Genomic DNA, 72089 nt, shown 5'->3' on the forward strand with positions numbered 1-72089 from the left:
ACAACAAGATCAGCCAACCCCACCCTCACTCCATCCCTCCCCGTTTCCTATTCCATGAGAGACAGCTTGGAATAGGACAGAAAGGGCCAAGCCGGGTGGTGGAGTGCCCAATATCCATTTCCCCCACTGTACCTGTTTGTCTGTATTTGACTCTGTTGAGTATCTGTATATGGGTGCAGTTCTGTGGCGCTTAAAATAACAAAATCTCTCCCTCAGTTGGCCATCCCACCCTACTGCAGTGACAGGGAAATAGGGTGATAGCTTTCGAGGATTCAGTCTGGGAGGGAGAGAGGGCATCAGCTCACAGCACCATCCAAACTGACAGCATCATCGACACACACACACACATAAACACACACACACACAATGCTGGTAGATTGAGGGTTGCAAATATACTTGTCCTGTCAGAATGGAAATGCTCACCTCCGAGTGAACCATTTTGTCAGGAGATTAGATGAATGTATTTCTCACTCTGTGACTTGCAATGCTTAAAAGTTACGTGAGAATGTATTGAAAACTCCTGAAAAAGTGGTGGTAATGACGCCGGAACAACATTGCTTAGTATCAGACAACACTGCTCTGTGCTTCCAAAGATATTATTTGAAAAATCAAACGGCCATGCAGTTTGACAGATTCACAGCAAAGGATTTATTATCTTCTCAAATTTGAAAACTGTGCCACCGATGCTGTGGTGTGGGTAGTCCAGTATTTTATGTATCTAATCACAAAACCCAGAGGTGAGCACTGCTGCCTTACAACACCAGGCACCCGCTTTCGTGACCACCCTCAGGTGAGTGTCTGCGTGGAGTTTTACATTCTCGCCGTGCCTGCGTGTTCCCGTTGGGTGCTCTGGTTTCCACCCGCAGTCCAACGTTGTGGATGTTAGGTGAATTGGACATGCTAAATTGTCCATAGTGCCGAGTGATTTATAGGTTAGGGGCATTAGTCATGGGTAAGCGTAAGATTGCATTTGAACGGGTCTGGGTGAGTCCAAAGGATCAGTATGGACATGTTGGGTTGAAGGGCCTGTTTCCACACTGTAGCGATTCTATAAACTCTATGAACAACAGGGACAGACGGAGAGAGGGGAGGAGGAAGACTTTGATTCCAAGTTCAATCTATTTATTTCAAAAACATGTTTGCACAGAGATGCAGACAGAGGCACACACAAACTGAGATACTGACACTAACACACATAACACATGCCCACAGAGATACGCACGTAGATACGGACGTTTACACACAAATATACAAACATAACCCCATGTACAGGTACACACGATGTTTAATACAGAGATATATAAGTTTTTAATTAATAAGTTATCATTGGTTAGTCGGACAAGGCAGGAGAATGGGGTTCAGAAATATTTTAGCCATGATCAAATGTCATGGCAGAAAAGATGGGCTGAATGGACTCATTCCCCTCCAGTGTTCATTGATCATATGATCTTTCCTGGAATTGTCTTTCCACGAGGTCAGTGGAGACTGAATTTGATAAGAATTTGGTTTAAGAGAGTTAATGGGAATGTAGACAAGTTTGAGGGGCTGAGTGGTCGTTTGTTTCTAATTGTGTTGTATAATCTGTGGTGTTCTCATTCCTAGGGAGCAGTGAAGACTGGATTACATAAAACACTCAAGGTTGCGTTCCATAGAACTTTGATGAACTGGAGAATCCATGTTTATTAGGACAGACACGAAAATGATGTTTAGTTACAATCACATCAACAATGCAAATTCTGAATGGTGCAGCAGGCGCAAGGGGCTGAATGACCAGCTGCTGCTCCTAACCAATGTGTTGTTCTCTGAAGCACTCCGTAACGTTACAGAAGTAAAGAAAGATCCCATTCAGCCAGTCAGCATCGTTATAATGAGACAGAAGGAGACCATTCTGCCCTCTCAGGATTTACGCATAAATAGATTGAAGTAATACAACTGGCGAAGTATATTACACAGTATAGGATGAGGCCATCCAACCTTTCTAGCCTGCTACTCAGCAACAGGGAAAACCCGATTAACTATCAGGGAATAAATATTCGGGATATTCAGATTGTAAAGTTGTAACTATGTGGAGTTTCTCGGGGTTCAATGTGAGATGATCAACTATTTACAATCTATACCAATGACTTGGATGAGAGGATTGATTGGCGTGGAGCTCAGTTACTCATTCACCAAGGTAGTCATTCACCAAGGTAGTCATTTAACCGGACATGGGGACTCTGCAATGGTATACAGACAGGGGAAGTTAGTGAGCAAAACATTGGCAGAAAACAGTATAATGTCGGTTAAGAGAAGTCAATGTTGTGTTGAACAGGGAAAATAACAGTAACCTACTGAAATGGAGAGAAAATCACAGAACTCATTGGTACAGAATGTTTTGTGCATTCCAGTTCATAAGCCACATAAACCTAGTCAGCAGATTCAGCCAATAATTAGAAAAGGGTATCAAATCTTGCTGTTTTATGCAAAGTCTACTGGGTTAAATCATTAGAATTACTGCATTTGTACATGACAATGCTGAGACTACATCTGATGCATTGTGTCTAGTAATGAACCCCTAAACTGAAAGAAAAATATGCAGTGGTTTTAGAAGCTTTTCACTGATGTTTCACTCGACTCTTTGCTAGAATGAAAGCCTGATGGAATCACAGTGTCATACAGCACGGAAACAGACCCTTCATTCCAGCTTATCTGCACCGACCAGATATTCCAATCTGATGTCGTACTCTTTGCCAGCATTAGACCCATAATCCTCTCAGTTTTTTTTCACATACCTATCCATTGCCTCTTAAATGTTGTAATTGTACCAGCCTCCATCACCTTCGCTTCCAGTTCGTTCCATGCACACACTACCCTCTGTGTACAAAAGTTACCCCTTCAGGTATCTTTATAATCTTAACCCTCTCACCTTAAATCTATGCGCTCTGGTTTGGACCCTTCTGACCTTGGAAAGTAACCATTTGCATGCCCTCATGACGCCTACAAGGTCAGGGCACTTCAGGACTGAGAATAAGAAATGTTTACATTGAATCATAAAGGACACTGAGGAGAGTGTACTGGGCGTAGCAAAGAGATGAGAGAATAAAACTGAGGATTTAATTTAATAAAATAATATATTCATTCTAACACAGTACTTTGAAGACATGAATTTATTGTACAATAATTATGAAACCATTTTTAAAAATATTTTCAAATGATAAATTACAAATCACTCCTAAATGGAACAAATAACAGGGATGGAGTATGCAATCAGGGGAATGTTTAACCAGACCTTACATGGTTCACGTTGGTGCACGGGTAACGTTGTTGTATGTTTCAGCTCAGAGGGAGAAAATGTAACTTGTCTGAGAAGCCACAGCCATTGTTCCATCACTTTATTTGTTCGTATGGACAGCAATATATAGAACATAGAACAATATAGCGCAGAACAGGCCCTTCATCCTGCGATATTTTGCCGATCTGTGAACTATTGTCAGCTCATCCCCATACACTAACCCAAAATCATCCATGTGCCTATCTAAAGATTGTTTAAATCTCCCTAATGTGGCTGAGTTTACTACATTAGCAGGTAGGGTATTCCATACCTCTGCGTAAAGAACCTGCCTCTGACATCTGTCTTAAATCTATCACCCCTAAATTTGTAATTATGCGCCCTCGTACAAGCTGACATCATCATCCTAGGGGAAATAAAAACTTACACTGTCTACCCTACCTAATCCTCTGATCATATTGTATGTCTCTATCAACCCCCTCTCAGTTGGTCCACATAAGATCTTCCCTCCAAACCAGGCAACAGCCTGATAAATCTCCTCTGCACCTTTTGCAATGATTCCACGTCCTTCCTGTAATACAGGGACCAGAACTGTACACAATATTACAAGTGTGGTCGCACCAGCATTTTGTATAGTTGTAACATGATATTGTGGCACTGAAAATCAATCCGTCTACAAATGAAGCCTAACACACTGTATGCCTCTTTAATAGAAAGCAGAAAATTCATCAGTCATCTTTACTACTCATGGAGGGTTCCTTTTGAGGATTCATTGGAATCTCCCCACTGCCAGAAGAGAAGCGAATTTAGCCAAGTCCTACTGTTCCAGGAAGAAACCCCATTGCCAGCAGCATCTGTGAGGCAGAGCAACAATTGAGACCATCTCAATTTTCCTTTTGCAATGAAATTAACTATTATTTGGAAAAGGCTCCTCCAAACTAATATTCTGCAGAATTTTTTTCTGTTTGCTTTCAGATGTGCTTGTGTGTGTCAGATTCATAGGAAAATAAATAATGATACACATATCATCAATGTCCAAACTATGTCATTTATCTTTCCATCGTTTTCTGAGTAACTTTGTTTTTATTTTAGATTATTTATTTTTACAAATTTAAGAAACCGGCCTGATATGTTCCTAACACTGTACCTGACCCGGTCTGAGACTGATATCATTTGCCATATTACACACTTAGTTACACTGATAATTTGTCGTGACTGATGGAGGAGAGGGACCAGAAAAAGAAACAATGATTCTCCAACCTCTGTAGGAACAGTGATAAGGAGAAATTCTCTAAGGGCCGATTGAGTTGGAATTCTCATTCCCAATCGTCTGTGGTTTCCTGATGAAGGGCTTATGCCCGAAACGTCGAATTTCCTATTCCTTGGATGCTGCCTGACCTGCTGTGCTTTAACCAGCAACACATTTTCAACTGTGGTACCTGCGTGTTTGCATTTATTCAAAAGTGTGTTAGGTGGGAAATTTAGCATGGCCAATACACTGAAAGTCTTTCGACTGTGGGAGGAATCTGGCACACCTGGAGGAAACACTTGCAGCCACGGTGAGAATGTGAAAACTCAATACAAACAGTCTTGAGTGTGGAAGCAAATCGGGACCTTGTACTGTGAGATAGTCGTGGTAACCACTGAGACGCCATGCCACTCCCATTCCCACTCTGCTCGCCCGCCCCCCCCCCCCAAATAAATCACTGTGCTGCGGAATACTGGGTAAAATGTAAATCTGCAATATAAACAGAAAACAGTGGCATGACACTTCAGGTGAGCCAGTATGTGGAGATAGAAACAGAGTTAGAATATTAAGCCTGATATTACCCTATTGGGAAAAACTCAAATTCGACTCAATAAGTTAAATCTGTTTCTCTCTGCTCAGAACTTGTTAAGGTTTTTCAGCACTTTCAACTTACTTAGTCTTTTGGACTGTGGATATTTGTCTGATCTGAAAGGAAACAGTGAAGCTGCCGTTTCTGTTGGCTCTCGAGTATTTGGTTATGGATTCTGAATGAAAATTTTAAAAATATGAGAATGACTAACATTACGCATTATGAAAATGTGGAACTCAGTGGCACTGACATCACACAATCAATCATCTATGAGTAACTAACTGAATTAACGATTCCAATTCTTATCAATGTCTTGTCATGCTCCTGATGTCACTGGCGTCATACTCATCCAGCAAGGTCTTACCTTTCCGAGACGTTAGATGAAAATGTGCAAACATAAAATATCTTTTTTTTTCTTTAACAGGACATATTCATCCAGGGATTTGGAAGGCACTAGCAAGGGCAGAGTTTATTTGTCGTCTCCAGTAACTCTGGGTAAGTCGCCAGAGAGTTGCTACAATCTTTCTCTTCAATCCAAGTAGTGCAAATCCACACAGAGCTGTTGTAGGGACAATCCAAGATGTTTATGAAATACTTCTGAATGAAGATCAAATTAGTTGCTCGTCAGGATGGCATGCCACTTGGAAGATACCTTGCAGAGATTGATTTTTCTATTGCTCCCATTCCCAGTGCAGAATGTTCTCTAATTTCCATTAATTAGAGTTTTGCTCAAAGTCCTTGATTCCACCCTCAGTCAAATCCTGCTTCGATTGAAAGGGAATTCACTCTGAATTCACCTCAAATTACATGGGAAAATCACTTGAAAGAATAAAGAGCAAAAGGCAAGAACACTGTTTGTTGGAACAATGTCTTCTCAATATTCTAAGAAAATTGATACATGGCCTTCCATTCTGTCAGAAGTTGGTTGTCTTGTTTGTGATGAGGCTGTTTGGTTAAATATTGTGACAGACAGGAGGAAGCTCCAATCTGTACCAACAGTGAACAAAACTATTCTGTTAGTGCTGCATCAGACAGTGACCAACATCCTATTGTCTGAAGCTGTTTGACATTGATCAGTCCAAACTCACCATTCACTAATGACCAGTAGTCGCACAGAAATCAACAGCTTCTACTGTGACGGCAAAAAGGGAAACGGAGGGTCAGGGAAAGTGGGAGTGACAGGGGAAGTGGTGTGACATACAGTGCGAGAAGTGTGAAGGGAGATGGTCAGTGGAAGGGTATGTAGCATCAGAAGGGGCAATGTAAGGGAAGTTGGTGAGTAAGGAAAGAGTAGGAATGGGGAAGAGAAGGTGTGGCAGAAGTCCCATCAGTGGCATGGAAAAGCATGTAGTTGGAAATGTGAGATAGATGGAAAATCAAACATCACTGCAGGAAAAGTGGTCTCTTGTTTCCTGTGAAAATTAAGAAAATGTTCCTCATACTTTTTTATTCACACTTGATTCTTGTTCATGTTGTATATTCACTCTGCATTTCTGTATCTGCATCAAGTGCAGGCATTTTCTTTTTGCCACAATGTATTATTGTAACATGATGTCACTTGTTAAAAACAATATTCAGAACTGTGGTGCTTTTTCTTTTAATTTGCTTCCAATTCAACGTAGACATGAGAATGTGAATTGATCTTCTATAGTGTGTTTATAATACAGAATTTAATTTAATCTTTATCCTCATCCCTCGAGCTCTTTCAAACAAACTTAATGAATGAGCCTGCGTCCATCCTGCAGATGAAAAAAAAACTTGAGCTCTGACTATTGCAGTGAATGTTTTACAGAATAAGCTGCAGGCCCATATACAACGTTTCAGTGCACAGTGCCAAAGGCTCGTCCAACATTAATGATATACAAGCCGTCTGAATAATACATGTAGAGGGGTGGAGTGTAAAAGCAGAATTCAGCTCCATGTCCAAAATATGATTTGTGGCTCTGTCATAAAAGACCTCAACTGCATCACTCTGGCAATTCACCAAAATATGAAAAACAAGAGACTGGAATTCCCATTTCGTCATCTGCAATAGATCTGCAGAACAGGAAATAAATGAAGGTTTGTTTCTGATATTCATAAATGTTGATGATATTAATGTGGGATATGGAGTGTATTGGAGGATGATAAACAATGTTGTGGATGAGCAATGATTAGCTGGATGGGTCACGGTGAGGAGGAACGTGTTAGATTACAGGAGGGTACAAACAGATCATTCAGAGAGCCTGATAAAAATTAACACTGAAATATGTGAGATGCTGAACTTTGGAAAAAGTGACAAGACAAGAGAGAACTCAAACCATGAACATAGTCTTGCTTTTGTAACAGAAAAGGGTAAGCAGTGAACCTGACAGAGGTGTATAAGAGCATGAGAGATATGGACAGAGTGAACCAACAACAGCAGTTCCCCTTAGTCAAAGGGTCAAAAACAAGGGACACATGTTGAAAGTGAAAAATAGGATATTGAGAGAGGAGTTGTGCAATATGTTTTGAATCTGGGGGATGGTCCGTGTCTAGAATGCATTGCCTTGGAGGGTAGTTCAGGAAGTTAACTTCATAAAATTTATAAAACACTTGCATTAGCACTGGGTGGTGCAGACTCGATGGGCCTTGTCTTTTTATATGATTCCATATGGTGGCAGCCATGAAAGCTCTGATACATTCAGACGCACCAACTAAAGGTACTTGTTGGTTTGTTCTGGCAAACTGTGCTCAGTAAGTGGCAAAATTATAAACGAGACACATCCCATGGATTATCAGCAATTACTAACCTAGGACAGTCCAGCCATCTCTGAAAACATCCATGTTAATTCACATGCTCAGTGCAAGAATCCTCCAGCTACTTGACACTATTATTTTAAGGACACCAATAACATAGAAACAGACTTCCTTTCATTATTATATAGACTTGTATCTGGAAGTTTGCTATTTCTCAGAAAAATAATAAATTGAATCCTATATGTTCGCTTTGACAATGAGTCAGATTTCCTGTGTTTTCCTGCGAGCTGTTCATCACAGCATGGTGGCGTGTGTAACACTCCATCCACCAGCAGTTAAACCAGCACATGAGATGCACTGCTGGTACTCCATCCTACCAGTCACTTGGATGGACCAACATCAACTGGACTGGAACGTCTCCAGGGCAAGCAATGCTGGTCTAGCTCCATTAAAATCCCAAATCAATTGAAAAGACAATTGGATTTTCTATAATTATTGAAAAATGAGGAGCTTGCTGCTGTTTTTCTAGTTGTGTTATTTACTTCAATAAAACCACTTTGTGCATATATTAAAAGAACAAAAAACACTCAGGTCACAGATAATACATGGCAATTCAGCACTTAAGCAAAAACTGCCAGGGCATAGTAGGTCATAGGTCTTCAGGTAACTGGGAAAAAATATCTGTAGGTGGTTCCTGGCTGGCATTGATGTACCGGGCTGAAGGATCTATTTATATGCTATATGACGATCAGTTTAATTGTTGAAAACAGAGAATGTATTCCGACTATATCCATAGCTTGTGTGCAACAAATGGCGAGGAATACAATCTCCAAGGTCACACAGCACACTGACTTGAAGCTATATCATTCTCCATTCACTATCAAATGTTTCAGAACCCCGTTTCTCTCTTTGTAACATATCTGTTAGTGTCCCTTCCCACAATAATCCCTGGGGTTTATCACCATATTCTGAATAGAAATTACACATAGGCAAAAGAATGTTGGCCTTGCTAATGAAACTCAACTCACAAGAAGAACTGAAAGGAATGTGCAGAATTAAAGTTATCCATTCGACTCAACCTGATTTCGAAAGCAGTTTCAAGGCAGGGTTTTACTTTGCGTTGTACTCCTGACTTTTCTCCCAAACCATCAAACTTTCCTGAGTGCTGTTTAAAAGTCACATATGGAAAACTGTACCCAATAATCTGAGAAGAAAAGTCTTCATGCTCATGAGAATCATCTCATAATTTTTCAGCATCTAATGACAACAGAAATGCAAAAACTAGCATCAGGAGTAAGTCACCAATCGAGCTCCGCCATGCAATAAGATCTTGGATGATAGAGTCATAGAGATGTACAGCATGGAAACAGACCTTTTGGTCCAACCCGTCCATGCTGACCAGATATCCCAAACCAATCTTATCCCACCTGCCAGCATCCGGCTCATATCCCTCCAAACCTTTCCTACTCATGTACTCATCCAAATGCCTCTTAAATGTTGCAATTGTACCAGCCTCCACCACTTCCTCTGGCAGCTCATTCCATACACGCACTACCCTCTGCGCGAAAAAGTTGCCCCTTTGGTCTCTTTTATATTTTTCCCCTCTCAACATAAACCTATGCCCTCTAGTTCTGGACCCACCGACCCAGGGAAAAGACTTTGCCCATTTACCCTATCCATGCCCCTCATCATTTTGTAAGCGTCTATAAGGTCACCCCTCAGCCTTCGACGCTCCAGGGAAAATGGCCCCAGCCTGTTCAGCCTCTCCCTGTAGCTCAAATCCTCCAACCCTGGCAACATCCTTCTAAATCCTTTCGGAACCCTTTCAAGTTTCACAACATCTTTCCGATAGGAAGGAGAACAGAATTACACGCAATATTCCAACAGTGGCCTAACCAATGTTCTGCAAAGCCGCAACATGACTGCCCACCTCCTGTACTCAATACTCTGACCAATAAAGGAAAGCATACCAAATGCCTCCTTCACTATCCTATATACCTGCGACTCCATTTTCAAGGAGCTATGAACCTGGACTCCAAGGTCTCTTTGTTCAGCAACACTTCCTAGAACCTTACCATTAAGTGTATAAGTCCTGCTAAGATTTGCTTTCCCAAAATGCAGCATCTCGCATCTATCTGGATTAAACTCCAGCTGCCACTTCTCAGCTCATTCTCCATCTGGTCAAGATCCTCTTGTAATCTGAGATAATCCTCTTCGCTGTCCACGACACCTCCAATTTTGGTCTCATCTGCCAACTTATTAACTGTCCCTCTTATTCTTCCTTTGCCCTTACAATGGTAGTGCAACGTTTTTAGTCAAGAATCTGTCTGCCTCTGCCTTACGAATATTCAATGCATTATCCTCCATTGCTATCTGGGAAGAGAGTTCACAAATACACGACACATTGAGGGAATTAAAACAACCAACATTTTCTTTCTTGATATATTCTTCAGTTTTATACCCAGTCCACTCCTGGTAATCTCTCACACAGGTGAAATATTGTTTTAGAATTCAACCTGAAAAGTCTACTTGGAATTTTTTGGCCTTACCAAGATCACATGTTGTTCACCTAAACGCCAGCAGATCCAAAGACAGTCAGTTCAAGATTTCCTCCTGAAATAAACGTTCCACACAGGAGTCAGTTGAATGAATCTTCTCTGAACTGATTTGCATGTCAGTATGCCCATTGTTCTCTCGATGTTGTTTCGCCACTGCTCTGCAAAACTGGAGAAAACCTTCTCTAATTTTGCATGCATTCTGTTTCAGAAAGTTTCTACATTTATCGTACTCCGTCAAAGCTTTATGCACACATAAAGGTTTTATTATGTCATCCAAGTGCCCAATTCTTCTATGCCTCAAGCCAATCTATCCAATGAAATAATACACTGCCTTTCAATTCAACCAGCCAACATCTTTGAGTGCACAGACAATAGTTCCGACAATATTCCATACAATAATATTTTTCTGTTCACTTGACCCACCTTAATCTCTTTATAGTTTCAAATCGTCTCCAAATCTTGCTTTTCTAACAGTTTCAAATATATGCATTCCTCTCTAGTACAGACAGAATATTTGGCCAAAGAAATAGATTGTGGCCACATTCCAATGGAAGTGACAATGTAATATTTTAATCAATGTCTAAACTATGAACTATGGTAAAGTATTTTGCCGTCCCATCACTCAGTTCCCTAAACTCAAAGTAGGGACAGATGGTGTGGAATGTGTGTGGGTAGAATGGAGGAACGGTAAAGGTGAAAAAAACATAGCTGGAGTTATGTACAGGTCTACAAATCGTAGTCAGGAGCTTGGGAGAGGACACATCAGGAGGTAAAAAAGATGTGTAGAAAAAGCAAAATTATAATGATTGGGAGGATTTCAATATGCAGCTGGACTGGGAAAATCAGGTTAGTAGTGCTTTGAAAGAAACGGAATTTGTGGAATGTCTACAAGATGGCTTTTTCGAGCAGCTTATGGTGCAGGCAACGAGTAATACTGGATATAGTGTTGTGCCATGAGGCAGACTTGATAAGGGAGCTTAAGGTAAAGAAAAACTTTATCAGGCAGTGATCATAATATCATTGAACCTACTCTTCAATTTGACAGGGAGAAGATAGAAGAGCTAACGTTTATTACCACTGAAAATAGAAGCAAATACAAAGGCATGAGTGAAGAACTGGGTTGAATTGATTGGGAGAGTAAGCTAACAAGAAAGACAGTGGAACAGTAATGGCGGGAGTTTCTGGGAGTAATTCAACAGACGCAGCAGAGATTCATCCCAAGCTAAAAGAAACATTCTAAAGGGATGATGAGGCAACAATGGATGACAGGGAAAATCAGGGTTAGCGTAAAAGCAAAAGCAAAATCAGATAACATGGCAAATGGCAGTGGGAAACCGGAGGAATTGGAAGCTTACAAATACCAATACAGGGCAACAAAATAAAAAATAAGTGGAAGAAGATTAAATATGAGGGTAAACTAGCCAGTAATATAAAAGACTGTAATATTTTCTTTAGATATATATAAAGTGCAAAATAGAGGCAGAAATGGATATTGGGACGTGGAATACGACGCTGGAGATATAGTAATGGAGAACAAATAATGGCTGAGAAACTGAACAATTATTTCACGTCAGTTTTAACAGTGAAAACACCGATAGTATTCCATAAATTCAAGATTGCACTTGGGATGAAGGTTGGGACAGAGATTATTAGGACAAATTGCTCAAAAAACTAAATGGGTAAATAAACTGGACCAGATGGACGATATCGCAGAGCGCCAAGGGTGATAGCTGAAGAAATAATGGAGACATTTGTGGTGATGTTTCATGAATTTCTAGAACCAGGGAGAGGCTCAGAAGACTAGAAAGTTGAGAATGTGACACCGTCTTTAAAAAACGAATCAGGCAAAAGGCAGAAAATGACAGATCAATTAGCACAACCTCAGTCATATGTAAGATCCTGGAGTCCATTGTAATGGAGATATAGTAATGGAGATTTCTGAATACTTGCAAGTGAATTGTAAAATTGGGTAAAGTCTGTCTGGTTTCATCAAGGGGACGTCATGCCTCATATATCTGTAAGAGTTATTTGAGAATGTAACAAGCAAGTGAGACAAAGGAAAGCCAGTGGATGTTATCCACCTGGACTTCAAAGGGACTTTGACAAGGTGCCACACAGGAGGCTGCTGAGTGCAATAAGGTCCCATTTTCCCATTTTGTTGGAGGCAATGTACTAGTGTTTGCAGAAGCTTGGCTCTCTGGCAGAAAGTAGAGAATGGAGATAAAAGGGTCCTTCCCAGGATAGCAGCCGATGACCACTGTGTTCCTCAAGGCTCAGTGTTGGCAACACAACTTTTTACTTTGTACATTAACAAGCTATATTAAGGAACTGAGGGCATTCTGGGAAGGCTTTTAGATGAAACAAAGGAAGATAGAGGGACAGGTAGCATTGAGGATGCAGGGAGGCTGCAGAAGGATTTAGATAGAATAGGAGAATGGGAAATGGCACGGTGGCACAATGGTTAGCACTGCTGCCTCACAGCGCCAGGAACCTGGGTTCAATTCCCGACTCAGGCGACTGACTGTGTGGAGTTTGTACGTTCTCCCTGTGTCTGCGTGGGTTTCCTCCGGGTGCTCCGGTTTCCTCCCACAGTCCAAAGATGTGCGGGTCAGGTGAATTGGCCATGCTAAATTGCCCGTAGTGTTAGGTAAGGGGTATATGTAGGGGTATGGGTGGGTTGCGCTTCGGCGGGTCAGTGTGGACTTGTTGGGCCGAAGGGCCTGTTTCCACACTGTAAGTAATCTAATCTAAAAAAAAAAGAAGTGGTAGATGGAATACATCTTGGGAAAGCGTGAGGTGATGTATTTTGTGAACAGGAAGAGAGGCATGGAATATTTCATAAATGATAAGAATATTTAGAAGTCTGAAGTGCAAACAGAGTTGCGAGTCCTTGCACAGGAATGTCTCAAGGTAAACTTACAGGTTGAGTGAATCGTTAGGAAGGTGTTGTGTCTGCCGCACAATGTGTTTAAAGTCTTCTATTCAGCAAAAGAACTGTGAGTCAAATCGTACAAACAATAATATTTGTTTATTGTGCACAGTCAATGCTAGTACAATAAAGTTTACTATAAAGTAATGAAAAATACTGCAAACTGTCTTTTGCTTTTACTTAACTTTGGCTGATCGTGTACCACCACACTAGAACTTGGCCAGGATCCACATGGTGATGCCTTCTTATTCTTCCGATGGTCTTGGAGTTTGTCTTTTTTCTCAGTGGATATTCTCCAGTTACCGACTCTGCGGGGTTTTGAGATGATTCTTATCCTTCCAAGTCTTCAAGCCCTTGGGACGGTATGGAGGATCTGCAATGGAATCATCAGGTTTGTTTACCCTGATCAATCAGACTCAACCAGAGTTTGGCATATTGATGACCCAAGGGCGACATTCCATTGTCCCATTAAAGTCCATCTTCAGGAGGGTATTGCAGGGTCTGTACTGTAGCTGTCAGGTTTGTTTGCAAACCGTCTATAGGGAGCTGCAGCCTGTCTGGATTCTGCAGATGTAGATTAGCACAGAGACTTTAGGTAAGGCTGGGATCCATTTGCCAACATGCTTTAATCACTGTTCATTTTTGTAACTCCATGATAAGTTTATGAATGTCCTTAATACGTTTACTGTTTTGGGTGGCCTATCCGGTCAGAAAGACAAATACAATGATAGCATTTATTTTGAGAGGAATTGAATATTAAAGCAGAGATGGATTTCTGAGTCTTTACAAGGCTCTGGTCGGAACATATTTGGAGGATATTGTGGGAGCATAATTTAAGATATATCTAGACAGATACATGAATGGGCAGGTGGCTGAGGGATACAGATCCTTAGAAAATAGCCGGCAGGTATAAATAGTGGATCTGGATCGGTGCAGGCTTGGAGGGCTGAAGGGTCAGCTCCTGTGCTGGAATATTCTTTGTTCTTTGTTCTTTATTATTCATTCTAAAAATTGCAAGTTTTCAATTTGCTGTATGCTACAATTTAATACATAAAACATTTATTTATTTGACAGTGCATGTTACATTATTGTCATTTCTAAATTAGAGTCATAGAATGATAAAGATGTACAGTATGGAAACAGACACTTTGTTCCAACCCGTCCATGCTGACAAGATATCCCAACCCCAACTAGTCCCACCTGCCTGGACCCGAACCATATCCCTCCAAACCCTTCCTATCATATACCCATCCAGATGCCTTTTAAATGTTGGAATTGTACTAGCCTCCACTACTTGCTCTGGCAGCTCATTCCATACACATACCACCCCCTGCAGGAGAAAGGTGCCCCTTAGGTCTCTTTTATATCTTTCCCCTCGCACCCTAACCATATCCACTCTACTTCTGGACGCCCCCACACCAGGGAGAACACCTTGTCCATTTTCCCGATCCATGTCCTTCATGATTTTATAAACCTCTATACGGTCACCGCTCAGCCTCCGACACTCCACTGAAAACAGCCCTAGCTTATTCAGGCTCTCCCTACAGCTCAAATGCTCCAACCCTGGCAACATCTTTGTAAATCTTTTTTGAACCCTTTCAAGTTTCACAACTTCCTGCTGATAGGAAGGAGACCAGAATTGCACGCAATATTCCAAAAGTGGCCTAACTAACTTCCTATAGACCCACAACATGATCTTCCAACTCCTGTACTCAATACTCTGACCAATAAAGGAAAGCACACCAATCGTCTACTTCACTGTCTTATCTATCTGCGACTCTACTTGCAAGGAACAATGAAACTGCACTCCAAGGTCTCTTTGTTCAGCAACACGCCCTAGGATTTTCGACAATAAGAGTATAACTCCTGCTAAGACTTGCTTTCCCAAAATGCAGCACCTCGCATTTATGTAAATTAAACTCCATCTGCCACTACTAAGCCCATTCGCCCACCTGATCAAGATCCTGTTGCAATCCGAGGTAACCTTCTTCACTGTCCACAACACCTCCAATTTTGGTGTCAGCTGCAAACTTACTTTTACTGTACTTCTTATGGTCGCATCCAAATCATTTATATGAATAACGAAACTTAGTGGATTCAGCACTGATCCTTATGGCACTCCACTGGTCACAGGCCTCCAGTCTGAAAAACAACTCTCCACCACCACCGTCTGTCTTCTACCTTTGAGCCAGTTCTGTATCCAAATGGCTAGCTCTCCCTGTATTCCGTGACATATAAGCTGGCTAACCAGTCTTCCATCGGAGACCTTGTCGAACGTCTTACTGAAGTTGAAATAAATCACGTCCAAATCTCTGCCCTCATCAATCCACTTTGTTACTTCTGTAAAAATCTCAACCAAGTTTGTGAGACATGATTTTCCACTCACAAAGCAATGTTGACTGTCCTTAATCAGTCCTTGCCTTTCCAAATACATGTACGTCCTGTCCCTCAGGGTTCCCTCCAAAACCTTGCCCACCACCGCTGTCAGGCTCACTGGTCTATTGTTCCCTGGCTTGTCCTTACCGCCTTTCTTAAACAGTGGCACCACATGTGCCAACTTCCAGTCCTCTGGCACCTCACCTGTGACTATCGATGATACAAATATCTCAGGGACAGGTCCAGCAATAATTTCCCTGGCTTCCCACAAAGTTTTCGGGTACACCTGATCAGGTCCTAGGAACTTATCCACTTTTATGCGTTTCAAGACATCCAGCATATCCTCCTCTGTAATATAAACATTTTGAAGATGTCACCATTTCTTTCCCTACATTCTATATCTTCCATGTCATTTTCCATAGTAAACATTGATGCAAAATGCTCCTTTCTTATGTCCCTTAGCTTCTGCGGCTGCACACAAAAGCCCCCTTTCTGATCTTTGAGGGGACCCTATTCTTTCCCTATTTACTCTATTTTCCTCAATGTCTTTGTAAAATCCTTTTGGATTCTCCTTAATTCTATTTGCCAGGGTTATCTCATGTCCACTTTTTGCCCTCCTGATTTCCCTCTTAAGTATACTCATACTGCCTTTGTACTCTTCTAAGGATTCACTCAATCTAGTCAGACAACATGTTCTTTTGTTGTACAAAACAAAACGTGCACTCTTTACTTTTGAATCATAAGATGTTGTTAGGTGTTTCTTTTTTAGTTCCATCAATATAGAATCAACTTAATTGCTTTCAGAGATGATTCAATTATTATTCAGTTGAATAATTGTAGTTAATATTTCATCATTGCCCAATTCACAAACATGGCAAACACCTGAATATTGTTCAGATCTGTGAACCCACCACGTTGCAATCATGACCAACATTAAAAAATGGATTCCAAAAGGCTTCAATTCAGGCACAGTGCTACTGGACCTCATACCTACCTGCGGCACTCAGTGAGACACTGACCTGCTCCTGAATCTGTCCAGATAATTTCCAACCTGGGTCAGTACAATCATTCAAACATTCCTTCAAATTAAATCATTTGGATTCCACCTTGGGCAGGAGGAAACCAGCCAACAGAATACCACAGTCAAATCCAGACCCAGAGAGCAGTTGTATGGACGTGGAGTGTCAGAATCACATGGTGTTGCTTATGGTGCTGACACCTGGCATGTACCCCATACTCCATACATCTGCTCTCTTTGCCAGATACTGGGAGAAAATGTTCACAATTGACAGTATAATGCAGCATCTTGTGTCGCACAGTGAATCCTCTGAAATATTATCCAATAAACGTACCTTCACATTCACCAGTATCAAAATAAATTTGTACATGTTTGTGGATGGTTAGATGTTAATACATGGGTCACCCAGCAGAATGCATCTGATGAATCCAGGAGCAAACCGCAAGTCAAAAATCAGTTTAATAACTGAACTTTGTGGATTTTGTCTGGTCGAGGTAAACGCACATATTGTGCTGACACTCAGGTGAATGTAACCATGCACACCATAACTGGAAGTCTTGGTCTAACGTCCCTCCCCAACTTCCTGACCTCACACACCTCTCTCCCTCACACACCCCCACTCACTCACACACACCTCACACGCACGCACACACCTCACTCACATACAAACACCTCACTCCCATACACACACCTCACTCCCATACACACACCTCACTCCCATACACACGCCTCACTCCCTCACACACACCTCACTCACATACGCACACCTCACTCACATGCACATTCAACAACTGATGAGAATCCACAAGCCGAGTGAAACTTGGAACATAGAACTGTACAGCACAGTAAGAGCCCTTCGGCCCTCAATGTTTTGCCAGCCTTTTATCCTATTCTAAGATGAGACTAACCTACATAACCTTCAATGCACTAAATTCCATGTGCCTTTCCAAGAGTCTTAGTAATTATCCCTAATTTATCTGACTCGACATCCATTCCTCCCCCACCACTCTCTCTATTCCTACCTCTGACACCTACCCTAACCTTTTTCCAATCACGTTATTTTTTTTTCCATTGATGATAGCCATTTCTGCCATGGGAAAAGACTCTGGCTATCCAATATTTGTCTCTCAACAGCTTGTGCACTTTTATTAAGTCACCTCTCATTCTTCTACGCTCCAGGGAGAAAACCCCTCGCTCCCTCAAACTTTATTCCTCAGACATGTTCTCCAGTCCTGGCAGCAACCTGGTAAATCTCCTCTGCACACTCTCCGAGGCTTCCACATGTTTCCCACAATGAGGTAACCAGATCTGAACACAATATTCCGAGTGTGGTTGAACCACAACTTTATAGAGCTAAGTATTAAACTCGCTGCTCTTAAACTCAATTCCCCTGATAATGAAAGCCAGCACACCATCACCTTATTAACAACACTATCATCTGTGGTGGCAATTTTAAAGGGTCTATGGACACGGGTCAAGATCCCTCTGTTCCACCACATTGTCAAGAATTCTGCCTTTAACCCTGTATTCTGTATGCAAATGCAGCCTTCAAAAACAAATCAATTCGCATGTTTTACGTTTGATCTCTATTCGCCACTTCTCAGACCAGTTCTGCATCCCGTCAAGGTCCCATTGCAATCTACAGAAGCCCTCCAAACTATACATAACTCCACCAAACTTCGTGTCATCGGCAAACTTACCAACCCATCATTCCACCTCCTCTTCAAAGTCATTTATAAAAATCACAAACAGCACAGGTCACAGAGCCAATTTCTGTGGAACACCATTTGTCGCTGAACTCCAGGATGAATATTTTTCATCTGCTACCACACTCTGTCTTCAATGGGCCAGCCAAGTCCATATCCAGAAAACCAAATTTTCCTGCGTCCCATGCCTCCTTATCGACAGTATGTGCCTACAATGGGGAACGTTATCAAACACCTTGTTAAAATTCTTGTTTACCATATCTACCTGGCTACCTTCATCAATGTTGTTTTTCACATCTTCAGAGAATTCAATAAGGTTTGTGAGGCATGACCTGCTCACCGCAAAGCAATGCTGACTATCACTAATCAAACTATGGTTTTCTAAGTAATTGCAAATCCTGTCTCTCAGAATCATCTCCAATACTTAGCCCACCACTGATGTAAGACAGATTGTTCTGTCATTCCCAGCATTGTCCCTATTCCCCTTCCCAAACAAGGGAATAACATTTGCCACTCTCCAGTCATCTGGCACTATTTCAGTGGACAGTGAGGATGCAAAGATCATCACCAAAAGTACACCAATTTCTTCCGTAACTTCCCGGAGTAACCTAGAGTAACCCTATATCACCCGGGGATTTATCTAACCTTATGTTTGTACTTCAATCAGTCTGTATTTCCCTTCAACTTGTCTACACGCTGCCCAACCAACTGATTGTCTGCTTTCCATTTCAGTGTAGTATACAGTGCTGACTTCCTGAAGTAGTAAGGTTCCCAACAATCTGCGAATTACAGAACGAAAGTAAAAGAATGCACCAGTGCTTTCCTGATGAAGGGCTTAAGCCTGAAACATTGACTCTATGCTCCTTGGATACTGCTTGACCTGCTGTGCTTTTCCAGCACCACACTTTTCGTTTCTGATCTCCATCAACTGCAATTTTCACTTTCTCTGTTACCGAGGGCTGTCCCCTCACACACTAAGTGGGGAATTAATCATCAGAAACACATTGTACGTGTAGCTGACTGCTCTGGAAAGTTGCATTTGATGAAATCATTTAAAAAAATAAATTACATTTCAATAAATATTCATTCATGGAGAGTTAAAATTTGGTTCATGGTTTGTGCAGCCTGTTAAGAAACAGTGAATGACTGAAGCACTCCGAAGTACAGAGTATTCCAGGTGTTATATTCTAGCTTTCGTTAACTCTGGGAGTATTATCAGACACACTGATGTGATCAGGGAATGAGTTGACATGGACAGGTGTGACATTTTTGCCATTACAGAGACGTATTTGAGAGAGGTCATGGCTAACAACTCAATATTCTGTTGCACTGGAACTATCGACAGGACAGGGCAGGATGTTAAAGCAAGACTGAAGATGTTACAGATATAGGAAAGCAAGGCTGGAGATGGCACAGATAGAGGAAAGAAAGGCTGGAGATGGTATCGAGAGATAGCGTGGCCTGTGCATGATAGAACAGGTTAGAGAATTTTTAAAAATTCATTCAGAGAATATGGGGAGAGGTGTAGCAGCTTTAGGTTAGGAGAGGTAGGGGAGGGATGTAGGGGCTAGAGGAGATGACAGGGAAAAATGCAGAGATACACGTAGATGGTTTAAAAGCGGAATTTTGCGATGTCTTATTAGAGAAAATATTATAGAAATATGTGGAATAGACAAGGCACTGGAAGGAACTGAAGGAGTGAGACTTTGGACTGTCAAATCACAAGAGAAATCGAGTCAGTCTCATACAGCACAGGAGAGGCCCGTCGCTTGATAGCAACAATAATAAAAAAGCCCTGCAAACGCTGGAAACCCTTCCTTCCTAATGTCTGGTGGCTCGGGCTAGACTTGGGAGAGTGTCCTACAGACTCCCCAAGCAACAATGTGACATAACAAAGTCTCACGGTGTCAGATTAAACACTGACATATAAACCTCCTGCTGACTCCCCTCCCTCAGCCTCATGGTGTTAGATTAAACACTGACACGGAAACCTCCTGCTGACTCCCCTCCCTCAGCCTCATGGTGTTAGATTAAACACTGACACAGAGCCTTCCTGCTGACTTCCCTCCCACAGCCTCACAGTGTCATATCAAACACTGACACGGAAACCTCCTGCTGACTCCCCTCCCTCAGCCTCATGGTGTTAGATTAAACACTGACACGGAAACCTCCTGCTAACTCTCCTCCCACAATCTTATGGTTCAGTGTCCCTCGATATTGAAAAACACTTCGAGGAAGCACTGAGTGATAAAGCTGGAGAATATATACTGGGTGGGCCATTTCAAAACACCAAAAGGACATAATGGTGAGACTGGGTTTGCACCAGGTGAGGAGGCAACGACTGAGAGGGGGAAACACCTTTGCTCTCATCCTCACCACTCTACAGGCTGCAGACACATTGATCGATGACCTTATTGGGAACGGTGACAGCCACGCACAATATTTCTGGAGACTAAAATCCCACTTTAACATTGTGAATATCTTCTGTACCACCATATTAAACGGGAACACTTTACTAACTCAGCTTTGGGATATGGGAGGTGAGTCTTAAAATTCATAAAGTACCCACTCTGCGGAAACATGCCCTTCGGCCAAGCAAGTCTTAACCAACCCTCCGAAGAATATCCCACACAGGCACACCCCAACATAACCAAGAGCAGCACAATTGTATTCAGCACAATTTTCACAGTCACTGTTGCATATGCTCCACTTTACCCTAAAAATCAAGTCAGCGGATAAACCCTTGTTCAATGGAGAATCCAGGAGGGCTTGCGAAGAGCAGCACTAAGTACAACTCGCAGTGAGGTCAGCTTACCAATTTGGGCCACTTACTCATCAGATAGCGTCAGCTTCAAGTGACAGACAGATCTAACCAACAAATCAGACCTGATCTCTGCAATCCTGTCACTTGCAATCAGTGTGAATGGTGGTGGTCAATCAAACAACTCACTGCAGGAGGAGGATCCACAAAAAAAAACCTTCCTCAAAGACGGAAGGGCCCAGCACAACAGTAGAACAGCTAAGGCCGAAATATTCACAGCAATGTTCAGACAGTTGGGTCAGTGGGATGATCTAATTTAGTCGCCTCCAGATGGCAGTCTTCAGCTAATCCAAAACATTCCCTGTGGTATCTGCAGGTGGCTGGAGAGATTGGATAATGCAAACACTGTGGCCCTGATAACATTCCATTCAGGCTGTTCCTGCTGGATGCATCACTGGGACCTACCTGACAATGTGGGAAGCTATCCGGGTGTGTCCTGTACACGCACAGACAAAACTTCAGGCAATCAATGACTGCCCCATTCTTCTAATCCTTATCATTAATAAAGGGATGGATGATGTCATCTACAGTGGGATCAAGCATCAATTCCTCAGCACCAACCTGATCACTTAAGCTCAGTATGGGCTCTGCCAGGGCCACTCATTCCCTGAACTCATTGAAGCCTTGGTTTAAAGGTAGCCAACAAGCAAACAAATAGTTGAATTCTAGAGTAGAGGCCAGAGTGACTGCACTTAACAGCAGCATAACTGCATTTGACCTAATGTCACATTCAGGATTAATATCAATGCTGGATCAAATAGGAAACTTCTGCACTGGCTGAAGTCATACCTGGTACAAAGGAAGGTGACTGGGGTTTGGGGGCGAGCAGCAATCTTAGCTCCAGGACAGCTCTGCAGCACCACCCCAGTGGAGGTTTTCCTGGGTAAGCCTGGAAATCAGAAATGGAAAGGTAAGGCACCAAACTCCTATGGGATGATAGGGCTGCTCTCTCATTGGACAGCGACAACTGGTGGTAGTTTAACTGGATAGTGATCATGACTCAAGTAAGGGAGAGGTTGAGTAATAACAGCTCTCTCAGTCAATGCAGGAATCGAACCCACAGTATTCGCATTAATCGACACTGCAAACCAGTTGTGCAACTGATTGAGGTAACCAAGCCCTCACTCAGCTCTTTGTGGTAGATAGTGTAATACTATTCCATTCAGGTATGTTGTTAAACACTTCTGAAACGGGGGAACTAGAAGCAAGCTTCCTAACTCAGTGGGAGGGACAGCATTAGTGAGCTGTAAGAGTGTTCTCTGCCCTAGGCCCAATAATTTTCAGCTGCTTCATAAATGACCATCTCGACACTGTAAAGTCACAAGTGAGGATGTTTGCCAATTATTGGACAATGTTCAACACCATTTACTCAGATACTGAAGCAGTCCTTATCCAAATGCAACAGGACCTGGAAATATGCAGGTGTGTGCTTACAAATAGCAAGTTGTCATTTTCATTACACATGTGCCGGACAACGGTTACCTCTAACAATAGAAAATTGAACCATATCCTCTTACGGTGAATGCCACCACCACCACTGAACACTTACCTAGCAATATCCCAGGGAGTACCCTTAACCAGAACTGGACTGACCATAGAATTTCATTACCCATTCCTGTGAAGGGTTTCTGCTAAAACATTGACTCTCCTGTACCTCAGACGCTGCCTGATCTGTCGTGCTTTTCCAGCACCACACTTTGACGCATATTAATTCACTGCTCCAAGAATATGTCAGGGGCTAGGAATCCTGCAGAAATAAATTAACCCATGGTTTCTGAAAGCCAACAAACCATCGAAAAGACACATATTGAATGTGCGTGTGATGGAATACCAACCATTTGCCTGTCTTAGTGCAGCTTCACCCCTCACCCACTGACCCTCTGGTGCAGAAATAATGCTATCTACACGGTGTTCTGCAGAAATTTACCAAGGCTCCTTACAACGTACATCTGAAACCACGACCATCAAGAAGGGCAAGGGAAGCAGATTCAAGGGACCCCCACCATGTTCACGTTTTATTCCAAGCCATCCACTATCCTGGTTGGTAAGTATATTGCTGTTCCTTCATTGTCACTGCTTCAATGTCCCGCCCCAACGGTATTGGAAGTCTAACTACAACACATGGACTGCAGTGGTTCAGTGCAGCAGCTCACCACCACCTTCTTAAGAGAAACAAGGGACAGGCTATAAATACTGTCCCAGACACATTCCATGAATAAATTGAAATGAAAAGTACTGTCCAAACATGCCCAGTGCTGGACCCTGTGTTTTGGGTTTTATGAACTCAGGCTGATTGGGTCCAGGCAGTAACCTGTTTACTGTGAACAACTGAAGGAATATGCTGTTTGAAACAATCTGTCATTCTCTCAGAGGCATGGCCTACATACCGAGCATCACACAGACAATGGCATTCACATCCCACATTACTGAGCACTGAGACAGATAGAAGCAACTGAAAATGTACTCATACCTTACTGTAACATGTTTAAACACGGTGATGTTATTGCCATGAAAAATGATTATGAGTGGATATTACCAGGGAGAAAATGAAGACTGCAGATGCTGGAGATCAGAGTCAAAAAGTGTGTTTCTGAAAAAGCACAGCCATTCAGGCAGCGTCTGAGGAGCAGGAGAGTCGACTAGTAGTTCACAACATTAATACAAGGGAAAATAATTGTATATTTTCAAAGTCTTTTTACTTAATAATAATTTGGTCTTGGGTGTGGGAATGAGACTCAGCATTTCAATGCTCCATACTATGATTTGTGTTCTGTTTTCATCATGTTGTTATGAAAGTTAACTGAATAAAGGGGAGATTTTGTGCTTATTGGACAATCTAAAAGTTGGTATTATGGAAGGATTTCGGACCTTCAGTAAACAGACTTTGCTGTTAATGGTTAGAACAATGCTGTAAACATTTACACAGAACTTTTCAGCTCAAGTCACACACAAGGTCGTTGGTCTGGGATCATACTGGCCATCAATGATGCTGCACAATTCTGTTTGGATACTAACATTGTGGGGCTAACATACACTGGATATGGTTTATGAGGGATTCAATGTAAGATGCCATGAGCTGCAGGAGCCAATCACCTTTATAACACCTTCATTCAGGATCGGGTCCAAGGTGCAGAATTACAGAGTTTCGGTGGCATACCACAAGAGATATCCTTACAGTACATGGTTATTTGCAGGTCATTGTTATAAATGTTGAACTGCGTCTGGACCAGCGCCATGTGCTCGTCCATTGGCCAGTCTGCCCCACACCCATCTCCCTGTTCTTCAGGTATGTCTCTAAACAGTCTATTGTGAGGGATTGTGTGAATAACTGCCCAGCTCCAGTTTGGAAGCTCTCTGGACAGATTTTGGAGATGGCCGGTGTTTTGGAGGTCATGGTGAGGTCCAATAACACTGTGTCTGAACTCAGGCTCATTCTCAAAGTCATTTCCAACAGCTTTGCTGACTGCAAGATAGTGTGTTCACTGATCTGAACATAAATCGGCTGTTTACTACAGTCACTGTATTGTGTAATAGTTAGGTGTGCACTCTGGTAATTCAATTATTGTTCACTTCAATTGTTTTCAACTGAAAAAAAATGATGTTCGGTTTATTTTAAAATATGTAAGAAACAAAGTGATATTAACTCTTCATTATACAAAATGTAAATTGACCTGTTGTATATTTCCCACGGGCTAATCAAAAAAACAGTCCAATATTGCCTGTAAAGCAGGATTCTGTGAACAGGAATATGTCACTGGCAACTTCACCACCTTGTCTGGTGTTCTGTCCCACTGATAGGACATAGTCAGGCAGAGGGGGCTGCTCCTTTGTATATAGCCAATATCCTGCTCAGTCTTGATGCTGGATCCTGTGGCTGTTACACTGCTCTGTGGCAGGTTCTGGGGGAATCAATAAAAGGGAAAATATAATTGACAACTTCATCACCATCTGCCTACTGCAGATACATCTCTCCATTTCATATATCAGTAAGAATGATCACTACACAATGGGGAGCAAGGGCTATCTTCACATTTTGCAGACCCTCCTCACCATGATATGGGTTCCTAATAGGACAGACGTTAAACAGATTGAGCAACAAATGATGATGCATCTATGAGGTGCAATGGGCCATGAGCAGCAGCAGAACCATACTCTGTACAACTCAGTCTGCAACCTCACAGCCCGACATACCTCCCACTGTACAGTAACCATCACGGCCCAACATACCTCCAACTATACAGTAACCATCACGGCCCGACATATCTCCCTCTGTACAGTAACCATCACGACCCGACATACATCCCACTATACAGTAACCGTCACGGTCCGACATAGTTTCACTGTACAATAACCGTCACGGCACGACATACCTCCCACTGTACAGTAACCATCATGGCGAGACATACCTCCTACTGTACAATAACCGTCACAGCCCGACATACCACCCACTCTACAGTAACCATCACAGCCCGACATAACTCCCACTGTACAGTGACCATTACGGTCCAACATACCTCCCACTCTACGGGTGCCATCAAGAGCGGCATGGTGGCATAGTGTTTCGCACTGCTACCTCACAGTGCCACAGTCCTGGGTTCGATTCCGGCCTTGGGTGACTAACTGTGTGGAATTTACACGTCCACCGCGTGTCTGCATGGGTTTCCTCCCGCAAGCCAGGTGAATTGGCCATACTAAATTGTTGTGTAAAAAGTGAGGTCTGCAGATGCTGGATATCAGAGCTGAAAATGTGTTGCTGGTTAAAGCAAGGGAGGGCTTTAAAGCAAGGCATCAGGAAGGGCTGATGAAGGGCTTTAGCCCGAAACGTCGAATTTCCTGTTCCTTGGATGCTGCCTGACCTGCTGCACTTTAACCAGCAACACATTTTCAGCTCATGCTGAATTGTTGAGTGTTTTAGTCAGAGGGAAATGGGTGTGGGTGGGTTACTCTTCAGAGGGTTGATGTGGACTGGTTAGGCTGAAGGCCTGTTTCCACACTGTAAGGAATCTAATCTACTTTTCAATGTTCATGTCAGGAATATGATGGAATAATCACTTGTCGGAATGAGTGCAGCTCCAACAGCACTCTAGTATGGACTTACTCGCAACAGGCAACACAGTTGTGTGGGGAAGATCATGTCTCACAAACTTGATTGATTGTTTTGAGGAAGTCACAAAATTGATTGTTGAGGGCATGGGACTGGATGTTGGCCGTTTGGACCTTAGCAAGGCCTTTGATATGGTTCCTTATGGCAGGCTCATACAGAAGGTGAATTGAAATGGGATCAGCGGTCAGTTAGTAAGATGGATAGAGAACTGCTTGGTCATAGAAGACTGAGTAGTGGTGGAACAGTGTTTTTGTGACTGGAGATCTGTAAATAGATTGGCGGAGTTGCAGATCGTGAGAATGATTGCCAGAGAATGCAGCATGATATTGGTCAGCTGCAGACTTGGACAAAGAAAGCACAGATGTAACTTTATCTGGACAGTTGTGACGTGATGCATTTTGGAAGGTCTATTGCAGGAGAGAAGTATAAAGTAGATGAAACAACTACTGGCCGCATCAACATCCGAAGGGATCTTGGGGTACAGCTCCACAGTTCCCTGAAAGTGGATAGGGTGCTCAAGAAGCCGAACGGCAAACTTGCAGACATGCATCAGAGCATGCAGTATGAAAACTAACAGGTCATATTACAGCTGTAAAGAAACTTAGTTCGAGGTACATTTAGAATATTGTGTACAGTAATGCTTGCCACACGATGTGGAAGTGTTGGAGAGGTTATGGAAAAGTTTTACCATCATGTTATCTGGTTTGGAGGGTATTAGCCAGAAGGAGAAATTGAACACACATGGTTTGTATGCACCTGGGCATCATTGGCTCTGGGGCTACCTGATAGATATTTACAAAATTATCAGAGGCATAGATAGAAGGACAGTTAGAGGCTGTTTTTTTACCCCAGATTAGAAATATCAATTATCAGTACCGTAGGTTTTAAGTAAAAGGGAGAAAGTTCAGGAGATGTGATAGGTAAGGATTTTTTTTGCTGCTCCAGATAGAATGTGAAAGTGCCTGCAATGCACTGATAGAGGGGAAGAAGCCAATATAGCAAGGTTTACGAGGGATCTTGGCACAAGTATGAGTAAGTAGGGAACAGAATGACATAGAAGGTATCGGAGCAAAAACTTTTGTTTTAACTTTAAGAGGGCATCATGTGTCAGTGCGGGCTTGCTTGGCTGAAGGGCCTATTTCTGTGCTGGACTGTTCTTTAAGACAAGGTTTGATGGCGGGCGTGGCGAGATGCTGACTGAATGATGACTGAGGATCAACAGCCACATTATTGTGGATCCCTTCCCTCATCAGCTTGCAGCTTCATATCCTTCCCCTCTGTAGGGAAACTCAATATTTAGAATTTGATATAAATGTCAGAGCTGGTAACTGGTGACTCCCTCTTGACCCTCGCTCCTGCGGCCTTCTATCTTGGACACCAGCGTCTCGGGGGACACGGCACCGGCAGAAGCTGCAAGTAGTCAACACCCACCAATGCTGGCATCTGACACATGCCAGCCTCACCATGCTATCCCAGCACATCTCTGACCCACTGACCATACGCTTCTGTACTTCAATCCTGCAGTTCAGGGTGCACTGACAATTCTCATTGGAATGCTGCTGCAAGGACACTGTGCTCAGGGACACCCACCCAGCTCATGGACTGTCCCTCTCGGCTGCTCACTCCGTGTTTGTTCACAGTCAATGCTGCTACAAGGACACTGTGCTCAGGGACACCCTCCCAGCTCATGGACTGTCCCTCTGGGCTGCTCATTCCGTTTGTGTACACACTCACTTTGAGCTGACTTGAATGCTCACAGAATTATTGCCTTGTCTTACCCTGCCCTCAACAATGTTTCTCCTCAGCTAGAGCTACAATGTTCACCCGCCTGCTGTATTGCCTTGGTGTTTAGCACAGACACAAACCCAGAAAGCTGAGTATCATCATTGTCCACAGTCAGTCACGGTGCCCACACTGAGTCAAGGGGAGTCTCAGATTCCAATCCGGGAGTTTGGACACAGTCTGTCAGCCTCTCATCGTTGTTAGGGTCAGAGCCCTGCCTCTGTGAGGGGTTGAGGAGCTGAATGTTGGGCTGTCTCATACCCCTCTTGTATCTTTCTGCTCTATTTTGGGATAATTCCTCCTGGAATGAGCAAATTATGAAGTGGCATTAGGGAGATGGAAGTGGTTGGTACAGCTGTAAGTAATGGGACAGCTGAGGGAAAGATGTGGAGATATCCTGAGTGAGTTAGTGGGCAGCACAGACACTAGGCAGAGCTGGCGAGTGGGACAGAGAAGAGGTTAGAGAGAAACCGAGAGAAGGTGCTGCATTCAGTGAGAGTAGGAGAACATGAGTCATGGTGGGAGGTGGGTGCAGTAACAGAGAGAGAGAGGGCAAGGTCACGAATTGCAGATGGTGGCACTTACCCTAGTCACTGACGTCCTTCCTACACTGTTGGGCATTCACCCAGAAGGTTGGCACCTCACTGGCCCACGGGTCAATCTCAGACAAGCTAGCAGGTCTGGTGTTATGGCTTCCGCTGCTAGTCATAGAGTCATAGAGATGTTCAGCATGGAAACAGACCCTTTGGTCCAACCCATCCATGCCGATCAGATATCCCAACACAATCCAGTCCCACCTGCCAGCACCCGGCCAATATTGCTCCATACCCTTCCTATTCATATACCCATCTAAATGCCTCTTAAATGTTGCAATTATACCAGCATCCACCACATCCTCTGGCAGCTCATTCCATACACGCACTACCTTCCGCGTGAAAAGGTTGCCTCTTAGGTCTCTTTTATATCTTTCCCCTCTCACACTAAACGTATGCCTTCGAGTTCTGGACTCTCCGACCCCAGGGAAAAGACATTGTCTATTTATCTTGGAGGAAGATAATGTCCCTGTCCTGCACCATGCCATCTACCAGAGCCTCAGGGGCTCAGCCACAGAGTGGGACCTTCAGTTTACTACGTTTCTCAATCCACCTCGCCGTAATGTAAAGGACATTTTCGGATTGTCAATCCAAGAGTGTAGAGGCTTTTTTAAAAATGGCATCTGCAGCAGGGAATCCGGTGCATTCTGGGCTATCTGGGCAGTGGGCAGTTGTTATACCTATAACAAAGCGGAAAATGATCATTGGGCTCGGATCAGATGAAAGAAGGGACATAGAATCAGGGCAGGTAGTTCATGAGGCAGATTCAGGATGTTGTTATCATGAGAACGTTCACTTAGACTTGTGGAGACAAACCCTCCATGAAACTGACAGAAATGAGATTGGCCAAGTCAGGCCCTTGTCTTTTGCAGATTTTGTCGTGCAAACTATTGGAAGTTATCAACTTAAAGAGAGAGAGGACCTATAAAGGAGATTCACATCCTTAAAAGAAGTTGGGGAGAAACTTCCCCTGCCATATTTGCTCATTGTTCATCATTTTCGGTTCCTCACTGAATAGAGGCAAAGTGTCAGAGACCTGCTGATATTGTAGCTTAGTTTAGTATGAAGCAAGAGGCTGACTGAATACTTGCAGATCGGAATTCTGCACGGCAGGAAGAATGGACCCTTAGAAAATCCCAGAGGAATCCAGGACTGTCAGCTTGAATTTCTGCATAGAAAGATGTGTGTAATTAATCTGGCTGTTTGGTTTTCATGCAGAGATTTGTACAGTTGATGTGACTTACTAGATTTAATGAGCGAACACATAGTAGTCTGCTTAAAAATGGAAGCTATGAGGTCCAGTTGAATGTACCAAGCAACCTGGAGAAGTGCAAGTGAAGTCATTTAGGGACAGCAATCAATAGAAAGAATACACAATAAATGAGCATACTGTCAGTGTGGACAGATCCTAGTATAAATATCTCCCTATTTCTCCCTTTTTTTTGCTTTGAAAAAAGGTCAGTTAGACTCGAAATGTCAGCTCTTTTCTCTCCTTACAGATGCTGCCAGACATGCAGAGATTTTCCAACATTTTCTCTTTTGGTTTCAGATTCCAGCATCCGCAGTAATTTGCTTTTACTCTGAAAGTAGCCAGCATCATCAATAATCTAAATAAGGCAGCAAATGGCATATTTCCTTTCTCAGTTCAAGGACAGAATGTAAGAGCAGGAAGTTTATACAAGAACGGTATAAATAACTAGATCAATCACAGCCTGTGTACTGCATGTAGTTCTGGTCTCTATATCACATGGAAGGATGGAATTAGAATGTATTGTGTAGAGGAACAATGTGAGGATTGCAGATGCTGGAAATTAGAGTCAAAGATGTGGTGTGGGAAAAGCACAGCAGGTCAGGTAGCAGAGTGCCAGGAGAATTGACGTTTCGAGCATGTTTCATTCTTGGAGGTGGTAGAGAATAGGTTTGTTATCCTGGGAAAGTGATAACGCAGTTATGAGGAAAGGTTGACGTGGAGGATGCTGAGAGGAGATTTGATTAGCCTGCACATGTTGTCAAGGGCCTGGATAGAGAGGGAGAGACTGTCTTATTCTTATTGGAGAGCTCAGTTACCAGCAGCAAATATTTAATGTAATTGGCTGAAATATTAGAAAAGTCATGAAGAAACTTGTTATTTCTCCCAGAGTAAGGAAAGGATCTGAGAGTCATGCATGGAAGCGGAGTCGAGGCAGAAACTCTGGAATATTTTATAAATGTGCCTAGATCTGAACCTGAAGTCCTACAGTCTCTGTGGAATCAAAACAATTTTTTTTGAAAGGATGAAGCTGGGTGGCACCTTCTATTTAATCAGTGCAGACAATTTCCAGAGTAATCTGTGTTGTAGGCATTTCTGATATTTAGGCAATATCGAGAGAATCAACGTAAAGGGATCGGGGAGAGGACAGAGAGTAGTGTGTAAATTGATTAGCATCACAGAAATACTGATCCCAGCCTTTATACACAATGCTACTTCACTGTGGTGGGTTTTTTCTCCTTCTTGTATAAATGCTGAAAGCCTTTGATTATTCAGTTCTCAGTCTTGGTCACACTGCAGCCATATCGGTCTTGGTTCATTCTATTTGTTTTACTGTTTCACTGGCTTTGATTAAAAAAGCAGGAAGGAATATGGGGATGACAGCAAGTACCAGAAATCATGATGGAGTGAAAAGGTTACAGAGATAGGAAGGCGTGCGAAAACAGCGGGATATTACAGAGATATGGATTGCTCTAGGGGCTGAAGCAGATTACAATGACAAAGATAGTTTTGGGTTTTGGTTGAAGTTAAAAGTGAGCTGGACCAGCCAGATCAATATTTTGTCTACAGTAAACTTGCAAAAAAAAACTCTCCACGAAACCTGATGAAAATGATACCCGTGTCTGTCTGTATCAGAAAAAGAATCCAACGGATGTGGGAGATGGTGGGAGGGCTGAGTGTTGTGAGAAGTGGTTAAAGCACACTAGGCTTACAGATAGAGCCCACACTGTGACAGATGAACTGATCTGTCCTACCATAGAGATTCGGGTCAATGATGCAGACTGAATTCACACCAGATGAAACAAGTTTTGTTTTCATAAAATACTTTTGAATTGTAATATTTCAGGAAGTGAGAACTTAATCTTATCTGTTACTCTGTTGAATTGACCCTGTTCAAGTATTCCTACCTGGGAATTGTTGTCTTTCAGCAGTCACTTCTGTTGTAACAATGTCAGTTCGGAATCACATGTAGATACGGATACAGAATAGGTAAGTACATTCAGAACTGAACAAGCCTAGCACATTAAGTATTATTGCTACTCACATCTGTTCTGGAAATGAGTCCCACAATCAGACCAGGAAAATCCCACATTTCCTGCCTTGCCTGAATATTGTCAGCTGCTCTCACCTATCCTAGAATTGATCTCCCAAATATCATTTGGAAGATTACAGACTCTGCCCCGCCTTTGTGGGGTCAGCTGCTCGCACCTATTCCTGTATGGAGTCCCACAGTTAGAACAGGCAGATCCCAAACTCAATAATACATCCATACATTTGCAGTTTAATAGCATGTTTTCCTCTTCAAACTATAGTCAAACATGCAACTAAAGATCATTTTCTCTGTAGCTACAAATATCAGTCTCTGTGACATCCCTCATGTTCTGTCAACCTTCCCATCTCTGTAAATCCTCTACTTTCTTCAAACAGTCATACGTTTATGAGATTCTTCAAACACAAAATCTACCCCTACCCCGAAAAGCCTTTCCTCCTCCTGGAGAAGGTCAGAGACATACAGGCAGATCAAGTTTGTAAGTGAGATTAGAGATAATAAGGACGTTACAGGTGAAGGGGTTTGAGATAGAGAGCTTGCAGAAGACAAAAGAAAACCTTGTATTAGCACTGCAGGAGACTAATATGACGAGGTTCTCGTGAAATAAAATGTGACTTTTCTTGGAAGATTTCATGGAGAGCATTGCAGTAGCGGGAGGAATTTCAGAGACAGTGTGATTTGAAGGGGTTAATGAAGATTCGTGATACATAGAGTTTTTTTTTGATCTAGTGGAGATTACAGAAATAAGGACGGCTGGAGGTGTTTCCACAGATAGGGTGGGATTTAGAATGTGGAGGCTGTAGAGTTAGGGAGCTGTGTCGGGACAGAAGGTGGTTATAGAATCGGGAGTGCTGTAGGGACAGGAGGTTTTTACACAGAAGATCACACATTGGAGCACGTTAGAAAACAGGGAAAATTATAGGGACTTGAGGTAGTTTAAGAGATGGTCAGATTTGTAAGGGACAGAGAAAGGTGCACTGAACAATGAACAGTGTAATGGCTGGAGGAGGTTATGGAGATCATGAGATTTATCAGGGCTGGAGGGAATTAGTGGCATTGATAGAATGATGATTGTGTGAGCTGGAGGAGATCGTAAAGATTGGGAGCTTTCTATGTATTGGAGTAATTACAGACAAAGCTGCCAGGCCTTGAGAATTATTACAGAGAGAGGGAGTATTGAGAGGAGATTGCCGAGAAAAGGTTTATTAAATGGCCTGTATGAGTTACAGAGATAAGGAGGGGTGCTTTGACTGATGGATGTTTCAGAGGTAAATCGGGTCGCCCAGCATCAATGAGGTTATGGAGACACAGTATTATTAAAGTTGGAGAACTCTTGAGACATCGCACCAACCCACACAGAAAAATTAAGGCAAGAAGTGTGTCATTTGACCCATGATGTTTTCACCAGCTCTTCATCTGAGTTCATTACAGTGTAGTGATCTCTTCCTTTCTCCCGTAACATGATACATTTCTCAAAGTTTGTGAGAAGATTTGTAGCTCGGGTGCTCGTTGTTGTGGTTCTGTTCGCCGAGCTGGGAATTTGTGTTGCAAACGTTTCGTCCCCTGTCTAGATGACATCCTCAGTGCTTGGGAGCCTCCTGTGAAGTGCTTCTGTGATCTTTCCTCCGGCATTTGTAATGGTTTGTCTCTGCCGCTTCCAGTTGTCAGTACCAGCTGTCCGCTGCAGTGGCCGGCATATTAGGTCCAGATCTATGTGTTTGTTGATACAATCTATGAATGAGTGCCATACCTCTAGGAATTCCCTGACTGTCCTCTGTTTGGCTTGTCCTATAATAGTAGTGTTGCCCCAGTCGAACTCATGTTGCTTGTCATCTGCGTGTGTGGCTACGAAGGATAGCTGGTTGTGTCGTTTCGTGGCTAGTTGGTGTCCATGGATGCGGATCGTTAGCTGTCTTTCTGTTTGTCCTATGTAGTGTTTTGTGCAGTCCTTGCATGGGAGTTTGTACACTACGTTGGATTTGCTCATGCTGGGTATCGGGTCCTTTGTCCTGGCGAGTTGTTGTCTGAGAGTGGCTGTTGGTTTGTGTGCTGTTATGAGTTCTAGTGGTCGTAGTAGTCTGGCTGTCAGTTCAGAAATGTTCTTGATGTATGGTAACGTGGCTAGTCCTTTGGGTTGTGGCATGTCCTCCTTCCATTGTCTTTCCCCTAGGCATCTGTTGATGAAATTGAGGGGGTATTCGTTTTTGGCGAATACATTGTAGAGGTGTTCTTCTTCCTCTTTTTGCAGTTCTGGTGTGCTGCAGTGTGTTGTGGCCCTATTCAACAGTGTCTTGATGCAACTTCTTTTGTGTATGTTGGGCTGGTTGCTTTCGTAGTTCAGGACTTGGTCTGTGTATGTGGCTTTCCTGTACACCTTTGTGGTGAATTCTCCATTCGGTGTTCTGCCACATACGCGGATGACAAGCAACGTGAGTTCGACTGCGACAACACTACTATTATAGGATAAGCCAAACAAAAAACAGCCAGGGAATTCCTCGAGGCATGGCACTCAACCACAGATTCTGTCAATAAATGCATCAAACTGGACCCAAGAGACCGGCCACTACAGCGGACAGCTGGAACTGACAACCGGAAGCAGCAGAGACAAGCCACTATAAATGCCGGAGGAAACAGCAAGAAGAGCTTCACAGGAGGCGGCCAAGCACTGAGGATGTCACCTAGACAGGGGACGAAACGTTTGCAACACAAATTCCCAGCTTGGCGAACAGAACTCCAACAATTATACATTGCTTTTAGTCGCAATAATCATGCAATTTCCTCTTGAAAATTTCCATTCAACATCCATTTACAACACATCCAAGGTTCTTACTTCTATCATAGCTCTCCTCTTGTACATATCCTGAAGTCTGTGTCCTCTCGTTTTGTGATTGGGTCCAGTTTTATCCAATCTAATCTATTCAGTCTGCCTATGAGTTTGAAAAACTTCATCCAATCTCCTCTTAGCCACCTTCACTTCAGTGTGAACAGTTGCAACAGTCTGATTTCATAACAGATCTTTCTCATTCCTGGAAATATTCTTTTAGATCAGTTCTTTATCCTTTCCAATGTGTTCACATCTGTCCGATCATGTGACACAATTGAATTTGAATGTGTTTGATGCAAGTTCACCATCACCTCCTTACTCTTGAACTATCAGTATTTATAAAGAAAGGAGCACTGTATGATTTGTCAATGTTTAATGTACTACAAACTTCAATGGTCTTTGCACATCCTGTGCTTCTGTATCCCTGCCTATTTTATGTTGTATTTTAATGTTCTTGATAGAAAGTTGCATTGTCTCATGTTTCAATGTGCCAAACTTCATCAATCAACTCTCTACTGTTTCTCAGAAGTTGGCAATGTAAGTTTAAAGTTCTACAACGTTTTCCTCACAGCTTACAATTTTTTAAAGTGCTGTGTCAACTGTAAACTTTGAATATGTCCCTGCACATCATATGTACATCGTTCACACATTTCAAAATGAATGAGGTCACCAAAGCTGAATCCTGCGGAACTTCACTGAAAATCTATCTCCAGCCTGAATTAAAAATCGAGTGAACATTCCTCTCGATTTCCTACCAATCAGTCAATTTTGTGTCCAAATAGATACAGTCCCTTTTATTCCATGTATGAATGAATGAATGATTTAATGTCACATATGTCGAGGGAAAAACAGTGAAACATGTTTGTTGCCTGTGCCACAAAGATCTTCCTCATCAATGTTGTACCTTTCGAGTGGCAGAGTTTCCTCCTCTGTCACCATGACCTGGGTGGTTCGGCCACTTTGGTAAAGCCAGAGATGGAGTGTTCATCTCACACTTAGCCATTCCCCATCATCTCAGTAAACATCCTCTTTCAAGTGTTAAATCAGCCTTACTCCACCTTTCCACACGCTCCCTTAGAGGTGTGACAATTTTATGTTGGCTTTCCGTTTTCTTTTAAAATCCTCCGCTGTATCATCTCTACCCTAAACCTTCAGTATTTCTCCTGGTTCACAATTCTGTTCCATATCTGACAGCTATTCAAATGGTCTTCTTCACCTTAACATTTTGCTCCATTGTCATCGAAGGAACATTGTGTTTGTTTACCCTGCCTTTCCTGTGTGAGGAACAGACCCAAGCCATTGAAGGGAGCCCATTCTTCATTCTTTTCTTTTTCTGATCGACTTGGTGTTCCGGTCACACCTTCCCAGAATCATTGTTGCCCCACTGAAGGCAGTTCTCAGTCGATTGATTTTTCTCAAACTCAGTCAATGCACAGCATTCTCTACCATCATTCTGAGCGTTACAATAAAATGATCATCGTGCCTGAAAATGTTCTCACCTGATACTGATCCACTTTCCTCACTTCTTTTCCAAGTTTCAACAGTACATTGTCCCTTGGGGTGGGCACATACTCTTGCAGTAAGCTCTCCTCCATGCAATCCGTCACTACCCAGACCAAGTCAGTATCCCAACCTGCAGTTGGATAATGGAAGTTTCTCAACACTGTCACGTTGTCATCTCTGTATACTTTTCATTAGTTGGCAGCCCACAGGCGGTCCCTCACAGCATAACCTTATAGCTTTTTATTTACTAAAGCTCCAGCCAAATTCGTTCTGAAATTGAAGGCATCAACTTAATCTCAGACTCATTAACTAACACTATCCTGAACCAATACTTCTACACTTCATCTTTTGTTATCCTTTATATCATTTTTGATTACTTTAGGCTCCATACATCAGGAAGGATGCATTGGACCTGGAGCAGGTCTAGACGAAGTTCACAGGAAAAATCCCAGGAATGAAAGGCTTAACAGATGAGGAACTTTTGAGGGCTCTGGGACTATACGTGATGGAGTTTAGAAGGACAAGGGGAGATCTGGTTGAAACTTACAGAATACTGAGTGGCTTGGACAGAGTGGACGTTGGGAAGATGTTTTCATTGACAGGAGAGACGAGTAACCAAGGGCACAACCTTTGAGTAAAGGGAAAATCTTTTAGATCGGAGATAAGGGGAAACGTCTTCACCCAGAGAGTGGGGAATCTGTGGAAGTCATTGACACAGAAGGCTATGGATGCAAGGTCATTGAGTAGATTTAAAACAAAGTTCTTGATTGCCATGAGATTGAAGGGGGAAAGATGGAAAACAGGCTTGAAAAACCAATCAGACAAAATTGAATGGGGGAGCAGACTTGATAAACACAGTGACATTCTTGACACCACGATCCTGGAATTACATTGACAGTCACAGAAACGCTGACACCGTCTTCAATTTCCTGACTCCTCTGTGACTATTGCCCCTCCTTCCTTCTCCCTACCCTCCTATACAGTCAGGATGCTTGTGGGGACACAGATATGGCTCTGTGTGAATTTCCCTGAGAAACCCGCATCTTCATCAGCTTCCAAACTGGGAAACTTAATGGGGAGGGAGCCTCCCCTCCTCTCCCCTCCCCTCCAGGGTAATCCTGTATTTCCTGACCGAACCTCTTGACTGATCACCCATTCCCTTCCTTCTTACAGGCTGTTGTGACAGCAGTGTGATCTCCACCCTTTACGTGTTATCCACCTAACTCTCAGCATCATAGATGTCTCACAGAATCTCCAGTCATTAACTGAGCTGTTCATCTCGAACACCAGCTGGGGCTATGACTTCCCAATGTAACAGAAAACGTTTCTCATTTGACCAAGCTGCACTACCGCAACATAAGCTGAAACGTGTTTAGTCTTACTCAATGAATTACGTTGGATAAAGTTAACATCACAGGCATACGTTTCACATGCATTCCCTTATCGGCCTGTAGCTGACTGAGATTATTTATTATACTGATTCAGACTTTCACTTATTACTGATATTTGATCCTTCAGCCCTAATTCCATGAAAAAAAAATGCCATTTTGCAGCAAGTTACAGCAAGTAACGGTTTATTATCAGCAAATGAACTTCCATTTTCTTCTGTGAAGACCTCACATGGTCACCGTCTCTGTGACTCCGAAGTTTGTGTAATCCTCCAGCTCCCACTCCACTCTGCTCCCTCACAGGGTCACCGTCTCTGTGACTCCAGTATGACTAGACCTCGATACTCAGTGCTGATGTATTTCTTCACACTTTGCTGCCTCTAACTCCCAGGTGTGAGTGAGCCTCAAGCTCCTGCTCCAAGTTTCTCCTCACACGGTCACTCTCTCTGTGACTCGGTGCTAATTTTGATCCTCCTGCTCTGCTGTTTCTCCAACTCCAAGTCCCAGTCGGCCTCGATCCTCGCTGATTATTTATATTCTCCCGCTCTGTGCTGCTCTCTCTCGGGTTCTCTCCTTTTGCGACTCCCAGATCATGGTCGGCTTCAAGCCTCAGCTGAGATTTATAACATCCCATTCCGCACTGCTCTATTACTGGATCGCCGTTGTGCCTGGAAAACAGTGGGAAAGAGGAGGATTATGAGGGCAGAGGGTGTTACAGTGATTAAGCGAGCTATATGGGCTGGAACAGGCGATCTGGAGAAGTAGGCAGATGTGCGGTGCCTAAAGCAGGTTACTGGAAGATACAGAGAGAATTGCAGGAACTGAATAAGGCAAAGGAAATAGAGAGTTGGTGGTTCATTTTTGACGGAGCTTTGTCGAGTCGAAAGGGTTTTTTTGCTTAAAGAGATAGAAGGACTTCAACGAATGCAAATTGACAACCAGGAAGTGCTGTAAGGTACTGGACACTGCTGGATGTTACAGAGTTAGAAAACTTATAATAACTGGGGGGATATAGATCATTGGAGCACTGGTGGTATTCAAGGACCCTCAGGATATGAGGAGGTGCAGAGAAGGGGAGCGTTCCGAAATGGTTGGACTGTAGAGTCTGGACGAGGTGAGGTGGATAAGGAGGGTGAAAAGTGTGAATTAAACACATCCAGCCATTGCAATTCATAGAGATTTACGGAGTGGAATCTGTGTTGTAATTTGTAACAGTGATATGGAGGGATACAGATACTGAGAGTTTACAAATTTAAAAAGGAAGAGTTGAATGCTGATCAGAAGTTTAAACAGGAATAAAAATAATTTGCAAGTTCAACAGTGCACACGGGAATGGAAGAGGCGAGGTATTGTGAGGAACTATAAGAGTTGTACGTAGACGAGTATGTCACCGATAAAGGGAGAGCTGCATTGTCTGTACACAGTTACAGTGGCACATGTGGGACATGTTACAGACAAGAGGGATGTTGTAGTGCCTGTTGGAGGGTACACAGACAACAACAGTTCCAACGGCTGGTGCAGTCACTCAACAAGGCAGCTCACCACCATCTTCTCAGGGACAAATCAAAATCAATTTTAAAATGCTGACTCAGCCAACAATGCACATGTCCGTGAATGAATGAAGGAAGGAATTTGTAGAAAAATCAACAAGCAGCACTGAGGTCATTCAGGAAGGCTCTTTCAGCAGCCCTTCACAAACCCGGAACCACTATTCCCTGGAAGGACAGGAGGTACAGGTGCACGGACACACCAGAATTTCCAAGGTGCCCTCCATGGCACGTTCCATCCTCCCAGCAATGTGTCTGTCCTTCACCCAAAGGACTGCAATGGGTCAGGAAGACAGCTGACTACCACCTTCACCAGGGAATTACAGATGGGAAGGTAATGATGGCGGAGCAAGTGATGACCACGGTACATCATTGAATTTTAAAAAAGGGAAATTTACAAACTGTTCATGTTCTCTTTGCTTCCTCCATACAACCCACATTCCCAGCTAATTTTGTGTCACCAACAAATGTGGAACAGTAGATTGTGTCCAATCATCAAACACATCAAATCCATTTGAAATTAGTTGCATGTCAAGCACTAATCCATTTTCTTCCACTTAATTTTCTGTCTGTTAAAGAATTTTCAATCCATGCCAGTACATTCACTCCAATCCCACGTTGGCCAATTTTGCTAATCCACCTCTTCAGTGGGACCTTGTTAAAATGTTTCTGAGAATCCCAATAAACCATTCCTCCCTTTTATCTACTCTGCTGTCTCCAGCCAGGCAGGAAAACAAAGCCAGCAGTGTTTATGAAATGACATCTCGCTTTCAGAACAACATGCTGGCACTGTCAGAAGACAGAGAGCGGATATAAAGGAGTCAGCCAGTGACAAGTGGGGTTCTACAGAGGAAAACGTTGGGACCACACTGAACATGCTGTACATTAACAGTCTGGACAAAGGATGTGAGAGGTTTCGGGAAACAGATTTCCCAGAAAGATCCCAGAGATGAAATGCTTGTCACATGAGGAGCAGTTGGAGATTCTGGGTCTACACTCGATGAAGTTTAGGCAGCGATGGTAGAATCTGATTCAAACATACAGAATACTGAGGGACCTGGATAGAGTGGACGTGGGGAAGATGGTTCAATGATTCGGAGAGACTCGGGCCCAAAGAGAGAGCTTCAGAGTGAAGGGACGCCACTCTAGAATGGAGGTGTGGAGCAATTTATTCAGCCAGAGGGCGATAATCTGGGGACCTCACTGCCTACGGGGGGCTATGGATCAGAGGTAATTCAGTGTATTAACTCAGAGATAAATAGGTTCTTGTCAGGGTGTTGTGCTGGAAAAGACCAGTATGTCAGGCAGCATCCAAGGAACAGGAGAATCGACATTTCTGGCAAAAGCCCTTCATCAGGAAAGGACTGATGAAGGGCTTTTGCTCGAAACGTCGATTCCCCTGCTCCTCGGATGCTGCCTGACCTGCTGTCCTTTTCCAGCACCACACTCTGAACTCTAACCTCCAGCATCTGCAGCCCTCACTTTCACCTGGTAGATAGGTTCTTAATGAGTAAGGGGATGAAGGGTTACAGGGAATAGGTAAGAGAAACAATCCCACCATCATCGAATAGTGGAACAGACTCGATGGTCCAAGTGACCTTCTTCTATATTTGATCACAGAAACCCGACAGTGTGGACAACGTTCCATGGCCACGTCTCCTAACCTGCACATCTTTGGACTGTGGGAGGAGACAGGAATACCTGGAGGAAACCCACACAGACGCAGGGAGGTCTCCACACTGCCAATCGCCCGACGCTGGATTGGAAGCCTGATTCCTGTTGCTGCGAGGCAGCAGTGTTAACCACTGAGCCACAGCGCTACCTCCGTGCCATCGGGATGGGCTTACGGGACGTGCTTATTCATCTGCTTTCGAATTGTGCAGTTATCATTTCTGCCATATCGTTTACCATACATTCCAACACTTTCCTGATTATTACCGTCACCTCTTGGTTTCAGATTGACTGCAGAAAGCCACATCACAAAGTAACTTGGAAATTCTTGTGTATAAATCTCAGAACAGTGGTTTACAGGGTCAGCAGGTCAGAGAAAGGGCAAATGGAATGCTGGTGTTGACTCCAAAGAGAATGGAGAATAACAATAGGGAAGGCTTGTAATAGCTTTATAGGGTTACAGTCAACTCACAATGAAAATAATGTGAACAGATGTGGGCCCTCATCTAGAGGGAACTGTTCTTGCATTGGAGGCAACCCAGCGAAGTTTTGACAGACTGTCCCTCATAATGGAGGAATATTGATGAGGAAATCTGGAGAAGTGTGAATTTGAACTCATCAGAATTTAGGAAATTAGGCAAATTTACTGGTACATCGAAGATTCTTTGGTCTTCTTCCAGGATCTGTACTGAGACATTGCTTCCCTGAGAAAGGACCTGTAACCGGAGATAAAGGCGAATGTAGGCACTCGGGAAGCTTACAGAGAAAAGCAGGGGTGTAGAGACTGGAAGATGTTACAGAGTTGGGGTGGTTTGACGTCACTGTTGGTGTTTAGAGATCAGACAGGTTGTTGGGATGAAAAATGTCACAGAGAGGTACAGGGTTATCAGTCCTGAAGGAGTTACAAAGATAGGGAGGGTGGTATTTGGAGCTGTAGTGAGAGTTGTAGAGCTTCGGCAATACACTGATAAGGATGTTCGTTGGCTCTGCAGGCGTTTACTGAATTAGGAAGGTTCGAAGGAGCTGGATCAGTTCAGAGCCAGGGAAAATGGTAAGGATTGGAGGAGCCACAGATACTAAGGTTGTAAGACTGCAGGAGTTCAGACAGTTATCGAGGACTGTGAAAACAGATTTGCAGCATTCCCATCAGTTACACAGAGATGTGGAATGCTGTTATGGAGGAGGTTACAGAAATCGAGAGGGTTGTAGATGTTGGAAGATATTTCAAAGACTGTTACAAAGCTTTAGTATTTGAGGAGGTTACAGCGACAGGATGCATTGAGGGAGTGGAAGTTGCTTCAGGTATTAAACATGCTGCAAGGGATCAATAACTTTACATCAATCAGCGGGATTGGAAGGTCTAGAGAAAAAGAACGAGAATTGCAGGGATTGAAGAATGTCACAGAGATGGGGAGTAACATATGTGTATGAGGAGTTACAACATGAGATGAACTGTATTCAATGGAGTCAGTGAAGTTACAGGGAGATCCGAAGGGACTACAGGTGATCAAAAGGACAATGAGGCTTCTCAGTGTAGAATGGCGGTAGTTTATGGAATGTGCTATTTACAGAGACGAAGAGATTTGTATAGAATTGAGGCACTAACAGAGATACGGAAGGCTGCAGTGAATGGTATCAGATGCTGAGGTACTAGAGGGTTCATCACTGGGAAGGCTGGAGAGTGTGGCAGAACATGCAGACAGAGGAACAGCAATAAGGCCAGGTGATACTTAGACAGATAGAGAGCATTGAACAAACTGGAGGAGGTTCCAGCGGTAGGGAGGATTGTCAGGGAAGGTGATGTTTACACAGATGGGGGGGGGGGGGAGGTATAGAACAGGAGAAGGTGACGAAGATGAGTAGATGGATGGAGATACTGGAGGAGAGAACTTTGACAGGGTGGGTTTTATAAAAATATATAAAAAGAGAGAGAGAGTTACAGATACAGGGAGATTTTTGGGACAGAAATAAGGAATGCAAAGGGAGAGTTACCAAGTCAGACAAAGAGAGAATGTTTGAGGTGCTGGAGGGGGAGGAGGAGCAAACAGAGACTTTCAGGGCCTGGAGCAGGTTACTGAGACAATGGCCTCCACAGTCTGTGAGGACTGGAGTATGCCTGACAGATGGGGAATGTTATAGCTGTCGGAGCAGTTCCAGAGCAGGTCTGACAGATGGGGAGTGATATAGCTGCTGGAGTAGTTACAGAGTAGGCTTGCTAGATGGCGAGTAATATCACTGGTGCAGTTACAAAGTTGGGGAGTTGCGGAGTGATATCACTATTGAAGCAGTTTCAGAGTGGCCTTGGCAGATAGGGAGTGATAGAGCTGCCGGAGCAGATGCAGAGTGAGCCTGACAGATGGCTAGTGATATAGCGACCAAAGCAATTACACAGTAGACCTGACAGATGGGGAGTGACATAGCTACTGGAGAAGATACAGAGTAGGGTTGACAGATGGAGAGTGATATAACTGTAGGAGCAGTTCCACAGTAGGCCTGACAGATGGGGAGTGATACCGCAGCTGCAGCAGTTACAGAGTTGGCCTGACGGATGGGGAGTGATATAGCTGCTGGAGCAGGTGACAGATTTAAGGAGGGCTCTGGAGGCTGCTGTAGATTGCAAAGAAATGGGGGACTGAAGAACGTCAGAAATTCATACCGAAAGGGAGGTCTGTGGTTGCGTGAGAAGATAACAGAAAGAGTGAAGGTTTCAGTGTTGGAAGTGGATTCTGTGTGTGCATGCAGGCACTGGAGCCCTGTCTCTGGAACGTGAATGAAAAGTGTGGGATGGAGGATGTTGTGTATCGGATCCCCATTCAGACACACGGGACATGTGGGCTGCCACTGGGATTTACTGAGACATCCGCTTAGACAACCTGATTTCTGATGTAAGGAACAAAGATCCAGCCAATTGGGGGATAGCGAGGTTAATAAGGCACATTAGGTTTTAAGCAGAGGTGGCTCAGTGGCTAGCAAAGCTGCCTCACAGTGTCCAGGACCTTAGGCGACTATGTGGAGTTTACACATTCTCCCCATGGTTACATGGTTTTGTGCAGTTCTCCTGTTTCCTCGCACAGTCCAAGGATGTGAAGGTTAGGTGGATTGCCCATGCTAAGTTGCTGACTGTGTCCACGCACGTGCCGGTTAGACAATTAGCCATGGGAAATGCAATGTTACAGGGAACGAGTGGGTCTGAATGGGATGCTCATCATAGGGTTGGTGTGGACTCGATGAATGAATGACTCTATTCTATTCTCATGAAGAATGTACTTGTCTCGATGTGTTGTGAATCTGGTGAATTCCCTATTCAAAATGCGGTGGATGCCAGGACAATGAGCAGATTTACTGAAGAGATACAGATGTTGAAAATCTGATTGAAGATTTGTAGCTCGGGTGTCCGTTGTTGTGGTTCTGCTCGCCGAGCTGGAAGTTTTTGCTGCAAACGTTTCGTTCCCTGGCCAGGGAACATCATCAGTGCTGTTGGAGCCTCGTGTGAAGCGCTGCTTTGATGTTTCTTCCGGTATTTATATTGGTTTGTTCTTGCCGCTTCCGGGTGTCAGTTTCAGCTGCAGTGATTTGTATGTGGGGTCCAGGTCGATGTGTCTGTTGATGGGTGTTCTTGCCGTTTCCGGGTGTCAGTTTCAGCTGTAGTGGTTTGTATTTGGTGTCCAGGTCAATGTGTCTGTTGATGGAGTTTGGGGATGAATGCCATGCTTCTAGAAATTCTCTGGCTGTTCTCTGTCTGGCTTGTCCTATGATAGTGGTGTTTTCCCAGTCAAATTCATGTTGCTGGTTGTCTGAGTGTATGGCTACTAGAGATAGCTGGTCGTGTCGTTTTGTGGCTAGCTGATGTTCATGGATGCGGATTGTTAGCTGTCTTCCTGTTTGTCCTATATAGTGTTTTGTGCAGTCCTTGCATGGTATTTTGTAAACTACGTTAGTTTGGCTCATGCTGGGTATTGGGTCCTTTGTTCTAGTGAGTTGTTGTCTGAGCGTGGATGTTGGCTTGTGTGCTGTTATGAGTCCTAAGGGTCGCAGTAGTCTGGCTGTCAGTTCTGAGACGCTCCTGACGTATGGTAGAGTGGCTAGTCCTTTTGGTTGTGGCATGTCCTCGTTCCTCAGTCTATCTCTTAGGCATCTGGTGATAAAGTTGCGTGGGTATCCGTTTTTGGCGAATACCTTGTATAGATGTACCTCTTCCTCTTTTCGCAGTTCTGGTGTACTGCAGTGTGTTGTGTCCCTTTTGAATCGTGTCCTGATGCAGCTTCGTTTGTGTGTGTTGGGGTGGTTACTTTCATAGTTTAAGACTTGGTCTGTGTGTGTTGGTTTCCTGTGTACCCTTGTGGTGAATTCTCCATTGGGTGTTCTCTCTACTAACACGTCTAGGAATGGGAGTTGGCTATCCTTTTCCTCTTCTCGTGTGAATCGGATTCCTGTGAGTGTGGCGTTGATGATTCGGTGTGTTTTTTCTATATCTGTGTTTTTGATGATTACAAAGGTGTCATCAACATATCTGATCCAGAGTTTGGGTTGGATTTGTGGTATGGCTGTATGTTCTAACCTTTGCATAACTGCCTCTGCTATGAGTCCGGAGATTGGTGATCCCATGGGTGTTCCGTTGATTTGTTCGTATATCTGATTGTTGAATGTAAAGTGTGTGGTGAGGCACAGGTCCAGTAGTTTAAGTATGCCGTCCTGGTTGATAGGTTCGGCCTCCTGTGTTCTGTTATGTATGTCCAGTAGATTGGCTATTTTTTCTCTGGCTAGGGTTTTGTCAATTGAAGTGAACAGTGCCGTCACGTCGAATGATACCATGGTTTCTTCTTTGTCTATGTGTGTATTCCTGATGACGTTCAAGAATTCCTGTGTTGATTGTATGGAGTGTTTGAATCCGCTGACTAGCCACTCTACCATACGTCAGGAGCGTCTCAGAACTGACAGCCAGACTACTGGCGACCCTTAGGACTCATAACAGCACACAAGCCAACATCCACGCTCAGACAACAACTCACTAGAACAAAGGACCCAATACCCAGCATGAGCCAAACTAAGGTAGTTTACAAAATACCATGCAAGGACTGCACAAAACACTATATAGGACAAACAGGAAGACAGCTAACAATCCGCATCCATGAACATCAGCTAGCCACAAAACGACACGACCAGCTATCTCTAGTAGCCATACACTCAGACAACCAGCAACATGAATTTGACGGGGAAAACACCACTATCATAGGACAAGCCAGACAGAGAACAGCCAGAGAATTTCTAGACACATGGCATTCATCCCCAAACTCCATCAACAGACACATTGACCTGGACACCATATACAAACCACTACAGCTGAAACTGACACCCGGAAACGGCAAGAACACCCATCAACAGACACATCGACCTGGACCCCACATACAAATCACTGCAGCTGAAACTGACACCCGAAAGCGGCAAGAACAAACCAATATAAATACCAGAAGAAACATCAAAGCAGCGCTTCCCACGAGGCTCCAACAGCACTGATGATGTTCCCTAGCCAGGGAACGAAACGTTTGCAGCAAAAACTTCCAGCTCGGCGAGCAGAACCACAACAACAGATGTTGAATTTGCAATGAGATGAAGGGTGAGAGAGAGCAGGTGGGAAAACCCAGCTGAGACTGAGGTGAGCTCAGTCATCACCGTATTAAATGGTGGAGCTGGTTCGAAGGGCTGCATTGCCTCTCCTGTGCCCAGTGCTTATCTTCTTATGGTAATAACTGGAAAGCTGTATCCAAAAATCACCACCTTCACCAAAGGAGATTTTCGGAAAATGCAAGGTAGTCAGGTAGATTAGCATTTCAAACTTAGATAGTGAGGAAGCGTGTAGGAGATAATGATTTTGCAATTTTATACTGAAGGGAGACAGTGATTTGTGGTTTTAGACTGTGTAGTACATTCACACCATCCAGAATACTCTGTTGTGAATATCCATCCTGTACTTTATTACAAAGCCAAGGGCACTGACAATGAAAACCAAAACACCCAGGTAACATCGCCTCACCTCGTAATCTGATAAAAGACTTGTCATAAGTCTGGTTGAACTTCGAATACAGATCAAAAGCTGGAAGATTAAATCCACTCCCAAGATCCAGTGCTTAAACAAAGGCCACTACAATAGGATGAGGCAGGAGTTGGCTAATGTAGACTGGAAACAAAGACTTTATGGTGGGAAAGTTGACGGACTGTGGGGGAATATCAAAGCAATGTTTCAACGTGCTCAGCAAAAGTATATATAAATGAAAAGGAAGGACTGTAGGAAAAGGAGTAATCTGCCCTGGGTGGCTCAGGAAATAAGGGAGCCTATCAAATTGAAATAGAACGCATACAAATTGGCAATAACCAAGGAGAAACTGGGAGATTAGAAAAACTTTAAAGATCAACAGAAAGCTAGATGCGATTGGGAGAGAAAAGTGATGAGTAGCTATCCCCAGGGCCAGTATAGCAGTTTACACTGCTTGAGGGGAACCTATTGTGTGGGGAACATATGGCCTCTGTAATTGTTGAAGCGCTTAACTGTTACCATAGAGATAATCCTGACAAGTTAAAAATCACAGCACACTCCAAAAGCTTGTACTTGCAAATAAACCTGTTGGATTATAACCTGGTGTTTGTGATTTATACCTTTGCCCACCCCACCCCAACACCAGCTCCTCCACATCAGAATCCTGATGGACAGCCCCACTGAAGCTGAAGCATCTGTCAGATACTTGCGGGAGCCACGGGAGCTGGGGGGATGGGGTGTATGGTTTAACCACAAAGTCCTGAACTGAACTAGACTTTCTAACTGCCGTGGCCATGGAGACAACACTGAGAGACAGTCTCTATTCAAAGTCCCAAACCACAAAGGTATAATAATGGGAGCTGTACATCGGACAGGCGGGGAGTTACCTGATGCTGCCTAGAGGTGTCTTGCATGTACACTATCCAGGTAACTGCCATGTCTCATCAATAAAGACTCAAAGAAGACCTCTCAGAGTTCTGTACCTAGTTATTCCTATCCAGCAGGGTTCAGGAATATGAGTACACAGCAGTCAGTCTTCACAGTGGAGGATACGAAGAACATGCCAGTAATTGATCAGGAAACTGAGGAAGGTGAGGACCAAGAAACAACCATTATCACGAAAGAGTTAGAGCTGGGCAAGCTAATGAAGTTAAAGGTAGACAAGTCTCATTGCCCTGATGGAATACGTCCCAGGATACCAAAAGAGTTAGCAGGAGAAATAGCAAATGCACTTACAGTCATAGCATCCTGCAGCAGAGACAGGCCCTTTGGCCCAAACTGGCCCATGCCGATCAGAATGTGCATCCACACTAACCGCATTTCCCTGCACTTGGCCCATCTGCTTCTGACCCTTTCCTATCCATGTATTTGTCCAAATGTCTTTTACCTGTTGTGAGAGTGTAACCACTCAATCACTTCCACTGGCGGCTCAGTCCATATACATACCACCCTCTGTGTAAAACTGTTGCCCCTCAGCTTCTATTTTATTCTTTCTCCTTTAACCTTAAACTGATGCCCTCCAATCCTGGAGTCCCTGGGAAAAAGACTGAGTGCATTCACCTTATCCATGCCTCTCATGGTCTTATACACTTCTAGAAAAGAACCCCCTCAGTTTCCTCTGCTCTAAACATAAAATCCTCACTTGTCCAACCTCTCCCTATAACTCAGAACTTTGAGCCCTGACAACATCCTTGTAAATTGTTCTGCACCTTTTACAGTTTATTAACTGAAACCTACACTGCATTCATCATATTTCCAGTGTTGCCCCACGGTGCTGGAACCGACGTGACAACGCCAGTGGATTACAATCCATGATCGAGAATTAACTCCTTTACAACAATCCCGTTTTCATAGTATTTCACATGGTGCAGGGATCCTTGTGTCTTTCTGGTTGCATGGTTAATTAAAGACTTGTCCTTCTACAAAGCAAGGCTGTGGCTTAATTGTTCCTGGGAAACATGCCATGATTTTTCAGAAGTTCAAAAACAAATCTCTCTCCCCAGTCACCATGCTGACATGGACTTGGCTGTGTCTTAGTATATTTTTCCCAGCCACACTGAGATTTGGAATATTCGCTCACGGACAGAATACACACCTTTCCTTCCAGATGAAAAGGCCAATGATATTCAGATCGGCACGGATCAACTAACTATCCGATCTGAACATGAAGTTCAAATCCACCCTTTCAGTACTCTACAACAGAGAAAGCAAGTTACCACTGTTAATACAGGATGGAAATTCATAAGACAAATATATAGTGATAAACTTTAAATCTCAGTCTCACAATTTCTCTCTGTTGAGACTGAAATCCAAACAAACTCTCCCCACTCCTTCCCTCCACACCCAGTTCTCACACTCTCTCTCCTCTCTTTGAATTCAGTTTCCTAGCTCCTGTCTGCAGACTAAGAACCAAACCAATGAGTCTGACTCTGCGTCCATTGGTGAGGGGGGGTGGGGTGAATCCTCTGATGACAACCATCCTGCATACACTGCTTCCTGCACACTCTGACCAAAACCCATCGTACTAAAATGAACCAAATTAGAATTCTAATTGCAGGCCCATCCTTGTCCTTTCCATAATAACCCTGAATCTTCACAACAGAGTTCTGATAGCTTTCTACAAAACGCTGCACCACTGATTGTCTGATCACATGCCAGTCCCCTGGGTCCTGCTCCCAGAGGGAGGAAGATGCCAAGGACAGATCAATCCCTCACACCCACAGCCTCCTTCCCAGGCACTGACCTATATTTTGCATACTCCCACAATTGGCCAGCACTGCGCCCATACACTGGTCTCCCCTCCTACAGCACGTGCTCCTGAACATACAGGAGTCCGGGTGATTGACAGCAGCTGCTGCCCAATATATCAGAATCCCTACAATATAGAAACTGGCCCTTCGGCCAAACAAGTCCATACCGACCCTCCAAACAGTAACTTATACAGACCCATGCCCCCTAACTAATGTAACTAATACTATGGGCAATTTATAATGGCCAATTCAGCCATCCTGCACATCTTTGGATTGTGGGAGGAAACCGGAGCACCTTGAAGAAACTCGCTCAGACACCTGGATAATGCGCAAACTCCACACAGACAGTTGCCCTTGGCCGGAATCGAACCCGGGTACCTGGTGCTTTGAGGCAGCAGTACTAACCACTGAGCCGTCTCTATAAAATGGAGGGGCGAGGGCTGGAGGACTGGGATAATGGGATTTCAAACAATGAATGAATGTGGAGGACACTGGGGGATGGACAGGTCAATGAGGGACAGGAGCAGTGCAGCAGCAGGAGGGGATCCTGGACAAACTGAGCAATGGGAGAGTCTGACAGGAGAGAAACTACAGGACGGTTCTGTTTGGAGGCTCAGGCAGGGACAGCTGGGAGACAGTATGAATTGGTGGCTTGGGCATGTTTTCCAATCAGCCTCTTCAAAGATGCTGTTACTCAACTCTGACCCCGATCCTCCTGATCCAGAGGTAAGGACACTGCCACCATTTCATGGTGGGCAAGGGATACAGGGACTGCCTTTCAAAAGGAACTCAACTGTGTTGGTGACATTAACAAGACTCAATACACAGTCACTGACAAAATGCTGGTGTACTTGAACGTCATCCAGAATATTAACACCTATAACTGGGCAACTCAGACTCCGATGTACAGAGTTAAATCCTGGATACGAATAACAGCTGTGTTCATGGGAAATCATGTCTCATGAATCTGACTCAGTTTTTGTGAAGATGTAACAAAGAGGATTGCTGAGGTCAGAGCGTAGACATGATCTACATGGACTTCAGTAAGGTGTTCGACAAGGTTCCTCATGGGAGACTGGTCAGCAAGGTTAGATCGTATGGAGTACAGAACAGGCCCGAAGGTACAAGGCAGAGGGTGCTTTTCAGGCTGGAGGCCTGTGACCAGTGGAGTGTCACGAGGATCGGGGCTGGATCCACTATTTTCCGTCATTTATATTCATGATTTGGATGTGAACATAAGTATTGTAAGTAAGTTTGCAGATGTCCCCAAAATGGGAGGTGTGGTGGACAGTGAAAAAGATTCCCTCAGGGTACAAGGGGATCTAGATCAGATGGGTGAATGGGCTGAGGAGTTCAGTTTAGAAAAATGTGACGTGCTGCATTTTGGAAATGCAAACTTTAGCAGGACGTATACAGTTAATAGTAAGTTCCTGGGGTGTGTTGCTAAACAAAGAGATCTTGGGAGTGCAGGTTCATAGTTCCTTGACAGTACAGTAGCGAGTAAATCGGATAGTGAAGGCAGCAGTTGGTCTGCTTGTCTTTATAGGTCAGTGCATTGAGTATAGGGGTTGGGAGGTCATATTGCGGCTGTACTGGACATTGATTCGGCAACTTTTGCAATATTCCATAGAATTCTGTTCTCCGTCCCATCAGATGGATGTTCTTAAACATGAAAGAGGTCAGAAAAGAAGCATAGGATGTTGCCAGGGTTGGATAGGCTGTTTTCTCTGGAGCTTCAGAGGCTGGACAGTGACATGAAACATATTTTTAAACCGACAAGATATTTTCCCTGCAGTGGGGGAGTACAGAGCTAGGGGACTGGGAGGGAGGGTAGGCAGACAGGGAGTGGGTGGATTGACAGGGGTGGGACAGAAATGGGTGGGGAAAGAGAGGAGGGATAGAGAGGGGTGGCACAGAAATAGATGGGGACAGAAAGTAGGATTACAGAGGAGGGGAACAGACAGGGGGAACAGAGGGGGTGACTGACGCTGGGGGGGTAAGAGACGGGGTGGGCGACTGACAGGAGGGGGCAACCGACGTGGGCGGGGCTACCCACAGGAGGGGGCAAAAGACAGAGAGGAGGGACAGACCAAGGGGGGGGGCAGATGGGGGAAGAGACTGACAGGAAGGGGGGTGAAACGACCCATGAGGAGGTGGGGCAACCGACAAAGAGGGGGGGAACAGACAGAGTGGGGGTGGGGGGATGGAGATTTATTTTATAGAACTACAACTCAACCCTGTTCTTGTTTGCTCCTCCTCACCTTAATTCCCTCTGAAGGGCTCAGAACAACTTCATAGTTCTTGGAAAGTGGGGTTTCAGGGAGATCAGGTGCTGAACGTGGCATTTGGGACACTGACCTTTAATGGAATACGCTGCTCAATAAATGGACTCTGGTTCGACTCCACTGTCTGTGTGGTATTTGCACATTCTCCCTGTGTGTCTGCGTGGGCTGCCTCTGGGTGCTCTTAATTTCCTCCCACAAATCCAAAGACATGCATGTTAGCTGGATTAGCTTTGGGTAATGGTAGGTTACAGAGTTAGGGTGGAATACTGTTCCGATGTTTGGTACGGTCTCATGGGCCGAAAGGCCTGCTTCCACATTGTAGGGATTCTGTCACTGAGTATAGGGATTAGGAGGTCATGTTGTGGCTGAGTAGGGCATTGGTCAGGCCAGTGTTAGAATACTGCATTCAATTGTAGTCTCCCTGATTTCAAAAAGATGTTACCAGAATAGGACTCAACCTCTTCATGGCAAGTTCTTGGGAAGTGTTGACAAACAAACAGACCGTGCAATGTAGGTTAATAGTTCCTTGAAAGTGTAGTTGAAGGTAGACAGGTCAGTGAAGGTAGTGTTTGGTATGCTAGCTGTTATTGGGCAGTGCATTGAGGATAGGAGTTGGGAGATCAGGTTTCAGTTGTACAGTTTATTGGCTCGGCCACTTTTGGAATCGGCAGACTGCCTTCAATTCCAGTCTCCCTGTTACAGGAAAGATGTTGGGAAACTTGAAAGAGTTCAGAAAAGATTTACAAGAGTGTTGCCAGTATTGGAACATTTGAACCATCGGGAGAGGCTGAATAGGCTGAGGCTATTTCCCTGCAGCACTGGACACTTTAGGTGGCTTTAATCGAACTTTATAAAATTGAGGAGCAATGATACGGTGACTAGTCACGGTTTCTTTTTTCCCAGGGTAGGGGAGTCCAAACGAATTATGTAAATATTTTCTCCAAGATGGAAATGACAAATTCTAGAGCCACACATTTATGAGAGGGAGCAAGTTTAAAGGATATGAAAACCAAAACAACTGCAAATGCTGTAAACCAGGAAGAGAAACAGAGTTTCTGGAAAAGCTCAGCAGGTCTAGCAGCATCTGTGAAGAGAAATTAAAGTTAACGTTTCTGAGGAAAGGTGACCAGACCCGAAACATTAACTGATTTTTCTTCACAGATGCTGCATGTCCTGCTGAGCATTTCTAACAACATCTGTGCAAGTTTAAAGGGAGGTTGTATCAGACAAATGTCTTGTGCAGAAGGTGGTCAGTGACTAGAATGTATTCTCCTGGGAGATGGGAAAAGCAGAAACAATCACAATTTAAGATGCATTCAGACAGACACATAAGCAGGCATAGATTATCAGGGATATGGATCATGTTTACAGGCAGATGGAATTAGCTTGATATGGCATTATGATCTGCACAGACAAGATGGGCTGATTACTCTGGTGGTGTAACTTATGTTTTCTAGGGTGTAGAATGTTTTTTGAAGTAACAAAAATGATTGATGAGGGCAGACTGGTCGACATGATCAACGTGGACTTTAGTGAGGTGCTCGGCAAGCTTTCTCATGGGAGACTGGTTAGCAAGGTTAGATCACATGGAATAAAGCGGAAACCAGCTATTTGAGTAGAGAACTGGCTCAAAGGGAGAAGACAGAGAGTGGTGGAGGGATGCTTTTCAGACTGGAGGCCTGTGGAGTGTCACAAGGATTGGCGTGTATCTACTATTTTTCATCATTTATATCAATGATTTGGATGTAAACATAGGAGGGATTAGTAATTTTGCAGATGAGGCCAAAATTAGAGGTTTAGTGGACAGTGAAAAAGATGACCAAGGCTGCAATGTTTCCTGCAGGTGTCACCATTTCAGATGCTGCCTGACCTGCTGGGTATCTCCAGCACTTCTTGGTTTTGTTGCAGATTTCCACCATTTTGCTGAAACACTTGGAGACAGAGAGCTGTACAGCTACAGATTTTGTTGACTCTGATTCCTGGGATGTCAGGACTGATGGATGACGAGGGACTCAATCCTCGTTTAATCCTCCTTTCCTTGGGTTTTCGGAGCCGCTGACTACATCACTAATATTCTACCTCCCACTCTCTGTCCTAAACCTGACCCATCTAACCCAACACTTTAGCTCCCATCCCCCTGCCAGACTAGTTAATACCTCACCAATGGAACTGGCAATAGCCCCCCCCAGGAGATTTGAACCAGCTCTGCCCAGGGGTAACCGGTCAGGCTGGTACAGGTCCCACCTAACCCAGAAACGGTCCCAATGCCTGAAGAATCTAAACCCTTCTCTGGTACACCATTTCTCCAGCCACCCATCCAGCTGATCTACCCTCTTATTCCTACTCTCACTAGCACATGGCACTGGGAGCAAGTCTGACATCATTACATTTCAGGAGCTGCATTATAATGTGTCCCTGCTCTCCCAATATCCAGCTTTAAAGCACTCATACCTTTGTTTCATGATGTCGTTGGTATCGGTGTGTTCTACAAACACGGGCTGTTTGGCCTCCAGCTCCAGAATGCCCTATAGCTGCACCATGATATCGCGGATCCTGTCACCAGGGAGATAACATACCACGCTGGATTCATGGCTGTGGCCAGAGAAGTGCCTGTCTGTAACCCTGACTATTGAATCCCCTGCCACTCTCTTTCTTCCCGTTCTGGGCAGCAGAGCTACCTACGGTGTCATGAACCTGGCTGATTTCCCCTAAGACTGACACACACACACACACACACACACACACACACACACACACACACACACACACACACACACACACACACACACACACACACACACACACACACACACACACCCCTACACGAATCCCCAGCGGTGTACAGTATTTGTTTTGGAAGGGAATAACCACTAGGAATTCCTGCACTTCCTTCCTGAGACTTTTACTTGATCTGATGGTCACCCATTCCGTTCCTGCCTGTGTAACCCTCACCTGCGGTGTGACTTACTCACTGAACATACTGTCCATAACATTCTCAGTATTGCAGATGCTCCACAGTGAGTCTACTCACAGCTCCAGGTCTGAAAAGCAGTTTCCCAGTAGCTTCTGATGGGTACATTTCCTGCACACACAGCCCGTCAGGGACACTGGAAACATCCCTAATTTTCCCACATTGTACAAGAGGAGCACACCATTGGTCTGAGGTCTCCTGTCACACAGGCTGTCTAGATTCAGCTAGTTACTCCCATTAAGAGAATGTAAATGACCGAGCAATCTACCTACCCTTCAAACATATCCATTATAATCAAAATCCCGTATTCTTTACTTAAGCTGATATGTTGTACCTTAAAAACTGTTACAAAATCTCCACAGGTATCGCTTACAAACTGGCTCTTCCCTTTGGGACCATGTGAATTTCTGAATGGGCCGAAATAAAAATGAGTTTCTGCTTCACATTCTCCCTGTCCCACCTCGCTCTGTTTACACCCAACTCTAAAATACTCATTGAGCCAAGCAGCACTCGCAGTGCAGCCCTGACATTTTCATTGTCTGCTCACACCTACACTGCTCTCAGCCTCCTGTACTGTTCCAATGTATCTCCATGGGAGGTCAGGAAAAACATCTCATCTTTCAAATCAGCCCTTTGTAACCCCAGAGTTAACATGGACCTCAGCAGTGTCTGGATGAACAGACAGTTGTTAGAATCTGGAACATTCCACCTAAAAAGGTACTGGAATTTGAGTTCATAAGGAGTTGCAGGGAATTGAAAATAAGGAGTTTACAGATTAGCATTATGAAGTGGGTGATTGGGACTAAATCTGACAGTCGCTACAAAGAGACGAAGTGCAAACTGGACAAATCTGTGCTCCCTCTCAGACCAAAACAGACCCTGAGTCCAGCTGCCGGCCACTTGAACACACGAGCCTGATCCCCGGCCAACATCTGTCTCATTCTTACTACAGTGTTCCAGGGAATCTTCATGCAGAATACTCCAGAACATACCAAGTGGCCCTGTATCTCAAGGACTGTAATTTCCCCTCCCATGTGGGCAACAATACCCTTCAGTGTATCTCCACCACTTCCCACACCTCTGCCCTTGAACCCCACCCCTCCAACCGCAGCAAGGATAGAACCCCCAAGTCCTCACTTTTCAGCCAGATACAACACATCATTCTCTGCCATTTCCACCACCTACAATCAGACCCCACCAGAGATATCTTTCCCTCCACATCTCTTTCAGCATTCCACAGAGACCATTCCCTGTGACTTCTGCATTAGATCCATGCTCCCCACCAACCCACCCTCCACTCCCAACACCTTTTCCTGCCATTGCAAGAGGTGTAAAACCTGTAGCCACACCTTCCCCTCACCTCCATCCAAGACACCAGAGGTCCCTTCCACATCCAGCTGAGATTTTCCTGTACATTGAATAACCTCATCTATTGTGTTCATTGCTCTCTACAATGGGGAGACAGGACACCAACTTGCAGAATGTTTCTGGGAACCTTTCTTGGAGACATGCACCAATCAACCCCACTGTCCTGTGGCCAACCATTTCAACTACCCCTCCCACTCTGCCAAGGACATGCATGTCCTGGGCCACCTCCACCACAAAATCCTAGCTACATGACTTCTGGAGGAAGAATACCTCATCTTCTATCTTGGGACCCTTCAACCACTGAATCAACATTTCGTCATTTCCCCTCCCCCCACCTTATCCCAGATTCAGCCCTCCAACTCAGCACCACCCTCTTGAACAGTTCCACCTGTCCATATTCCTTCCCAATTATCCACTCCACCCTCTCATCATTACCCTCCACCAGCATCTTCCTATCGCCTTCCCAACTACCTACCCTCCAGTCCCCCCCACACACACATCCTATTATCTGTCAGCCCTCTTCCCCACCCTCACATTCCTGCTGAAGGGCTTAGGCCCAGTATGTCAATTCTCCTGCTCCTTGGATACTGTCTGCCCTGCTGTGCTTCTCCTGCGCCAAAATTTAACGTAAGCTGGAAAAACAACACCTCGCTTTGGACTTGGGGACCCTTCAGGCCTCTGGCCTTAAAACTGAATTCATTAATTTTAGGTCCTAAGTCTCCCACGTCCTTGCGCCCTAGTGCCCCACCCCACACACCAGGCCTTGTTATTTAATAGCCTGCCATTACACATTACCTATGGTTAGTCACTAACAATCTCCATTAACATCTATTCACCCTCCCCCAGCCAGATCATTATTCATTCCTTTGTCCAATTGCTCCTATATCTCTTTTTGGACTATATCACCACCTATCATTTACTTCTTAACCCCTACCTTCTGCATATAAACTGACATTTTTTCTCAGTAACATCAGTTCTGAGGAACGGTCAGCGGATCCAAAATGTTAATTCTGATTTCTCTTCACAAATGCTGCCAGACCTGCTGAGCTTTTCCAGTATCTTCTGGCTGTTGTTTCTGATTTAAGCATCCACAGTTCTTTTGGTTTTCATTTACTGGGAGTTTCTAATTCAGGTCTAGCAGCCTACATCATGCGTTTATAAACCCTCCCATTCCACACTAACTCCATTTCTCTCCCACTCCCTTCTCACTCACTGTGTCTCTTCCCACCCCCTGCCCAGTGACACAGCACCTGCACAGCTCATGGTCACATGCTGGCCTTTTGGCAACACCCCTCATTCACTCCCATTGGCTGGAGGATTACATCAAGTCTCCTATTTGTCTGAAGCTGCCGTCAATCAGCCAAGCCCCATTGTGACATGAGTGGTGGGATCCTCCCAGGAGTGTGGGAGGCTGAGGGGTGACCTCAGAGGTTTATAAAATCATGAGGGGCATTGATGGGATAAATAGACAAGGTCTTTTCCCTGGGGTGGGGGAGTCCAGAACTAGACAGCATAGCTTTAAGGTGAGAAGAGAAAGATATAAAAGAGACCCGAGAGACTACTTATTTCATATAGAGGGTGGTGCGTGTATGGAAGCTATCGTCAGGGGAAGTGGTGGCAGCTCGTACAGTTACACCATTTGAAAGGCATCTGGATGGGTATATGAATAGGAAGGCTGTAGAGGGATATGAGCCAACTGCTGCCATATCGTACTAGATAAGGATAAGATATCTGGTCGGCACGGACGAGTTTGACTGAAGGGTCTATTTCCGTGCTGTATATGTCTGTGGCTCTGCCCTGGGATGAGCTTCATCATTCACAGTGAATGGGGCAGTATCACAGAGTACAGGGACTGGGGGCTATTCAGCCCATTGGGACTATACTCTCTCCCTCTGGAAATGCTGCCAATCTGCCCTTCCTCCCCTCCCATTTACCCGTAGCACTCCAAATTTATCCTCAAATAGTTAAATTCTGAGATGTACAGACCAGAAACAGATCATTCAATCCAACTCATCCATGCCACCCATTTATCCCAAATTAATCTTGTCCCATTTGCCAGCACTTTGCCCATATCCTTCTAAACTTTTCTTAATCACTTACCCAGTCAGATGCCTTTCAAATGTTGTAATTGTACCAGCCTCCACACTTCCTCTGGCAGCTCATTCCACGTTCAGCTTGAAAACATTGCCCCTTGGATCCCTTTAAATTCTCTTCCCTCACACCTTAGGCTTGTGCTCTCTAGTTTTGTACTCACTTAACTTTGGGAAAAGACCCTGGTTGTTCTCCCTGTCCATATCCTTCACGATTTTATGTACCTCGAAAGTAATCTCTCAGCATCCAATGCTCCAGGGAAAACGGCCCCAGCCTATTCAGCCTCTCCCTATAGCTCAAATCCTCTACCCTGGCAACACCTTTGCACATCTTTTCAGAATCCTTTCATGTTTTGTAATATCACTACTACAGCAGGGAGACCAGGACTGAAAGCAGAATTCCAGATGTGGCTGAATCAATGTCCTGTAGAGCTGCAAAACAATGTCCCAACTCCAATACTCAATGTACTGACCAATAAAGGCAAGTAAACCAAACACCTCCTTCACTACCCTGCCTATCCATGATTCCACTTTCAAAGAACTATGAAACCTGCACCTCAAGGTCTCTTTGTCCAGCAACACTCCCCAGGGCCTTCCCATTAAATGTATAAGTCCTGCCCTGATTTGTTTTTCCAAAATGCAGCACCTCACATTTATCTGAATTCACTCCATCTGCCACTCCCCAGCCCATTTGACTGAAGTCCCATTGTACCCTGAGGTAACCTTCTTCCCGATCCACTTCCTCCCAATCCAATCTGGTGTCTATGTAAAGTCACGAACCATAGCTCCTATTTTCGCATAGAAATCATTTATGTAAATGATGAAAAGCAGTGAACCCTGCACCGATCCTTACACCATATTGCTCATCACTGGCTTCCAGTCCGAAAGGCAACCCTTCACCACTACCCTCTGTCTCCAACCTTACAGCCAATTTTATATCGAAATAGCTAGTTCTTCCACCTTGAATGTCTTTCTGAAATCCAAGTTAGTGATTTCCATACACAAAGCCATGCTGACTGTCCCTAATTATTTCTTGCCTTTCCAATTACATCTAAATCCTATCCCTGAGAAGCCCTTCCAACAACTTGCCTGACTCCAGACTCTCCAGTGTATTGTTCCCTGGCCTTTCCTCATCAGCTTTCTCAAATAATGGCGCCAGTCTTCCAGCACCTCGGTGATACAAATATCTCAGCGAGGGGCCCAACAATCACTTCCCTAGCTTCCCACAAAGTTCTGGGATTCACCTGATCATGTATCAGGCATTTATCAATCTTGATGCATTATACAAGTTCCAGTGCCTCCTAACTAATATGGACACTTGTCAAGTTATCCTTATTTATTTCTCCAAACTCTCTCACTTCCATATCCTCCTTCAGTAAAAGCTGACATGAAATACGCAGATAGTATCTCTCCTGCCTGCTGCAGATCCATAGACAATTTTGCTGATCTTTGAGGGTCCCTATTCTCTGCCTGGTTACTCTTTTGTCCTTAGTGTATTTCTAGAATCTCTTTGGATTTTCCCCAAACCCATTTCACAAAGCTCTCTCGTCCCCTTTTTGCCCTCTTAGTTTCCCTCAAGTATACTCCTACTGCCCCTATACTCCTCCAGGTATTCACACAAACCCAGCTGTCTGTACCTGCCATATCCATCCTTCATGTTCTTGACTGGAGCCACAATTCCTCTTGATAGGCAGCATTCCTTACACCTCCCAGCCTTGGCCTTAACAGGAACATACTGTCTATATACTCTCATTGTCGCAGGCCTATGGGGGCAATTGCAGATGAAGACAGAGAAACAATCAATCATTCTCAGTAAAGAGGCAGTGCTGGGAAAGATACCAGCCTAAAGGTAGACGGGTCTCCTGGCCATGATGGAATGCATCCCCGGGGACTGTAAGAGATGGCAGTGGGTAAATAGCAAATACACTCGTGATAATTCACTAAAATTTGCTGGACTCTGGGACGGTTCTAACAGATTGGAAAGCTGCAAATGTGATGCCACTATTTTAAAATGGACCTGTTAGCATAACTTCTGTAGTGGGGGAAATGTCTGATCTCTCAAGAAAGAAACAGTGACCTATGTGGATAGAAATTTTCTCATCGAGCAGATACAGCATGGATTCATGAAAAGTGGACGACAGTAAGATGAGTGGTAGAGCAATGTGTGCAGAGGCCACTGTCAGTCTGCACAGGGATACAGATAGGTTAATTGAGTGGGAAAGGGTCTAGCAGATGATGGACAATGTTGGGAAATGGGAGGTCATTCATTTTGGTCGGACTAACAGCAAACTGGATGATGAAATGGTGAAAACATACAGCAGGCTGCTGTGCAGAGGGAGCTGGGTGTCCTTGTGCATGAATCACAGGAAGTTGGTTTGCAGGTACAGCAGGTAATTAAGGCAGTGAAGGGAATATTGTCCTTCATTGCTAGAGGGATGGTCATGCTGCAGTTGTACAGGGTGTTGGGGAGGCTACACCTGGAGTACTGTGTACAGGTTTTCGTCCCCTACTTCAGGAAGGATATACTGGCGCTGGAAGGGAAGCAGAGGAGGTTCACTTGTTTGAGTCTGGAGTTGAGAGGGTTGCCTTATGAGGAGAGATTGACAAAACTGGCATGGTCCTCATTGGAATTTAGAATAATGGGAGGTTGTATAGGAAAAATATAAAATTATGAAGGAAGTAGATAAGATAGAAACCGGGAGGTTATTTCCATTGTGGACTGGACAAACTAGGGTGCATGGCGACAGAATAAAGGGGTATCAGATTTAGGAATGAGTTCATGTGAAACTTCTTCAACTAAAGGGTTGTGGATCTGTGGAACTCCTAGCTGATTGAAACAGTTGAGTCTTTCATCTTGGATGCCTTTAAGTCGAAATGTAGATTTACGAACAGGAAAGGAATTAAAGGTTATGGGAGAGAGCAGGAAAGTGGAGCTGAGGCCATGAAAAGATCAGCCCTGATCTTATTGAATGGTAGAGCAGGCTTGAGGGGCCAGATGGCTTACTCCTGCTCCCATTCCTTATGTTATGTTCCCACTTTCCAGCCGTCCCTTTACCTCGGAATAGCAAAGAAATATTGAAAGATTTCACCTTGTTCAAATCACAATTCACCTTTATCCAATTTAGAACAGCCACTTTTAGATCTGGTCTCTTCTTTTTTGGGACTATTTTAAAACTATTAGAATTATCAGAAAATTCGGACAGTGGGGAAGCAGGCCATTCAGCCCATCACATCCACACTGACCCTCAGAGACTCCCACCTTACCCATGTAATGCTGCATTTCCCATGGATACTCCACCGAGCCTGCACATCCCTGAACACTGTGGGTAATTCAGCCTGGATAATCCACCCAACCTGCATATCTTTAGATAGTGGGAGGAAACCAGAGCAATCAGATGAAACCCACGCAGATATTAAAAATAAGGTGATCAATCCTTTCTTATTTCCCAGTTCCGTCCAAATACCTTCACTGAACGTACTCCCATGAATATCCTCCCTTAGCACAACTGTAATGCTATCCCTAATCAAAAACACCACTCGTCCTCCTCTCTTGCTCCCTTTCTATCCTTCCTATAGCATCTATACCCTTGAACATAAAGCTTCCAGTCACATCCATCCCTAAGTCATATTTCTATAATACCCATGATTCCCAGTCCCATGTTCAAACCATAACCTGAGCTCATCTGTCTTCCCTGTCACGCCTCTTGCATTGAAGTAAATGCAGTGTAACTGCTCGGTTCTACCGCGTTCTGTGCCTTGCCCTAGCCTGCCTTGACTGGTTGACTTCTGAACTGTACCAGCCTCAGACTTACCTCTTTTCTCACTATCTCTTTACGTTACCCCACTCCCTCACTGGTTTAATGCCGCCCGAGTAGCACTAGCAAATCTCTCTGCCTGGATATTAGTCACCTTCCAATTCAGGGACAATCTATCCTTCTTATTCAAGTCACTTCTACTCCAGAGGAGATTTCAATGACCAAAAGATGTGAATCCTTCTGCCCTACACCAGATCATTAGCTAATCATTCATCTCCTCCATCCTGCTATTCCTACTCTCACTAGCATGTAGCATTGGGAGTAATTCAGACATTATGACTGAGGAACTACTTTCTTATATTCCAGGCTAATTTGCTATATTCTCTCATCAGGAGCTGATCTTTTTTCTCTTCCTGTGTCATTGGTATCAATGTCCAACGACCTCCCACTGGTTATTCTACCCTTTAAAGAATATTTTGTCACCTCTCAGGCATCCTTGACCCTGGCACCAGGAAGGCACCAGCCCATTCTGTTGTCAGCTGCAGAAACTGCGGTCTGTGCCCGTTTAGAGAGTCCCTTATCATCACTGATCACCTGGAACCTGTTATACCTCACATTACATTAGAGCCAGCCTCAGTACCAGTAACTTGGCTGTCAGTGCAACATTACCCTGAGTGTCTTTTTCACCTACATTTTCCAAAACAGTATACTTGTTTCAGGTGGGGATCGTCACAGGATACTCTTGCACTACCTCCCTCCCTCTCCTACCTTTCCGAGAGGTAACCCATCTACCTGACCATATCTGCAGTTTTCTGGCCTGAAACTGCTCCTATCACACACCCTGACTCTTGTAAATTCTTCATTACCATTAAGCACCTTTCCATCTGATCCATGCGATCCAAGAGGATTTGCATTCTCACTTCCTGCAGACTATCAGATCATTGAAACTCTTCCTAATCTCCGACATCCTCCAGGAAGAGCACATCAGTGTACGAATGGCCATCTCTGCACCTTAATCTGTAGACCTAGAAAAAGGCAGAGTCTTACAGCTTTACAAAAGACTACTCTCTAATACATGAGTACCTGTATTTTATATTTAAAACCTTCAACCAAAAGATCATAACAGAGGCACTTAAACTAATAAACCCTCACCCTACTGAATATTGCGGATTTTAAAAAATAAAATAGACTAAGATTTACCTTTCATGAGAATGAACCTCACTGAGCTGATTCCTAGCTGAGAGTCACAGACATACAGCGCAGAAACAGACCGTTTGGTCAAACTCACTAATGCCGATCAGATATCCGAACATAATCCCGTCCCATTTGCCAGCACTTGGTCGTTATCCTTCTAAACCCTTCCTAATCATACACCCATCCAGATGCCTAATGGATGTTGCAATTCTACCAGCCTTCACAACTCCCTCTGGCAGCTCATTGCATAAACACACCACCGCCGTGTGAAAAAGCTGCCCCTTGGGTCCCTTTTACACCTTTCCCCTCTCATGCTAAACCTATACCCTCTAGTTCTAGACTCTCCCACCCCAGTTAAAATACCTTGTCTATCTATCCGATCCATGCCCCTAATGATTTATAAACCTCTGAGGTCTCCCCTCAGCCTCCGACATTCCAGTGAAAACAGCCCCAGCCTATACAGCCTCTCCTTACAGCTCAAACCCTCCAACCAGGGCAACACCCTTGTAAATCTTTTCTGAACCTTTCAAGTTCCACAATATCCTTCTGATAGGTGGAGAACAGAATTGCACTCAATATTGCAAGAGTGGCCAAACCAATGTCCTGAACAGCTGCAGCATGACATCCCAACTCCTGTACTCACTGCTCTGACCAATAATGTAAATCATACCAATCACCTTCACTATCCTATCTACCCGAGACTCTACTTTCAAGGAATTATGAATCTACACTGCTTGTTCAGCAACACTCCCTAGGACCTGACCATTATGTCTATCAGTTCTGCTAAGCTTTGCTTTTCCAAAAAACAGCACCTCACATTTATCTAAATTAAACTCCATCTGCCACTCTTCAGCCCATTTCCCCATCTGATCAAGATCCCATTGAAACCTGAGGTACCCTTCTTCACTGCCCACTACACCTCCAATTTGGTGTCATCTGGAAACTTACTAACTATACCTCCTATGTTCACATCCAAATCATTTATATAAATAATGGCAAGTAGTCCACCCTTGTGGCACTCCACTGGTCACAGTCCTCCAGTCCGAAAAACAACCCCCTACCACCACCCTCTGCCTTCTACCTTTGAGGCAGTTCTGTATCCAAATGGCGAGTTCTCCTGGTATTCCGTGAGATCTCACCTTGTTAACTAGTCTCCCATGGCGAACCTTGTCGAACGCCTTTCTGAAGTCCATATACATCTACCACTCGGCCCTCATCAATCCTCTTTGTTACTTCTTCAAAAAACAGCTCAATCAAGTACGTGACACATGATTTCCCACACACAAAGCCATGCTGACTATCCCTAATCAGTCCTTGCTTTTACAAATACATGCAAACCCAGTCCCTCAGGGTTCCCTCCAACAACTTGTCTGGCACCAACATCAGGCTCACGGGTCTGTAGTTCCGGGCTTGTCCAAACCGCCTTGATTAAACAGTATCATTATATTAACCAACCCCCAGTCTTCTGGTACCTCAGCTGTGACTATCGATGATACAAAGATCTCAGCAAGGGGCCAAGTAATCACTTCCCTAGCTTCCAACAGAATTTTAGGATACACCTGATCAGATCTTGGGAATTTATCCACCTTTATGCGTTTCAAGACATCCAGTACCACCTTCGCTGTAATATGGACATTTTTCAAGGTGTCACCATCTATTTACCAACATTCTATATCTTCCATATCCTTCTCCACAGTAAATGCTGATGCAAAATATACGTATAGTATCCCCTCCTCACCCCATCGCCTGCAGATCCGCACACAGGCTGCCTTGCTGATCTTTGAGGAGCCCTATTCTCTTTCTAGTAACCCATTTGGTCTTAATGTATTTATAAATACCCTTTGGATTGTCCTTACCCTATTCGCCAAAGCTGTGTCCTGTCCCCTTTCTGTCTGACTGATTTTCCTCTTAAGTATACTCCTATTGCTTTTACACTAGATTGATGTTCTGGCTTGGAATAAATGCCAAATATTACATCTTGATAAAAGGGCAGGACTTAGACTGATTAAAAGTCGGGTCTTGCATAGTGATATAGAACAAAGAGACCTCGGGGTTCAGATCTTTGCAATTTATGTCATATGTAGACAGGGTTGTTCAGAAGGTGTATAGCACACTTGCCTTCATTGCTCACACCTTTGAGTATAGGAGTTGGGACATTACGTTGAGGCTGTACAGGATGTTGGTGAGATCTCTTCTGGAATACTGTGCTCAGTTCTGGTTGTGCTGTTATAGGACAGATATTATTAAGTCGGAGCGGGTTCAGAAGAGATTTACCAGGATGTTGATGGGAATGGATGCTTTCGGTTGTAAGGAGAGGCTGGGTAGGCTGGGACTTCTTTCACTGGAGTGTAGGAGGCTGAGGGGTGACCTTATTGGAGGTTTATAAAATCCTGAAGAGTATAGGTAATGTGAACAGCAGGTGCCCTTTCCAGGAGGCGGCGTGATTCAAGAGTGGGTATATACCTTTTTAGGTGCAGGAAGGAAGGCTTTAAAAAGATGTTCAGGATTTTAATTTTTGTTTTTGTACAGAGAGTGATTCACATGTGGAATAAACTTGCAGACGACGTGGTAGCTGTGAATACAATTACAATTTAAGGGTGACACAGTGGCTGAATGGTTAGCACCGCTGCCAGGGACACAGGTTCAATTCCTGCATTGGGTGGCTGGCCATGTGGAGTTTGGATATGCTTCCCCGTGTCAGCGTGGGTTCCTCCAGGTGCTCCCGTTTCCTCCCACAAGCCACAGGTGTACAGGGTAGGTGAACTGGCCGTGCTCGATTGCCCATAGTGCTCAGGGATGATTGGGTTTAGTGAATTAGTAAGGGGTAAATGTAGAGTAAAAAGGGTGAGGGAATGGGATTCTAAGAGGAAAAGAAATTTGGTCCCGTATATCGATAGGGAATGCGAAGATGGATTTCGACCAAGTGGAGGCAGATGCGATTAGTTCAGTTCGAATTTATGGTTGACACAGACTGTTGGAACAGAGGGTGTGTGTCAGTGCTGTATAACTTTATGACTCTAACGCTCGTTATCTCTAAATTTTTCTATGCTTGGAACTCTCCCTGTCAATGCCACCTCATCCAGCCTTACAACTCTTCCTTATCTCGATAATTCCTCTCCAGCCTCAAAACCCAAAAACCTCTACCACAAATATCTCTATCTCTGTAACATTCTCCATCCTCATAATCCTTTCCAACTTTCATCTCCTCCAGCTTCATTATCCTCCCTATCTCTAATCCCCTCCAGTCTCACAAAGCTCTGCTATACGTGCCTTTCTTTATTTCCAGCTTTCAGGATTCCCAATGTTTATTACTCACTTGATGATGGCCCTTTCTGATTACTGAGCTGAGCTTCTGAATTTTCTCTTAAACCTCTCAATCTCCCTTTCCTCCCAAAACATCAACCAATCATCTGTCATCTATTCTAGTATCACCTTTTCTGACCTGATGCCTAATGGAGCCTATCATATTCCTATAGTAAACATATCAGCGGTCTACAGAACAGAAGAAGGCTCTGGTGGTCCATCGGGTCTGTGACAAAGAAAACTACCACCTAACTGTCCTCATCTATTTTCCAATAATTGTGGAAAAGTGCTATTTATCAGGGCATCACACGTGCATACTAAATACATCTTAAATATTGTTGGGATTTCTAGTCTCCCACCCTTACAGACAGTGAGGTTTAGTGCAACTGTTGCTCTATGATATCACCCACAGGAACACAGAGCAGCTGGGTCTGTGCAAATCAGAGATTGCCCACACAATGGGAAGGATGGCAGGGTCCCTGCGAGGGGGCACAGGAGATTTACCAAGAGGGTTCAAGGAATGGGGATATTTGCTGCATGATTACGGTTTTATCTCATTAGTTTTTCATGTCACATGTGTGTAGCTAATACACATCAAGAATAGCCATCTACAATAGATGGACTCTCCTTCCCAACCTCTCCCCTTGCCTGGGTTGTGCTAACCTTCAGGTTAAACCAGCACCAGCCACCTCTCCCTAATGAGAGAGCAGCCCTATGGTCTGGGAGGACAATGCTGACTTTCCCTTTTACACAGTGATGTCACTGTACCCCGGGGGTGGGGAGAGGGAATGCTGAAGGTGGGGGATGGGACACCACTCAGGCACAGTGCTTTGTCCTGGAGGATGTTCACTTCCTTTAATATTGTTGGGAGCTGCACTGATACAGGCAAGTGGAGAATGTTCCAACACAATCCTGATGTGTGCCCTATAGAGAGCAAACAGACATTGGGGAATCAGGGGTTTGGAGAAACTAAGGTTGTTCTCCTTGTAACAGAGGAAATTGCGGGTGTCCTGTGACAGAGGGGTTCACAGAATTCATACGTTAGAACAATCAACCTTACACTCATGAGCTCATCAGAAAAGGATTACAGGACATATATTGAAGACGTGGGGGAGATCTACTGAGAGTGTGGGGTGATTCAAAAGAGAACTTTGATGCAGCAAATTGGATTGAGCTGGAACACAATACTCACACACAATGTGAATATCCAGCTCCTGATGAATTGAGTAAGTTTGTCACAGTTTGGCATTACAATTACTGAGATTACCATCTGAATGTCAACCTGTAATACACATTTACAAAACTGTCACTGTCAGTTCAGGTTAGAAACTCGCACCACCCCCTCCTCCTGGCCCAGGATGACTGTTCACATTATCCCTTGTGGAGGTCAGCAGTCAGTTCAGAGGGAAATCTATGTGGGTTTCTGGGAGTTTCCACCTTGGGACTTCATGTGACTGAACAGGGCAGATTGTTGACACACGGGACAGAATATTCCAAGAGTCAGTGAGATGTGGAGAGCAGGTTTTGCTTCCTTTTCTTTCCTTTCGTGCTGCCGCTGTGCCTCATCAGTTCGACATGGGGTGTGAAAGGCTCATGCAGCTCGATGGGCAAGTTGTCTCCATTCTGACCAAATGAGCAGCAAACTTCTCCCAGTCATTCCAAAGAGTCTCTCTGAAAAGGTAACAACTGCTTCCCACTGCCCAGTGATCCCAGGAAATGTTTAGAAGAATGAGCGGGGAAATTTCCTTGAAAAGGCAGAACGGTAAAGTTCCAAAAGGATTATAAACAGTTTACAGAGAGGGAGTCATTGGAGAAGTGGGCAACAAGTTGGCAAATGGAGTATCACTTGGGAAATTGTGAAGTTGCTCATTTTAGAGGAGATAATAAAAGAACAGAGTACTATGTAAATGGTGGAAACTGTAGAAAGCTGCACCACAAAAGGGACCAGAGGTAATTGCGTAGGAAACACTTACAACAGGGAATCAGGATGGGTAATGGAACGTTGTTTCTTATTGCAAGGAGTTTTCAGTGTACGTGTTTGGAGTACATACCTGAGAGTAACTTTATAAAGTGCAAGTGAGACCACATCTGGAGTAATGACAGAAGGTTTGGTCCCTTTATTTAAAGGAATACATAATTTCATCCGAGGCATTTCAGAGAAGATTGACTGGGATGATCCCTGGCTTGCAGGGAATATCTTTTAAGAAAAGACTGAAGAAGTTGGGACTCTACTCACTGGATTTGGGAAGAATGAGAGGTGATTTCATTGTTACATGGAGGATTCTCAAGGAGGTTGACAGAGTAAATACTGAGAGGAGGTTTTCCCATCATGAGGGAGTGTGGAACCAGATTCTGGGATAGTCGCGGAATCAAGGGTTCTGTTTTGGATTCGCCAAGTTTAAGGTAACATCAATACCTGTCAGGAGTTTCGGTAGCAATGGAGCTGGGGTGAGGGGGAGAGAAGCAACATTTTAAGAAATAGGAATTCCTGGTGTTTGCGATAGTGTGGATGTCTGATCAGAAGGTTACCTTGGGGTCAGATATGAGATCAATATTGTGAAGAGTGTGGTTCTGCCTCAGATAGTTCCCAGGGAGAGAGAGGGGCTCAGCAGTAAGGGAAAGGAATCTGTAATACCAACTGAAGGCAATGGGTTGAACCATTGCAATGTTTCATTGCAGGAAATTACAGCTAATCGAGTAGTGGGAGTGTGATGAGAAGTTTGATAACTGAGTAATGGAGAGGGATGATGGGAGGGAGAGCTAGGCATTGTCAGTGTACATGTGAAACCTAACACGGTGCTTTTGGACGATGTCACCTCCTGGCAGTATGTAGGTGAGAAACAGGAGGGACCAAATCAAAATCCTTGAGGGACACCACATACAAGGAATTTAGAAAGGAAAGGGAGAGTGGGGATGGAGTAGCATTTTCCAACAACGGTGAGGTCACATATTACTTTGTAGCAGAATGGGAGAGAAGGACTTAACCAGAAAAGACAGACAGACAAAACAAGGACCAATATCTGTGATTTGGTGAGGGGGAGTGATGAGGACGAGGAGCCCAACTCCAAAAACACTTTCATTAGTGACATCACCCAACTCCACCCTAGTCTCAGCTCATTTACTGAAATACTCGTCCATCCCTGTGTTATCTCCAGACTTCATTATCCAAACACTCTTGGCCAGCATCCCACATTCAACTTACATGCAATCTCAAGAGTATCTTAAACCCTCCTGCCCAAGTACTCACTTGTACCAAAACTAGTTGATCCATTGAAAGGCCCCAATTGACAGGCAACAATTTAGAATTCTCACCCTTGATGTAATTCCTGGCTGTGTACATCCCTGTCTCCCTGCACCACGTAACATGTTAGACCTCGACAACCCATTTGTGTTTATTCATTGCTTCACCTGTCTGGCTGTTTCTACTGTTGTCAAGGCAACACTGTCTGGAATTCCTACCCTAACCCTCTCGGACCTGCTTTCCTCTTTCAAGGTTTTGCGAAAAACCTGCTTATTTGGCAATGCTTTTGATCACCTTACCTAGTACATCATTCAGTGGCCTTATGTCAGAAGTTCTCAATAGTATTTCTGTGGAATTATAAACGTGTTAAAAAAAAACAAACTGTTGTTGACTTGCACATACATTGTCAACTCTTCAATGTTGCTGAGTGAATAATCTATAACAGCACTTACCCAACCACATCGTCGGAACACCTTAAACACACAAACTGCAGCAGTACAAGGATTCAAACATCACCTTCTCCACACGCAATGGGGCTTTGGCACTGATCACTGGTATCTGTGGAGGGAGAAACACACAGTTGCTATTTCAGGGAGTGCAAAGTGCATTATAGGGAGGGGAAATGGTGCGGAATTTGGGATTTTCAAATTTGTGTTTTACAATGTGCACTAAGTTCTATAAAACCTCTTATCCCATACTATGAAAATTTCCTTCCCTTCCTGGTCTATGTCTTTCCTTTCCCCTGCCCTGCACCTTCACACATTTCCAACGCCTTGGTCACAACAACACTGTGCTGTCAGTGAAGTTTATCACGTGGTTGAGTACAGTCCCGCCCCTCATTCACTCCGATTGGTTGAAGGAACAACTAGCACCTCTCGCCCCCGTTCCCCCACTGACATCAATAATCCGAGGCCCATTGTGGGCTGGAGCATGCTCAGTGCTTCCTGCTTTTGCTGCTGTTCATCAGGTGTAAGAGAGAGAGGGCTCATCCCTATTTCTCCTGATGTCAGACAATAACAACAACTACCTGCATTGTATGGAGCCTTTACATTGACAAATCTCCTAAAATGCTTCACGAATGATGGAAACGTTGATTAAAGAGAACGATTTTTAGATACATCTTTAAGATGGACAGAGGGGGTTCGGGAGGATATTCCAAAGGTCTGTGTCCTCAGCAGCTCCAATTGTGGAGCGATATAGGTGGGCAACAGCTTACAACGGAGACAGTTAGTGGCTAACCATAGGTTAACAACCTCATGTCCTAGCCCCCTACCCCACACACCAGGCCTTGTTCTCACAGCCTGCCATTACACACTACCTATGTTTAGCCACTAACAGTCTCCATTGACAGCTAGTCACCCTCCCCCAGCCAGATCGTTATCTACTTCTTTATCTAACTGTTCTTCTCACTCTATCCCCACCTATCCTTTACTCATTTTATCCTCCCCCCACACTATCTTCTGCAAATAAACTGATATTTTTTTCTCAGTAACATCTGTTCTGTGGAATGGACACCGGATCTTAAACTTTAACTCTGATTTCTCTTCACAGATGCTGCCAGATCTTTTCCAGAACCTTCTGGTTGTTATTTCTGATTTACATCTTTCGCAGTTCTTTTGGTTTTAATTTACCGGGAGTTTGTAATTCAGGTCCAGCAGCCTCTGTTCCAGTCTCTGCTGTCTCTCCCACCCCCACCCAGTGACACTGCACCTGCACAGCTCATGGACAGGTGTTGTCTTGCTGGCCACACCCTCATTCACTCCCATTGGCTGCAGGACCACACAGATTCTCCTTCTATTGGTCTGGAGCTGCCATCAAGCCGGGCGCCATTGTTATGAGAGTGGGGGGCTAATCCCTCTCTCTGCCCTGGGATGAGCTTCATCATTCACAGTGAATAGAGCAGTATCACAGAACACAGGGGCTGGGGGCTATTCAGCCCATTGGGGCTGTACTCTCCCCCTCTGGAGATGCTGCAAATCTGTCCCAAGTCCCCTCCCATGAGCCCATAGCCTCCCAAATCTTTCCTTAAAAAGTAAAATTCCAAGTCTGTTTCAGAATACCTGATGAATCTATGTCGTTCAGACTGTTCCAGATGCTCAGAACTTACTGAGTAAAATAGTGTTCACATTTTCACCTTGTATTATTTGCCAATTACTTG

Source organism: Hemiscyllium ocellatum, chromosome 46, assembly GCF_020745735.1.
Source record: "Hemiscyllium ocellatum isolate sHemOce1 chromosome 46, sHemOce1.pat.X.cur, whole genome shotgun sequence".
NCBI classification, from domain to species: Eukaryota; Metazoa; Chordata; class Chondrichthyes; order Orectolobiformes; family Hemiscylliidae; genus Hemiscyllium; species Hemiscyllium ocellatum.